This window comes from Nannospalax galili, unplaced genomic scaffold, assembly GCF_000622305.1.
Source record: "Nannospalax galili isolate Female #2095 unplaced genomic scaffold, S.galili_v1.0 scaffold1028, whole genome shotgun sequence".
In the NCBI taxonomy this organism is placed as follows: Eukaryota; Metazoa; Chordata; class Mammalia; order Rodentia; family Spalacidae; genus Nannospalax; species Nannospalax galili.
The window spans coordinates 817846-881003 of NW_008357999.1; the positions used below are offsets into that span (position 1 = coordinate 817846).

Consider the following 63158-nt stretch of genomic DNA (forward strand, 5'->3'; position numbering starts at 1 on the left):
TCTTACCTGTGGAGCCCTATCTCCAGCCCCCACACACAAGTTTTGCTGACAGATATAAGTGATAAAGGGAAAGAGATGTAGACCTAGATGATGCAGACACTGTACCCTCCTGATTATTCAAAAAAAGGGAGGAAGGGCCATGCATTCAGGGCATAAAGACTGTTGTTCTTCTCAGCCTCAATTGGCGTACCTGCCATTCTAGGCTGACTCCTGATTTTTCCAAGATCATAAAATAAACTGCTTCTCTTTTGCAGCTCTAATTCTCCAGTGCTCTTATTATGAAGTGAGGATCACTGCTTCTCACTAAAGCTTGCTGGATGGAGGAAGATAGGCAGACACACAAGCCCCTATGTTGTTGTTGGTCTGAGAGATGGGTAGATCTGAATGACTTTCTCCTGGGGTCTGGGACCCTTACAAATCTATACTAACTGATGATGATGTTCAACCAGAAATGAGCTCTAGAATAGACAGATTTCCCTGGTTCCTGGACAATGATAATGATGCTGAAGACACAGAAAAGGAGAATTCCATAAACATCACAGATCTAACTACTATGGTGTCTTAGTGAGTTTCTTGTCCCTGTGATAGAATACCCCAACAAAAAACTCGAGGGAGGAAGGGTTTATTTTGGTTCAAAGTTCCAGAGGGCTCTGTCCAGCATGGCTAGGAAGGCACAGAAGCAGGCAGGAGCAGGAAGCTGGCTGGTCACACCACACTGCCTCGCATCGGAACTCAGGAAGCAGGAAGTGAACAGAAAGTGGGGTCTGGCTATAAAACCTTAAGGCCCTCCCTCAGTGACCTACTTCCTTCAGCAAAGCTCCACCTCCTAAAGGTTCCTCAAGCTTCCAAACAGCACCACCAGCTGGGGATTTCAAGTATTGAAATGTGTTCCTGTAGGGGCCATTCACACTCAAACCATAACATATGGGTTCAATGTCCTCCAGTGTCAAGTGTGTGAAACTTGGTCCTCAACACAGCATACCTGGGAAGGTGACTGTGTCCTGAAGACTTTGCCTTCATGAATGGATTACTCCATTAGTGGACTAATGCATTATCACTGGAGTGGCTTTGTTAGAAATCAAGCTCTCTCTGGCATGCTTGTTCTGACTCCACATGTGCTGCCCTCCACCATGCCACAACACAGCAGGAAGACCTTCCCCAGAGGCTGGCACCATGCTCATGAACTTCCCAGCCTCCAGAGCCATGAGCCAAATGAACCTTTCTGTACTGTATCAACTACCCAGTCTGCGGTGTTCAGTGACAGCAACAGCAAACAGACCGAGATACTAACTTTCCTATAGAGAGAGATCTAGGGCTCCTTCCAGGCTCACAGGAATGTACTGAGAACTCTGTTCCCAGGAGACCCCGTCTTCTCTGGGATACACTGGGAATGAGACACACAATTCCTGCGTTTAGTAGCCTGCAAAATACGTGTTCATGTCCGAATCCCCAGAATATGTAAATATTATCTTTTATGCCAAAAGATATAATTAAATAAGTTAAGGCTCATTTGTGTGTGTGTGTCCATGTGTACGTGTGGGTATGCATGTGTGTGAGCACATGAGCACACATGCATGTACATGCATATGGAGGTCAGAGGATAACTTTAGGTCTTCTTCCTCAGGTATCTTCTACCTTTTGTTTGAGTCTCTCAGTTGCCTGGAAGTTCACCAGGCAGTCTAGGCTAGCAGATTGACCAATGAGCTCTCAGGGATCTGTCTCTGCTCCCCTCTCTCCATTGCCGAGATTAAAAGTGCACGCCACTGTGCCAAGCTTTTTACATGGGCTTGGGGATCAAACTCAGGTCCTCACTATGACAAGGCAAGTGCTTTACCAGTGATGGAGCACTCTCTCCACCTCCTGAGGCTCATCTTCAGACGTTATCCTGGGTTGTCCGAGTGGAGCCTAAATGTAATCACCTATATTCTAATAAGACACAGAGGAAGTTTGAGGACAGACACATAGGGGACAATCGCACAAAGACCAGGGAAAGGCCAAATTAAGGAGATTGGAGCCATGTGGCTAAGGGACACTGACAAAGCCAGACACTGAAAGAGGCAAGTGTCTCCCTCAACTCAGACAGTCGCCCTCCTGGCTCCTTCAGTTTAGACTTGTGGCCTCTAGAGTGCAAGAGAACAAAATCCTGTCGTTTTAGGCCATCTAGTATGTAGCCTTTGTGACACTGGCCGTAGGAAATTAACACGGGCGTTTGTGACCAAGCAGAGGAGAGGAATTACACGTTCTTTTGTGCACAGGAGTGACAGTGGCTATGAAGGAGCAGGGTGTGTTGATACCTCAGGACTTCTGGGGATGTGGTGGTGGGGTTTCTAGGAAGAGCCAGAGGCTGAAAGCCTCAGCACCTGGGTTCAGATGTCATTTCACCACTCAGTGTTGAAGGCCGTTAGTCAGCTGTTGATGACTGGGCTGCAGTATCTCCTGTAAGGAGTGAGGCTGACTGTCTCCTGGGTTGTATGAGGACCTGGAAAGCAAGTGGAAGCATGCCTGCCCATGGCAAGGGATGCTACTGTTTCCTGGTCACTATTTGGTACTTAGCTGAGACCTGGAGGATGGCCAAGAGGAACTTTCTAGATAAGTCAGGGGAGTCTAAGAAGTGTGGAACATGGAGAGGAAAGAAATTGAGGCTTAGGGCTTTGACATGTTAGTGTGTGTGTGTGTGTGTGTGTGTGTGTGTGTGTGTGTGTGTGCATAAGACATGTGTATATGTATGTGTATGCTCTTGTAGGTGTACAGAAGTATGTGTATGTTAGGCTAGAGAACAACTTTGGCCACATTCTTCAGGCACCCTCCACTTTGGATTTTTTTTTTTAAATTTAAGATTTACTTATTTTTAATTGAATGTATGTGTGTCTCTCTGTCTGTGTCTGTGTACCTGTGTGCCTGTGTGTTGGTCTGTATGTGAGCGCAGGTGCCCTCAGAGGCCAGAGGTGCCAGATACTCAGTCACAGGTGGTTATGAGTCACTTGACATCGGTGCTGGGAATCAAACTTGAGTCTTCTGCAAGAGCAGAAGTGTTCTTAACCACTGAGTCCTCTCTCCAGCCCCCTTAACATTTTTTATTGCATTTTATGTTTTTATTTTTGTGTGGAGGTCAGAGGACAGCTTGAGGGAGTTGGGTCTCTCTCGGCACCATGTTGGTCTCTTGGGTCACACTCAGACTGTCAGACTTGGTGGCAGGTGCTGAGCCCTCATGCAAGCCCACACCTTGTTTATTTTAGAGAAGGTCTCTCCCTGGCCTGGGACCTGCCAGTATAGGCTGTCTGGTCAGTGCACGCTAGGGATCTGCTTGTCTCTGCCTCCCCAGCTCTGGGATTACAAGTACATACCACCACACCTGGCTTTTTTTATGTGGGTTCTGGGGATGAAAGTCAAGTTCTTGTGCTTGTACTTTACTGACTGAGCCAACTCCCCAGTCCAAGGCCCAAGGCTTTGTTGTAACTCATATCTGTCTCTGTATATGTTCAGGGCCTGGATGTATAATAGTGTAAACATTGTAGAAAGAGAAGATTAAGTCAAAATAAATGAGAACACTGTAACTATCTAAGTTCTCTGAAGACTTGTCAACACAGATGTTGAATGAGTCAATAAGATAAAGAATGAGTCAGCCAAGGAGTCTCACTCTCTAATTATTAGGGTCATCGCCAAGACTTATTTTAAAATTATTTGTATGTGTCTATGTGTATGCATATGCATGTGAGTGCAGGTACCCTCAGAGATCAGAGCTGTGAAATCCATGGGAACTGCAGTTATAAGTGGTTGTGAGTTGCCGAACCTGGGTGCTGGGTTTTGAACTTGGGTCCTCTACTGCAAGGAGCACCTGCTCTGTGTGTAGAGGACCTGGAACCAGGTCTGCATGGGGATTTCTGCATGATATTCACAAGCATGCTGTGTTTGTTTCAGGTGCAATCTTCTGAGCGGGGCTAGACCGTGCCATTATTTCTATTTTACAGTTAAAGAAACAGATCGGAGATATACTGTATATGGAGCTGCATCCGGGTCTTTGCAATGCCAGCAATGGGAGGCTGAGGACAGGAGAAGACAAAGGGGATGTAGGCAGGCAGCCAAGAAACCCTTGGTTTCCCCAGACCACCCCTGATGTGGCTGTGTGCTCAGTTGCCTGAGGGCATTCTGTAAACACCATCACTTTTAGAAGTTGGTCTGCTCAGAGCTCTGTAAATGAAGAATACACTCAGGCCTGAAAACCTTTCTCCTACAGCCACAGATCCAAATGACAATGTTTATAACATACTTTGTAGACTAATGCCACCCATCGCTGATGCCTGTGACACAGGGCCTCACCAGGAGGAGACGCTTGGTATCCTTTGAGCACTCTTGAGTAGATTTGGGGTTTTATTTCTGAGTGTGTTGAACACGGAAGTTTTCTCATGGTTAGTCACCATGGCGGGTAGAGGAGTCGTAGGTCTTCCCCTACACTCCATTCCCCACTGCACGGTCAGCTGTCCCTATTGTTCTAGGCTGTATGTCTTTCACCGTGGATTCCTCTGACGTGAATGACAAGTTGGAATGACAGTCTAGTGAGATCTGGTAACATCTGTCTGTCACAAAAGGAAGCTTGATGTCTGCCAGCCCATTGTTTGGAAGCTTCAAGGTCAGAGGTGAAGAGGTCAGAGTTGCTTTCTAGCTGGGATGGGCTAGACAGGGAGTGGGGAGTTTCCCTGGAGGTGGGTTACTCACAGGGTGCGTTCACTTTCCAGGGCAGTTGTGACAGGCAGATGGCTACCAATTGATTGGGTGGGTGGAAACAACATCTACAGTCAAGTGTGGGCAGGCCATCGCCTCTGAAGGCTCTAGGGGAGTGCTCCAGTCCCCTCCAGCTCCCTGTGGCTCCAAGAGACACTTAGTATCACTTTCCCTTTTCTCCTTTAGGTCTCGCCTCTTCCAGTAAGAATGCTTGCTTGTTTTTGGATTTAGAATCCAACACTAATGCCAGATGAGCTCATCTTGAGATTCTTTTTTTATTAAAAAATTTTTAATGTGTATGAGTGTTTTGCTTGCATGTATGTAAGTGCACCTGTGACATGCAAAACCCGCAAAGGCCAGAAGAGGGTGTTAGATCCCCTGGAATTGGAGTCATGGTCATTTGTTAGCTGACATGTGGATGCTGGGAATTGAACCCAGGTCCTCTGGAAAAGCAGCCAGTGCTCTTAACCAGTAGCCATCTCTCCAACCCTCATCTTAAGGGGTGTGTGTGTGTGTGTGTGTGTGTGTGTGTGTGTGTGTAGGCCAGAGCCTGACAAGGCCTCAGTGGTGGTTTGAATGACAATGTCCCCTATATGCTCCAAGTATTTGAACACTTGGTCCCAGTTGGTGGTGCTGTTTATGGAGGTTTAGGAGGTGAGGCCTTGCTGGAGGAAATGCTAATACTGGAGGAAGGCTTTGAAAATTCATATCTTCATCTGTCCTGTTTCCAGCCTCTCTCTCTCTCTCTCTCTCTCTCTCTCTCTCTCTCTCTCTCTTTCTCTCTCTCAAGTGATTGAAGATATGAGCACCTAGCTTTATGCCCTGGCTGCATCCTGCCACGCCTCCCTGCCATGATGGATTTATCCCTCAGGAACCATAAGCTAAATAATCTCTTTCTTCTGTAAGCTGCCTTAGTCATGGTGTTTTATCACAACAATACAAAAGTAACTGATAAACATGATAAAAGTAACTAAATAAACTTATTTTTCTTAGAAATACTTCTTATTAATTCTCTGAGAATGTCATACAATGTATTTTGATCATTTTCACCCCTTAGTCCTCCCTTAACTCCTCCCAGTTGTTAGCACTGTAGATTGCAATGACTAGTGTGGTAGGATATGCCCATGGGTGCTGTAGTGGCACAAATGTTACAGGGGTAACCAACCTTGTTCTGATTGGAGCTAAGATTTGCTGTACAAGAGGAAACACATTCCTTGCAAATCTGGCCAAGACCCCACAGTTGGGGAGCTCATAGGTCCCAGAAGTGGAACTTCTCCTATTATTTTGCTAAATGGACATAGTAGCAAATTGCCCTCTACCTTATTGTTTTTAATTAATTTATTTATTTTTATTTTATGTGTATGAGTGCTTTGCCTGCATGTATATAAGTGTACATGTGTTCTGCAAAGCCCACAGAGACCAGAAGGTGTCAGATCCCCTGGAACTAAAGTTACAGAGGGTTGTTAGCTGTCATGTAGGTGCTGGGAATTGAGCCTGGGTTCTCTGGAAGAAGAACAAGTGTTCTTAACTTCTGAGCCATCTCTCCAACACCTTATTTTTTGAGACAAGGTCTCTTACTGAGCTTGGAGTTGACCGATTTAGCTAGGTTGGCTTGCCTACCCAGCAACACTCCAGGAATATACTCCCATCTCTGTCTCCCCAGTGCTGGGGTTACAGATGGGTACTGTTTTACTCAGCTTTTTTAAAAAAGTATTTTATTTATTATTTTTATTTTATGTGTACGAGTGTATTGCCTGCGTGTATGTGAGTGCACCCGTGTCATGCAATGCTGCCGAGGTCAGAAGAGGGCTTTGGAGTCCCCTGGAACTGGAGTTAAGGATGGTTTGTAGCCACCGTGTGGGTGCTGGGAATCGAACCCGGGTCCTCTGCAAGAGCAGTCAGTGCTCTTAACCACTGAGCTATCTCTCCACACCTTACTCAGCTTTTTAAAAGAACATGTGGGTGCTGGGGATAGAACTCACGTCCTCATGCTTGCTCAGCAGGCCCTTTAAATGACTGAGCCATTTCCTTACCCCTTTTTGAGATTCTTCTTTTTTTTTTTTTTTTTTTTTTTAAATCTGCCTGCCTCTGCCTCCCCAGTGCTGGAATTAAAGGTGTATGCCACCATACACAGCTCTTTTGAGATTCTGAAGTACATCTGCCAAGATTATTTTCAAATGAGATCACCCTTGGGACCAGAGATAGGGACCTGGACACAGCTTTGGGGAACCTCCATTCACTTTTCTCTGGGGGGAGTCACCTCAAGTTGCCCTCAAAGTAAATGCTGATGCAGTGGTCTATGGAGAATCCTAGTCAGTATCGAGTGAATTTCTTACTTCTTATTTTAAAGAGGTGAAATGTTGAGAGTCGTTTTGTCTGTCTGGCATTTCCCTTTCATGTTGGAGAAGGTACCCATTGTGAAAGCTTTCCATCTTTAACATCACCCTTCATTCAACTTTTTGTACTCTGGATTCTCTAGGGAGCCAAATGTACATCTGAAATACTTTTTCCTCCACACATTAAAACAATTTCAGCTGAGTGTTGTGGATTACGCTTGTAATCCCAGCTCTCAGGAGACTGAGGTGGGAGGATCTCAAGTTCAAAACCAGCCTGGGTTACATACTGAGACCCTGTCTCAAACAAACAAACAAACAAAAAACAGCTTTAGCATGGGGAGATGGCTCAGCAGGGAAGAATGCTTGCTGAGCAAGCACAAGAGCCCAACTTCGATCCCCAGCATCCATACAAAAAGTCAGGTGTGCCCACATGCCTGCCTGTAGCCCCAGTGCTGTGTGGGCAGGGGAGACCGGAGAATTGCTGGGGTTTGCTGGCCATCAGCCTAGCTCCAGATTCAGTGAAAGACCTTGTTTGAAGTGGTGCACAATAGAACGGTTAAAATACTTGACATCCTCCTCTGGCCTCTGCACATCATATGAGTGTACACACCCAGTAGTACCCACTATCACAACACATACGTGCCCAAACACCACATACACACACATACATACATGCACACAACCCTCCCCGCTCAAACAAAACAAAACAAAAAACCTCTCTTACTTTTAAGATAAATTATCTTGTAGTTTCTTTTTCTTTTTTACACTTTTTATTTCTGGGGGGCACATGCAGGTGAAGGTCAGAGGACAGCTTTTCGGGGTTGGTTCTCTCCTTTTACTATGTGTGAGTCCTGGGGATCAGACTCAAGTCATCAGGCTTGGCAGCAAGTGCCTTTGCCCGTCTATCTGTCTTGCCAGCCCTGTCTTAACTTTCAAAGCAAATGCAGATCTTCAGTATCACTAAGATGTATTTTTATTAAATACCAACTCCAAATATATCCTTATGGAATGTAGATGAGACATTAATGCCAGTTTGAAAAGAAATAAGTATGTTTTATTCAAATGTTTTCATGTAGAAACAAAGTCATGCGAGTAGTCATCTGGAGGGAAATAGATGAAGGGGGACAAAGGATCATCGTAAAATTATTGGCTGCTGAAATCTGATGATTTCAGACCTTCTTTCTAAGCACAAACTTGCAAGAAAGAAGCTGAGTAATTCCTAGTCAGGTCTGGGTATTTCAGTATAAAAGAAAAAGGAGGCAGGGCTGGAGAGATGCGCAGTGGTTAAGAGTGCTTGCTGCTCTTGACCCAGGTTTGGTTCCCAGCACCCACACTGGGCAGCGCCCAGCTGACTGTAACTCCAGTTCCATGCGATCTGATGCCTTCCTCTAGCCTCTGCAGGTACATACACACATATATACATAATTAAAAATAAAATAAAAAAAACCCTCATTTTCATTTTTCCTGGGTGACTAACTCCTCTCTAGAAAAATGAAACATCCTTCACTCTGACCCCATGTTTCATGACGCTGTTTAGATTCAAAAGTTTAGAAACATCCTAAATACTCATGGATAGGTAAAACTATGAATAATGGGGGGTTAGTCACGACCTAGTCCTCTGTACCAGCAGCTGGGCTGCATCAGCATTCTGTGCATCAGTAGGGATGAAGTCCACAGACAGAACAAGGTGGAGAGAGGAGGTGTGGAGAAAGATTCCAAGCATAGCAAAGTTGAAAACAAGGAAAAGAAGCGTCTTGGGAGCGAAACTCTGGGCCAGGAACATACTAGGGAGGTGTTCTCCCACAGTACTATCCCCCAGCCTCAGCCACACCTTGACTGTGGATAAATGCATGTAAAATATGAAGAAATGTGCCTGCTTCAAGGTAACATGCATTCTATTTAGGACGATGGTCCCTCTAGGAAGGAAGAAGGGAAGTACAGCTGTTGCGTTCCCAACGCAAGGAACTGTATTCTAGCTTTTATGTCTGAAAGAAAATTACACGGAAAACGTTACAATTTGCTGTGAGATGGACGTTAGGAACAATGGCCTCACGATTACTCTTATTTTCTATATGTTTTAAGTATTTCCTAACCTCCCAAAGCTCCCCATTTTTCCATTGGCTGAAGAATTTATGCACGACTGTTGAGCTAATGGGGAGAGCATTGATTTTAAAGATGACACGTGGAGCTGGGGATATGGCTCAGTTGGTAGAGTGCTTGTCTAGAGGTCCTGACTTTATCCCCAGCACTACACAAATCAAGCATGGTAGGGCACACCTGTAACACCAGCACTCAGGGGGTAGGGGTAAGAGGATCAGAAGTTCTAGGTCATCCTTAGCTACATATCGAGTTTGATATCAGCCTGAGACCTTTTCGTAAAAAGTAAATAAATAGGGACTGGAGAGAGAGTGCAGCAGTTAAGAACAGTGACGGTTCTTGCAGAAGACCCAGGCTCAAATCCCAGCACCCACACGGCAGCTAACAGCTGTCCGTAACTCCGGTTCCAGGAGATCCGACAGTCTCTTCTGTCCTCCCCGGGCATTGCATAACACGGGTGCACTTACCTACATGCAAGCAATACACGCATACACATCGAATAAAAATAATAAAGAAAATAAATATAACACACACACTAAATCAGACTGAACCAGACACTGAGTCAAGACATCTAGATGTACTCTGAATATTCCATAATGCTGTGGTTTATTCTTTTATTTTATGTGTATGAGTGTTTGCCTGTGTGTACGTAAGCGCACCACTTGAGTGCAAAGCCTGCAGAGTCCGTAAGAAGGCATCAGATCCCCTGGAACTGGGGTTATGAATGGTTGTTAGCCACCATGTGGGTGCTGGGACCCAAACCCAGGTCCTCTGCAACTCTTGCACCTGTGCTCTTAACCACTGAGTCATATTTCTAGCCCTGGATAATATAGTTTTAGGCAACTGTTTGAACCTCAGTTTCTTCTTCTGTAAATGGGGATAATTTCTGCCCTGGTTACTTCACAGGGAAGCTTTGAGAGTAAATAAGGCCCTCGTAAGTGGAAAATGGCTATTGTTATAGTTGTTAACAGCTGGGCAGTTTCTGTGGCTGCAGACAGGCACCAGACAGCCATCACTAACTTCTAAGCTGATACCAGCTGTGATGTAGGTATTGTTTTCCACATTTTTTTCAGGTGCCCTTCCTTCCGCAACCACTCCCTGCTGGCAGGAGATGGGTAAATGACTTGAGGGATGGATACACATCCTGGTGGACAGTGACCCATGGCCTGACCCAGGAAGCTCTGACCAACAGAGGCCGTGGTAAATAGCCAGGTGGACCCAATTTCCCTGAACACCGTCGATCATAGAACTACAGAGCGAGTCAGCGGGGGGACAGCAGAATCTGAAGCAGAGAGAACACACAGTGAGGGCATTGAGGTAGGGAAGGAGTCCCTCCACCCTGCTTGTTAGTGGATGGTATAAATAAACAGCAGCCCGGAACAGAGAACGGTTACTGACAGCAGAGGATAGATTCATTGGTCGATAGCAATTAGGGTCCTAAAGGGATGAAAAGTGAGGAGCTGCAGGGCCCTAATGTTGGAGATCCACAATCCCTGGGGTTCTATCTATTAAGGTCCTAGTAGAAAGTACATGGCACCTTCAAAACAGTGGTGGGAAGAGCTGGGCATGAGGGTGCATGACTGTAATCTCAGCACTTGGGAGGTGGAGGCAAGAGGGTCAGGCGTCCCAGACCAAGTCAACTATGTGGCAAATTCTAGAACAGCCTGGACTCCATGAAACCTTGTCTTAAATAAACAAACAATGGAACGAATGAGTTGGAAAGGGGACTAGTTACCATGGGCCACACAGGGTTAAGGAAACTAACAAGAGATTTGTGTTGGTAACTTGTGGGAAACCCTTGGCATTCACAGTCCTCAAAAAGCAAGGGGGGGGGGTGCTACCAGAAGGTGTGGGCCCCTCAGGGTAGGAATGAGCCATCCAACAGGAGCTAGAACTTTAGGTAGAGAAACAGCCACAGGTGCATGAAGCCTTGCAGGAAAGGAACTGGGGGGAGGGTACATACCCCAGCCTTTCCTCCCTGTTGTCCTGGGATCACCTCTCAAAGTCTACCATTGGCTGGGCCCAACCAGAATCTAGAAAGCAAGGGGGTTTTGCTGATTTGATCCATTCAGGTCAGCAGTCAGGTGAAGAAGCGCAGAGAACAGACTCAGAGGAACAAATAACAATTGCTCAGGACAGCGCTGTAGCATCCAGACAATCTGGGATCTAGCTCTTTCTAGAAATTTCTCAGGAGCTCCCCTAGGGCTCATGGTTTACATCACACTGGCACCTCTGAGTACATAAGGATACTTCCTTCTTGTTTCCATGCCTTCCACTGAAGAGTCCAACAGGGCTGGAGAGATGGCTCAGTGGTTAAGAGTGCTTGCTGCTCTTGCAGAGGACCTGAGTTTGACCTGAGTTTGGTTACCAACACCCACATCAGAAGGCTTATCACCACCTGTCAGTCCAGCTTGAGGGGACCGGCACCTCTGAGTACATAAGGATACTTCCTTCTTGTTCCCATGCCTTCCACTGAAAAGAGTCCAACAGGGCTGGAGAGATGGCTCAGTGGTTAAGAGTGCTTGCTGCTCTTGCAGAGGACCTGAGTTTGACCTGAGTTTGGTTACCAACACCCACATCAGAAGGCTTATCAGCACCTGTCAGTCCAGCTTGAGGGGACTCTATTACCCTCTTTTGGCTTCCACAGGCACCTGCACTCACATGTGACCATGCTTGTGCGTGCACACACACACACACACACACACACACACACACACACACACAAATAAATCTTTAAGAGTTGAAGGGCACAAAAAGATCAGTTTCCCCCAGACTGGAGGTAGGAGAACCTGGAATAGAAGCTGTATCTAGATTTAGAACCACATCCCTTTCACCCCAACTCACTGGATGGACACGTGATACAAATTTCAAGACCGTATAGAAGCCCTTGACCCTCAAGTTATTTTACAGGAAACCATTGGAACATTTGGGAATGTGATGGTGGCACATCTATAGAGATATTTGAGGAAGATGCCACGGGTAGAAAGCAGCTTAGACTGGAAGAGGGACATGGATATTTAATTCTGCAGTAACGGTGAGTTTCTACTTGAAGCTACGACCAGGCAGAGGGACAACACACCTGTGAAAGGTCAGAGAATTGCCCACTAGCTAAGTGGAGGTGGAGGCAGGTAGGTCAGAAGTTCAAAGCCACACTCTGCTACATAGAAAGTGCTAGAACAGCCTGAACCACATGAAATCTTCCCTTAAACAAATAAGCAAAAGGGTTGGAGGAAAGAACTAGCTACCATGGGCAACACAGGGTACCTAAGGGGATGAGGATATAGCAGGGAACCAAACAGACACCTGCTCGCTTGGAGAGTGTCCCACATGAGACTGTGAGAGTAGAGACTAGAGCCAGGTGGAAAGTGAACCTTGGGTTTCCTGGTGATGCAACTAGCAGAGAGCCAGGAAGGGCCGCTGATGCAGGGTCTCACCACAAAGCCCAGGCAGGCCTTGAACTCATGCTCCTCCTGCCTCAGCTTTCTGAGTGCTGGGATTACAGGTGTGTGTCAACAGGCATTAGCATAGTGCTGACTGTGAGCTTCAGCACTGACTGCCTCCCAGATGTCCTGGATAGAAGAGTGGACAGTTGTTTTCTTAGACTCCCCACACCCGAGGCAGCCCATCCCTTCCTAGTTCTCTCCCCGGAGTGATGTATGGCAGGAAAAAAAATGTATGCTAGCTGAATGGGAGGGCCCACTCCCTTCTGGATGTGACTAGTGGGTGTGGCTAGTTTTCTGCCAGACAAAGGAGGCTTTCTACACAGTGCCTTATGAAGGAACCCCAAAAGCTACATGACCCACCCAAGGGGTTACTTCTGTAAAAAGCAATGCATAGACCAGAATCGGTCTTTTCTAGGGAACCAGGAGCCCAGAATTCCTGATGTCTGGTAAATTCAACAGTCCTAGTGGAATCAAAACCAAGGATAGGTTGAGCACCTCCAGAACCAAATTCTGAAATCTGAAATGCTCCAACCTGCAAAAGTGTTTTGAGAGCCAACCAATGCTCAGATTGGGATTTTAGAGCATTGTAGATTTCTGAGTTTTGGATTAGGGATGTTGATTAGGGATCAACTGGGAAACCTGATGCACATATTCCAAGTTCTGAAATCTGGAGCCAGACATGGTGGCACGTGGCTGTAGTCTCAGAACTAGGCTGGGGATACAGAAGTAGGATGACTGGGAGTTCAAGGGCAGCCTGGCAAGACTTGTTTCAAAACAGCCTCCTCCACGTTTGGATAAGGCATGTCCAATCTGCATTTCTTTTGCTGAGTTGAAAAATAGCTAAAATAAGCCAGGCATGGTGACGCACACCTGTAGTCCCAGCACTTGGGAGGCAGAGGCAGGCGGATCTCTGTGAGTTCAAGGCCAGCCTGGTCTACAAAATGAGTTCCAGGACAGCTGGGGCTACAGGGAGACCCTGCTTCAAAAAGTCAAAAAAGGAAAAAACAAGTAATATTATTGTGTATGTGTGTGAGCACATACATACCATAGCATGCATGTGGAGGTCAGAGAACAACTTTCAGTTTGTTCTCTCCTTCCCCCATGGGTTCCAGGCATCAAACACAGGACCTTAGGACTGTGTGGCAGGCAAGCGCTTTTACCCACTGAGCCATCTGCTGGTGCCAATCTTCACCTATTTTGAAGGAGGGGCGATGCTAGCACCCAAGCTTTCCAAGTGAGTACAGGCTTGAAACAGTCACAGAGCATGACAGAATCCCCATGGAGTGTGGGGTGGGGAGAGCCAGGTCACAGACAATGAGGGAATGGTCGCCAACCAGGGCAGTTTCAGCAGGGTCAGAATGAACAGGAAGTGGTTTCTGGAGTGAGATGCTGAAGCCCCTCCCAGAGTCATTACCTCCTGTTCTTGGGCAGCCAAGCTCTGGACCCAAAGTCAAGTTCCTAGGGAGGTCTTTAGTGTCAGGGTAAGATGACACTGCTCTCTCATATGGTTTCTCCCCACAGTGCAGAGAAATACGGGGTCAGGCAAGACCTTGATAAACCTTGAGACCAGAGAGCAGGAGAAGCCCCATGATGCCCTTTGCTTTCCAGCCTACTTCGCTCTTGACCTTGACCCCTCTTCTTTAGCAGAGACCTTGGTGAAAGGTGTGTGCATTTGTCTCCCATGGATGAACCTCCCATCACCACTGATACCCTACTAGCCATTAAGTCAACAGGCAGATGCGCATATAGATTTTAACCTTATCAGAAACGTGCTTAATAGAGAACTCAACAAAGACGTCCAGTCAAAGATGGGACTCATGCTTGTTCACTGTCATCTGCTTTATTTGAAAATTTGTCTACACTGCATTGAGCAACAATAACACAGGTGACTGAGACACCCTGTCCCCACAGACACCGAGTCCAGTATAGGACTTTGGTTGGGCTGGCATTTTTCACAGTGAGTGTGGCAGGGTGGAGGAAGGAGAAGAAAAGACAGAAAGAAGGGCGTTATTCCTAGCTCCTGTTTGGAATCTCAAAGATGAAGCTGAAGGTTATTCAAACTCACATGACTCCTCTAATATGCTCCCTTTAACCAGCTGATGTTCACGTATTGGAGCCTGCTGGTCCAGCTGGGTTGGGATATCACATGGATACACTAGTTTGCTTTTTTCCCATTTTATGATCTAGGACCAGGTTAGACGATACCAGGATTGCACCACCACCATGCACAAAAGAGCATCCGGCCAGTGTTCAAAATGGTGTAAGCAACTGGTCAAAGTGCAGAGAGTAAGTGTTCAGCCAAAAACGGGATAGCTCCATCACACCCCCTCCTCAAGGTTTAGGAGCCATTGCAGAAGAGGAGACAGAAAGACTGTACGAGCCAGAGCTGCAGACCATGGTGGACTGGAGCAAAATGGTGTCTTCTGGACATGATAGGACCACAGTAGTCATTAACAGCTGAGGTTGCCTGCACAAGACCAAGCTAGTCAACATCCCAGTGTGTGTGTGTGTGTGTGTGTGTGTGTGTGTGTGTGTGTTCATAAGTCTCTACCCCTAACTGAAGAGCCATGAGAGTTGATAGTTTCTGGGAGAGGGAGAGTCAGTTTTCTGTAAGAGTGTGGCTTCTGGTAGGTTGACCATGCTCCAGTGGATGGCCCCATACCCAAGAGTATTTGGGCAGCCAAACTGTAGGTGATATGTTATTAAAAAAAAAAAAGAAATAGGGCTGGAGAGTCGTTCATAAGTCTCTACCCCTAACTGAAGAGCCATGAGAGTTGATAGTTTCTGGGAGAGGGAGAGTCAGTTTTCTGTAAGAGTGTGGCTTCTGGTAGGTTGACCATGCTCCAGTGGATGGCCCCATACCCAAGAGTATTTGGGCAGCCAAACTGTAGGTGATATGTTATTAAAAAAAAAAAAGAAATAGGGCTGGAGAGATGGCTCAGCGGGTAGGAACACTGGTTGTTCTTGCAGAAGACCTGGGTTCAATTCCCAGCAGCTCCCTCGCAGCTAACAACTATCTGTAACTCCAGTTCCAGGGGATTTGACACCCTCTTCTGACCTCCATGGGCACTTCATGACACGGGTGCACTTACATACATACTGGCAATACACTCAGACACATAAATAAATAAAATATGAAAAAGAAAAAGAGAGGACATGAAGTGGGAGGGGTAGGGATATGGGGGTGGATCTGGAGAGAGTTAAAGGGAGGGGCTGAGGTGAATATGGTCAAAATACATTGCATGAAAATCTCAAAGATTTAAAAACAACCACCTGTGTGTAGGAAAAGAACTCAGTGTCCACAAAAAGAGAAGCCCAGAACTGGACCGCACATGGCAGGATGTGCCTATGGACACCATTATTTTGATCATTTCAATACAACCCCTGGAAAGATGTATGTTGTGAAGACCGGAAAATCTTTTATTTTAAAATCAGATCTTTACATCACAATGCTTAAAAACAACTAGGATTATACAAGATGACTGTTGCTCTTGCTGTCTCTCCTCTAGAGGTGGGAAGCAGATGTTAGAAATGGTTGGCCTTATTTACCGTGCCAGAGCACAGGCAGGAGTCCGTTTGAGGACCAAGCTCGGTTCTTGGCTCTACAGAAGTTGAACCTCTACTATCCTGTGGCATCCAGCAACATCTGGGAGGAGATCTCCACAGTCTAGAACAAAGCAGCTGATCTGAAGGTTTGTATCCTAGGAAGGTGAGGAGGTGACTGTTGAACTCAGGGTCCCCATCACCTAAGAGAACTAGTGGAGGGGGCAGGTGGAAACAAGCTTTCCAGTCATGATGCTATCACTGGCTCAGAAGTGGCTACGTGACCTTGTAGGAAGCAAAGCACCTTCCCCGAAGTGTAGAAGTGCAGACTTCCTATTTATGATCTGCAATGGATGACTTTGAAATAGTTTAATCAGACTCCCTAAAAGGAGCTGTAGATTAGATGTTATCTAATCTACGTTTAAATTTTCAACTTGATGATTCGCACACATCTAAAAACAGACAAAACTAGACTGGAATGCGTACATTGCAACAGAACAGCAATTGCAAAACGCCCACGCCATTCACTGATGTAACACTGGATCCAAGACCTCCATGGATATAATAAATATTTCCAGATTTCCTTTGCATCTTAATAATCACAAGGAATGGCTGGGATGAAGCTGTGATTACAGTCACTAACCCCGACTGGTGATAGTCTTGGCTACTAGTCTGTTTATATAATTTTGTTTCATTTTCTATGCACGTCTTTAAAACCATCTATTATAAAATTTATATTAATTTTTTCCAAAGGCAAATTCTTAGAGGAGCCAAGTCTTGTCACATGTCTTTCCTTTAGTAGTTCTGGCAAGTGGAGAGGTCACCATGGCTTCGAATGGGCTGGGCAAGCACCCCATGGGTCATCTTCTCCCGCAAGCAGAGGATAGGGGATGGGGGAAATCAGGGACTCTCTTCTTTTTTTCAGATATGTTGGGAGAATGGCCTGATCCTTGAAGCTCTTTAGGGCCTGTGAAAATACAGAGAATTATTACTTCTTTTACTGGCATTGTGACTCGCACCTCCACCCCCATGAGTCATGTTTGATTGTCCCTTCCTCTGTTTTGGAACCCTGTGTCCTTCTCTTCCAGTCATTCCCCTCCACACCTAATCCTCACACAGCCAGGTCAGGATCCCAGGCATTTCCAAATGGGATGCATTTATTTATGGTTGAATGTCAATCCACCTCCCAGTTGTGGGTCACCCATCCTTTCTCCTCCCCATCCGTGACCCGTCATATTTCTCTCCAAAAGAACTAAGAAAGGGTTTTCTTCTAGTCCTGAATGTAAATATTCTGGATTCTAAAGGTTTAATCAAGAGGAAGACTGCCTCCCCCTTATAGTCAATGCTAGGAGCATACAGTGACTTGATCTGTGTGGTGGCAGGGTGCTCAGGGCAAGTGTGGAGCAGGGCATAAATGCAAAAGACGCCTCCCCCCGGTGCAACACCTCACCAGAACTGGGGCTTGGCTCCCTGACAGGTGCTTTTTCAGAACTCACCTGTCTCTGATGGCTGGAGGGCACAAAGAGATTAGGATCAAGTTAAAACTTGGTTTGAGTTTTCTTTCAAGTTTAGTTAGTTAAAAAGTTAAGACAAGAGATCAAATCTGCTCAGATCTCAAAGGAAGTCAATCTTGTGCTCAATCTGTTTTAGAAACTTATTAAACCAAAGCCGACATCAGTTCTGAGGAAACTCAGATGCAGTATTTGTGGAGGTAGTGGGCTTTTGAACATGACCCTATGTGAAGGTTTCTGACTTCAAAGTTTGGAGCTATGGGCAGGATTGCCTTGGTTCACATATCACACAGGGGTAAGGAGTTACTTACGAGAACCTTCCTGAGATTTTCCGCATAATCACAATGATGATGCCTCCAATAAAGCCGATGGCTAACAAGACCCCAACTATGATTCCAACCAGGGTCACAACTGCCAAGCCACCTGAATGCCAAGGGAGAAAGAACATGAGTCCCAGAGAAGAAACGCACCTGCAAACAACAGCACTGCCCCTCTCCTTTCCTTCTTGGTGCCAGAGATCAAACTTGGCCTTGAGCACGCAGGGCTAAGCTACAGACCCATCTCTGCTGTAATCCCATCTTATTAATGAAAAGATTTCTGAGTCTCTGTATCTATCATGCACAATACACCGCGTTCACTGTTGATGAATAGTGTTTCAATGATAAAAGTCTTAAAGAAACTCAGAATAGAAGAAATATATTTCAACATAATAAAGGCTACATATGCAAACCTATAGCCAATATTATATTAAAGGGAACTCAAAGGATTTCCACTAAAATGAATAGATAAGGGTGCCAACTTAATAGAGTGTAGTAATCATAAACTGTAACGTGATGCCATCCTCTGTAAGTGTCATAGTGAATAGATTACTCATTTATGCTGTGGTGTGTGTGTGTGTGTGTGTGTGTGTGTGTATGTGTATGTGCATAGGTGTATGTAGTGCTGGGATCACACATTAGGAAAGTGCTTTACCACTGAGCTATACCTCCAGCTCCACTTCTTTTCAAATAAAGGGAATTCCTCTTTTCTGCCCAATAATTAGAACAAAGGAAGCTGGACCTGTGATCCCAGCTACTTGGGAAACTGAGGCAGGAGAATCTCAAGTTTAAGGTTTGCCTGGGAACAGAGTTGCCAGCCTTAGCAAAACTTAGCAAGACTCTATCTCAAAAGAAAAAGTTAAAAAGAGGGCTGGGGATGTTTCTCAGTGGTGGAGCGCTTGATTAGCATGCACCAAGCCCTGGGTTCAATTCCCAGTGCTTCACAAAGCAAGGAAGGAAGGAAGGGGGGGGGGAAGGGAAGGGGGAGGGGAGGAAGTAAGGAAGGAAGGAATTAAGGAAGGAAGAAGGAAGGAAGGAAGGGAGAGAGGGAGAGAGGGAGGGAGGGAGGGAGGGAGGGAGGGAGGGGTGTACAGTCTGTTTTTGGAAGGCATCCTATTCTGTTCTTGTTGAAGATGATCCAAGAAAGACTAGAATTCTTCTTAAAGATTAGGTTCAAAGAAACGTTTCAACTCCCATAGGAGGACCCACATCTCACCTTTCTTACCTGTCGTTTGTGTTTCTTCAAGTGTGTTGTCTGAAAAGAGAAACATGTAATGATATAGAATATTAGGATTTAATAAGTATTATTTAACAGTTGGTAGATGAATTTACCTTAGGTGGAATGTAACAAATCATATGCAAAGGCAGTAATTTCCTAAACAGACTAGGTGGAGGGTTTTTAAGCAAGCTCTGACAGCACGCTGTCTCTGTAACTATCATCATCAAATTTTCGAGTGCTTCCTCCCACCTGTGTTCACTGTACTTTTGCAAACATGACTTTTTTTTTCCCCCCTCACCCAATTTAAAAGCAGGGTCAGGCTGGAAAGATGTCTCAGGGGTTAAGAGCATTGACTGCTCTTGCAGAGAACCTGGGTTCAATTCCCAGCACCCACATGGTGCTAACAACTGTCCATAACTCCAGTTCCAGGGGATCCGATGCCCTCTTCTGACCTCTGAGGGCACTGTACGACACAAGTGCACGAACCTCCATGCAAGCAATACACTCATACACATAAAATAATAAAATAAAATAAAATAAAATAAAATAAAATAAAGCAGAGTTGTGAAATAAATGAAACTTTCAAGCATGATGTTAGCAAAAGAATCCAGGTTCAACTGCTTTATCCAGGGTCAAGATCCTGAAACACTCACGGAATGCAATGAGGGCCTCTAAGCATTTTCAGAGGAATGCTCTGATTTGGGAAGAGGTGACCAGGGCTGCTAGTCAGCTTATGTTGTCTGTTCCTCATTCCATTGGTGGCCAGATCTACTCATACAACAGCAGTCTGCCCTGCTAGGTTGAATGAGAATTCAATCCTTGTGACTTTTGCCTGTTTCTTTAGGATTTCTGCCTGCAGATCAATCTCACTCAACTAAATTGTACATATTCTCTACTGTGTGTTTCTTGTAGATAGTTTCACATGATTCCTATTTTAGAACAAAGGTGTTTTGTTTAGTGTTTCTCATTAACCTCTTTATACAGAGTCTTTAATTCTGTGGCCTTAAGGGTGGCTCTTTGCCTAGGTTGTAGAAATCAAGATGCCCGCAGTCCAGTGAGAAATTGGAGAGAATGGAATATCAGACCTTTCTCTAGAATCTCAGCTCACAGTTTTCAAAATGCCATAGAGACCCAACAGCTTTCACCAAAGGCCAAACTAGCTGTGACAGGAAGGTATGCATTTTTTTGGCTTCCAACTATACTTCCTGGGTTATAATGCCCTTGCCCCCAAAATCCATAGAAACTAGAATTCCTCTTCCCCAAAGCAGGTCACTGAAGCTCTAACCTTGGGCTAAGGATATACTGCAATGGCAGAATGCTAACTTAGAATCCCAATATGCCAAGTGCATCCCAGGTTTGATCCCCAGAGCCACACACAGAAGGAAAAAAGTTCTAAGAAACTGTTAAGGTTTGAATGTGAATCATCCCCCAATAGGTGCATCCATTTGAACACTTGGTCCCCAGTTAGTGTCACAGTTTGAGAAGGTTGCAAAGCCTTCGGGAGGTAGTACCTTGCTGGAGGAAGTATGTCCTTACAGGTGGGCCTTGAGTTTCTATAGCTTAGCCTCCCTCGTGTTTACTCTGTCTGCTACCTGCCAATGCAATGTGACCTGCAGCCTCCCGTTCTTGCCTCCATGCATTACCTGCCATGATGGATTGTATCCCCTTGAACTGTGAGCCAGAATAAATCTCTTCTCCCTTAAATTGCTTCTTGTCAGGTATTTGTCATAGCAACAAAAAAAGTAATAATATGAACACTAATCTGCTCCCATATTTTTCTATCTTCGAGGTGGTCATAAAGAAAATCTCTCTCACTTATTTTTGCTCCATAGTAGACCATTAGACCCCCATCATTCCAGAGGGATCCTGCCTCATACCCTGGAGCCCTGGAGGAAGGAACATTGCAAAGTAGGGTCAAGAAGACTCAAAATAGATAGGCCTATGGGGTCCCTATCCAATCTGTTAGCATAGACCAGAATAGACAGGCCTAAGGGGTCCCTACCCAGTCTGTTAGCATAGACCAGACAGACTCCTTGTTCAATCCCTTTCAGTTACTCATGCCTTAATCACAGCTATGCAATGAAATCACCACAAAAACCCCCAAAAGGAGAGGGTTTGGGGGGCTTCTGGATAGTTGAACACATGGAGGTTCCTGGAGCTGGTGCACCCAAAAGAGGGCGTTGAAGTTATACACTTCTTTCTATAGCCCAAGCTAGCTTTGAAATCACTGTGCAGCTGAGGCTGACCTTTAAAGGATCCCCCTGCCTTCTCTTCCAAATGCTGGGATTACACGTGTGCAGTACCATGTCCAGTTGTTTTTGTTAAAGATTTATTTATTTATAATGTATGTATGTGTGTGCCAGCATGATGTAAGTGTACCAAATGTATGCAGGGGCCCACAGAGGCTAGAAGAAGGCATAGGATTTCCTGGGATTGCAGTTACAGGCCCTTGTGAGTTGCCACGTGGGTGGTATGAATTGAACCCAGGTCCTCGAGCACTCTTAACCACTGAGCCACCCTCTAGGCTCACCAGCTGTTTTTTAAAACATAGAAAAGAGGTTTCCTGGAATGATAGAAAGAATGCCTCATGAACGTAGAAGGCCGTATTTTGGGCTGCTAATTAGCTACCAAATCATGTTAAAAGTAATTCTCTATAATTTTGAAATGCATTCTAATACTCATTATTCCTTCCTATACTAGGAATGATATAGGTGGTATTTAAATGTTAATGTTTTCTTAACAACTTGCAGCAAGCTGTAAGTTTATTTCAAAATACTTTAAGGGATATAGGTCAGTGGTGGAGCATTTTCTTACATGAGGAAGGGGCTGTGTTGGATTAGAGCACCCAAAATACCCACCACCCAATGAAATAAACAAAATCCCTGACCCCTACTTCATAAAGTTTTACAATAGTTGCTGCAAAAATATATTTGGTATGAAATTTATGACAATTTTAAAAATTATTTTTGATTTTTATATGTATGAGTGTATTGCCTGCATGTATGTAAGTGCACCTGTGTCATACAATGCCCATGGAGGTCAGAAGAAGGCATCAAATTTCCCCAGAACTGGAATTACGGATGATTGTTAGCTGCCATGTGCATACTGGGAATTGAACTTGGTCCCCTGTGCTGGATAGCTTTAGTGTCAACTTGACACACCTGGGTTGAGGGAGCCTCAACTGGGAAATTGCCTCTATTGGACTGTCCTGTGGTCATGTCTGAAGGGCATCTTCTTGATGGTTGAGCGATATGGGAGGGCCCAGCCCACTGTGAGTGGCGCCACCCCTGGGCAGGTGGGCCTGTGTTGCAAAAGAAAGCAGGCTGAGCAGGGGCCAGGGGAGCAAGCCAGTAAGCAGCATTCCTCCATGGCCTGTGCTCCAGCTCCTGCTTCCAGGTTCCTGCCCTGAGTTCCTACCTTGGGCTAGCTGATGAACTGCGACCTGGGAGATGTAAGCTGAATAAACCCTTTCCTCCCCAAGTTGGTATTGGTCAGAGTATTTTGTCATAGCAATGAAGAACAAACTAGGACAGCCCCTGAAAGAGCAGCCAGTGCTCTTAACTGCTGAACCATCTCTCCAGCCCCCTAACTAAATCTCTCAAGAAATCTCTAGAACTAGGAATGATATCTTTCCACTGGGAAGCTAAGGACAACCTTTTCTCCTCCCCCTCCCCCTCCTCCATCCACCTCTAAATTTCACGATAATGACCAAGACCCCAGGGCTTCAAGGTCTCTCTACCATATACTACTGTAGGAGCCCACTCAGATGATGACCACAATCCAAAGTCCTGGCAAATATGGCCTATAATAGATTCTTGACCCATGTACATAGTCATAAATGTAAGATGGGAAATTTTACTGTAGAATGGATGTGTTTTGTGCTGAGAATGGATGTTAGAGAATAACTGTAGGAAGTTAGTTCTCTCCTTCCAGGATGTGGGTTCTGGACATTGAACTCAGGTTGTCAGAATTGGCAGCAAGCACCTTTACCCTCTGTCATTTGACTGGTCCAACACAAAGTTTGTTTATCTATCTATCTATCTATCTATCTATCTATCTATCTATCTATCTCTATCTATCTATCTATCTATCTATCTATCTATCATCTACCTATCTCCTATCTATCTATCTATCTATCTATCTATCTATCTATCTATCTATCATCTATCTATCTATCTATCTATCTATCTATCTATCTATCTACCTACCTACCTATCATCTATTGAGACAGGGTCTTACTATATTAGCACTGGCTGACCTGGAACTTGCCATGTAGGTAAGGTTGGCCTCAGATTCACAGAGATCCACCTTACTCTACTGAGTGCTGGGTTCAAAGGTGTGTGCCACCACTCCCACCTCCACACCCACCTCAATACAAGGTTCTTAGCACAAGGTCATCAAAATAACAGCAGGAGTCAGTGACTTGCCTTTGTAGGAGGCTATCACTGGTATTAGTCAAGGTTGCTGGCCAGCTAGTCTAGCCTACTGAGAAGCCCCAGGCCAGTGAGAGACCCTTTCTCATAACACAAGAGCAAAAGAAAGAGGTATCTCCAGCAGGCCAATACATTCTAAATTTAAGTTAGGAACTGATATGTTGAATTCTGTGCCCACCACACAAAGCCTGGTTCAGAACTGACTCACATTCCAGCATGTTCCTGATTATTCCAGCTGCTCAGGGACATGCAGGTATGCGGACTGTATGAAAATAGACCCACCTCTATTGGGGTGACTGGTCTTCTTGTCCACAGAGTGGCTAGTTACAACTTTGACAGTGGTCGTACTCTTATTTTCTTCATGACCTTGGATGGAGCCTCCTGGAGTTGGCAGCTCCTCAATGGGAGACTTTGTTCTGCTCTCTGTGCTTGTCAGGGCCTGTGAGGGACGTGAGGAAGAGAAGAAAAAACCAAAGGGTAACAGGCACAGGCTGACCTACCACAGGAAACACTGTAAAGGGGCATAAATATAGAAAACATATACTGGCACAAATTCCAAGTTGTAAACAAGGGAACAAGCAAGAAGGATGGGATAAGAATAAAACCAGGTCTAGTCAAGGAAATTAAACAACTGGCAAGCAGACTTCCTGCCTCTTAATTCTTCCCCAAACCCTGAATCACTAGAGCTTAATTCTTTCTCTCCCTTGAACTTGACTAGCACTTTTCTCTTGAAATGTTTACTTGGCAAATACATGCAGAGTGGTAGTTCACCTTCACTGGGAGCTTGCTTTGTACCAGGCCCTTTAAATGCATGCTCACGTACTCCATATACAATTTCATAAAGTAGATCCTATGGGTAGTTGTAGCAGATGAACAAAGCTTAGAGAGACTTCACAGAATGCCCAAACTCAAGTCATTCGTTGACACAGCAGGACTTGGAAATGGCTCTAGTTCTGTATGTGTGTGTGTGTGTGTGTGTGTGTGTGTGTGTGTGTGTGTGTGTTTGGTGTGTATGTAGACCAGAGGCTGATCTTTGGTGCCGTTCCTCAAGTGCCATCCACCTTATTTCTTCTTTTTATTCTTTTGTTGTTTTGATTATTGTTTCATAAGACAGGGTCTGGCACCGGCCTGGGGCTTGCCAAGTAGGCTAGGTTAGCTGGCCAGCAAGTCCCAGGGATCTACCTGTCTCTGACTCTCTAGAGCTAGGGTTATAAGTGGGTACCAGCATGTCCAACTTTTATGTGGATTCTGGGGATCAGTCTCAGACTCTCAAGCACATTCCTAACTGGGCCAGCTCCTCAGTCCAGTTCTGTTTTTTTTTTTTGAATGTTTACTGGTTCATCATCAATGACGACAGAGCAAACAATATGGATGAAGGGATGCACAGAGTGAGGTTATGTAGAAGTGATGCGGAGCTTTCAAGACCTCTCTGGGCACCGCCCCCTACAGGGAACTACCCTGAAGCTCTCTGAGCCCTGTCCTTAGTTTTTAAGGAGTCCTTATTACCTATGTGTGACTGATTAATCACTGGCCAGTGGTGATCAATTCAAACTGAACCTCGAGCCCCTCTCTCCTCCATGACTGTTAAGGGCTGGGACTAAGACTTTGACTGAATTTCCAATCCCACTTTGGTCTTGGTGACTTTTATAAAGTCTGTCCATTCGTACCTACGGGTGACTTTTATAGTCTATCCATTCATGGAACCTTCTCCAAAATGGACCATATACTGGGGCACAAAACTAACCTCAGCAAAATTCACATCAACAAAGCCTGTGAGAAATCAGCTAGTGAGTGCACACCAGCCAAACCAAACAAATGGACCAGTCAGACAGCAAAGCCAGCAGTATCAAAGGACACAACCAATAGAGTAGAAACGCATCTTACAGGAGGGGAGGATTAACGAAAAATCATGAATGTGATAAGGATATAAAGAGGCCCAAGGCAGGGGCTGGAGAGATGGCTCAGCGGTTAAGAGCTCAACTGCTCTTGCAGAGGACCCAGGTTCAGTTCCCAGCACCCATGGTGAGCAGCTCTCAGCAACCTGCAGCTGAAGTTCTAGGAGATCAGATACAGACATACGAGAGAGAGAGAGAGAGAGAGAGAGAGAGAGAGAGAGAGAGAGAAACACCCTAAGACACATGGGCTAGACCTGGTGGCACAGGCCTGTGGATTACAGCTACTTGGGAGGCTGAGGCAGGAGGATTCCAAGTTCAAGGCCAGCTAAGGCAACCGAATGAGTTTAAGGCCAGTATAGGCCACTTAATGATCTCTCATCTCAAAACAGAAACATGAAAACACGGAGGAGATGTAGCTCAGTGGTGGAGTGACCATGAAGCATGTGAGAGGGCCTGGGATCCAACTTTAGAACTGAAAGAAAAAAAATAAACTTCCTAGAACTGGGACTCAGCATGGTGATGAATGCCTATCATCTCAGCATTCAAGAGGTTTATCATGAATTAGAGACCAGCCTGGGCTACACAGTACCAAGTTGAACAGAGCTTTAGAACAAGACCCTGTCTCAAAAAACCCAACACAACCCAACTCAACACAAACCAAAACAAAAGGCAACAAGAATTCCTACAGCTAAACAAAAATAACAAAAACCTGAAATAGCTCAATTAAACACCAAGCGAAGGATTTGAATAGATATTTCTTTAAAGGTGATGCAGTAATAGCCAAGAAGCATGTGAGAAGTTCACAATATCACTGATCAGATAAACTCAATTCAAAAATACAAGATATTGATTCACGTTATGTTACTATGGTGGTAACTATGGAAACAAAACAAAACAAGCCGGGTGTGATGGTGCACACTTGAGAGCCCAGCACTCGGGAGGCAGAGGCAGGCGGATCTCTGTGAGTTCCAGGCCAGCCTGGTCTACATAGTGAGTTCCAGGACAGCTGGGGCTACGGGGAGACCCTGTCTCAAAAAGGAAAAAAAAAAAAAAATTCTAAAAAGAAAAAGCTGAGTGTGGTGGCACAATGCTTACAATTTTAACTCTGAAGAGGTGAAGGCAGGCGGATTGCTGGGGTGCTGGGGTTCCCTGCCCAGCCAGTTTAGTCGAATTGGTGAGCTCCAGGTCCCAAAGACCTTGTCTCAAAAAACAGGGTGGGGGTTGGAGAGATGGCTCAGCGGTTAAGAACACTGGTTGTTCTTGCAGAAGACCCAGGTTCGAATCCCAGCACCCACACGGCAGCTAACAACTGTCCATAACTCCAGTCCCAGGGGATCCAACAGCCTCTTCTGACCTCCATGGGCATTGCAAGATATGGATGCACTTACCTACGTGCAGGCAATACACGCATACACATAAAATAATAAATAAAATTAAAAAAAAAAACAGGGTGGATGGCTGTGGAAGAACGACACAAGGTTCACCTGTAGTCTCCACATGCAGGCATCTCATGTGCACATACACCCATCCACACACCCCTCCACATGTGAACACAGCCACATCCATTCACCCTCTCCCACAAAACAACAACAAAACAGGACAAATCAAATACCGATGAGGGTGTGGAGAAACCGGATTGCTTGTGCAATAAAGTATAAAGTGATGCAGCTGGTGTGGGAAGCGGCGCGGCAGTTCCTCAGAATAGAAGACAGAACTGCTTTTTGATCCAGCAGTCCCACTTCTGGATGTGTACGCAAAAGAATTCAGAAAGTTGGGGACGTGGCTCAGTGGGTAAAGGCGCTTGCTGCCAAGCCTGACACCCTGACTTCGACCTCTGGAGAGAACCGACTCAGCAGGGTATCCAAGAGATGTTTGCACACCCACAGGGTAGTGTTTTATAACAGCAATAGTTTTTTTTTTTTGGTCTTTTTAGACAGGATCTCCCTGTAGCCCCAGCTGGCCTGGAACTCGTTATGTAGACCAGGCTGGCCTTGAACTTACAAAGATCTGCCTGCTTCTCAAGTGCTGGGACTAAAGGCGTGCACCACCACGAAAAGCATTGGTCTTAATTACCAAGAGAGGCACCCAAACGTCCAGTGATGGGAGTATGGATAAACACAACACGATCTACAGTGCAATGTTACTCAGCCTTAACAAGGCAAGGCATTCTGGCACAGAACAACACAAATAGCCCCTGACATCATCATATTAAGTGAAGACAAATGTTGTGTGACTCTATTGAGGCACCTAGGGTTAGTCAGATACAGATACGCAGTGGTGGTTAAGGGGACAATGAGGAGGTATTTATGGGAACAGAGTTTCGAGTCACAAGACAAAGACAGTTTGAGATCTGTAGAACAGCTGAATGTTCTTAACACTTCTGAACTGCGCACTTCAAAAGGCTAAGAGGGTAAGTACTTTTGTGTTTTTAATTTTTTTTCTTATTTTTAAAAATTTTATTTATTACTTTTATTTTATGTGGAGTGCATTGCCAGCATGAATGTAAGTGCACCCTGTCATGCAGTGCCCTCAGAGGTCAGAAGAGGTCGTTGGATCCCCTGGAACTGGATTTATGAACAGGAACAGTTGTTAGCACCTTATGGATGCTGGGAATCAAACCCAGGTCCTCTGGAAGAACAGCAAGTGTTCTTAACTGCTGAGCCATCTCTCCAGCACCTTCCCCCCTTTTTAACCACAATAAAAGAACAACATGCTAATGTACTATGGGCCTTCTGTGGTTCCGAGCCCATCGGGGATCTAGTTTGAGTGATGGTCATTGCCTGCACCTCCTTAAGCTCACATTCTGAAAGCCAGGGGATGAAAAACATTCAATACGTAAACAAATAGAAAAGGTAATTCTAATTTTATTTTTAACTAAAACAATTTTTTTAATGTGTGTGAGTGTATTGCCTGAATGTATGTAAGTGCACCTGTGTCATATGACTTTGGAGGTCAGAGGAGGGCATTGGAGCCCCTGAAACTGGAGTTAAAGATGGTTGTTAGCCACCAAGTGGGTGCTGGGGTAATCAAACCTGGTTCCTCTGTAAGAGCAGCCAGTGCTCTTAACTGCTGAGCAACCTCTCCAGCCCCTGTAATTTTATTTTTTAAATTTTTATTTTTGTGTGTGTGCACGTGTATGTGAAAGCATACACATGTGGGTGTGAAGGCAGAGGTGCCTGATGGGCAACTTCCTCATAGATTCTTCATCTTATTCTTTAAGACAAGGTCTCTTACTGGAGCTCAACAATGGGCTAGACTAGCTGAGCAGCAAGTTCCAGGGCTCCGCTCGCCTCTGTCCACCCCCAGCGCTAAGGTTACAGGCGCATGCCAGCATACCCAGCTTTTTATGAGGGTGCTGGGGGTCTGAACTCAGGTCCTCATTCTGGTGGAGCATGCACTTTACCAACTGAGCCATCTCCAACCCCCAAAAGGTGATTTTAAATGACTTCACTGTCTTTGAACAAAATATGAACTAGACTGAACTAGAGTAGTAGTTGGCAAACTTTGTCTCTAAAAGCCAAATGATGTCTTTTCAGCTCTGTACGTCTCTCGAACCTGCCCTGACCACATCAGTGTTGCCAGGCAGCTCCAATCAAATGGCCACTGCTTTGTTACAATATAATTTTATTTATAAAACCCCTGATGGGGGTTGGAGACATGGCCCAGTCGTTAAGAGCATTGGCTGCTCTTGCAGGCGACCTGGGTGTGGTTTCCAGCACCTACATGGCTGCTAACAACCATCTGTAACCCGAGTTCCAGGGGATCTGATGCCCTCTTTGGCCTCTGTGGTTATTGGACAACATGGGTGCACTTACATACATCCAGGCATAACACTCATACTCATGAAAAATAAAATAAAAATAAAGATTTGACGGCTGGAGTGATGGCTCAGTAGTTAAAAGCACTAGCTGTTCCTGCAGAAGACCCAGGTTCAAATCCCAGCACCCACATGGCAGCTAACAATCTTGCATAACTCCAGTTCCGGGGGATCTGATGTCCTCTTCTGTTCTCTATGAGTATTGCACAACATGGGTGCACTTACATGCAGGCACAACATTCATACACATAGAAATAATAAATAAAAATTTAAAACAGCCAGGCGTGGTGGCCCACGCCTTTAATCCCAGCACTCGGGAGTCAGAGGCAGGTGGATCTCTGTGAATTCAAGGCCAGCCTGGTCTACATAGTGAATTCCAGGACAGCTGGGGCTACAGGGAGACCCTGTCTCAAAAAAAATATTAAAACAAAGATTTGGAAAAAAATTTTATTTGGCTGGCCTGGATTCACTATGGAGACTAGACTGACCTCAAACTCACAGAGATCCACCTGCCTCTGCCTTCTGAGTGCTGGGATTAAAGGCATGTATTGCCACATCTGGCAAAAAAAATTTTTTTTTTTATTGAGGTAGGTTCTCATAGCTCAAGCTGGCCTCAATTTCACTATGTACCCAGGGATGGATGACCTTGAGCTCCTGGCCCCTCTGCCTCTACCTTTTAAGTGCTGGGATTTCAAGCATGCATCACCAGACTTGATCATAGGTTTGCAAGCATCAAAAGCTTTGAGAAAGCATGGGCTAGTGCTCTCAAATCATTTGTGATCACCACACCAGCTCCCTCGTCATTGGATGAAACTGTGAAACACCTTCTGTTGGGAGACACACAACTACTCCTTTTTGGTGGCTCCCATTGATTTTATGCACAAATATAATATATATTATTTCCTGGCATGTGACTGCATGATTTTGGAGCCAGCTTCTTGAAGCCTAAGACACTCACCTGAGCTGCCTTGTGGGTAGACACAGAAGACTCTTCAGTAGCAGCCGTGGTTGCTAGTTTGTCTTCTAGACCTGGGGTCACCATGCCATTGTCTGTGCCTGGGGTGACAATCTCATCTTCTAGCCCACCTATAGCCGCTGAAAAAGAAAGACCCGTCAGGGCTGCATTACGGAAATGCCGTATGTGGAGCTAACTGGCCACCCACGGTTGTGATTCTCCTTGCCGTTTTTTGGGGGGCTTCTATTTAGTGTGGTCCCCTTCTGGCTTATCACAGTGCCAGGCCCCGTCCTTCTGGTATCTCTGAGGCATACCATGTCCTGGTTGTCCCCACTGAGAAGCAAAGGAAAACCTACAGTGTAAAATGCTTAGACGAGTGGTAGATGGACAGTGTGGTGTTATGGCTAACAACCACCTGGGCTGTGGGGCTGAGGAGGTGCTTGATGGATAAAGCACCTACAGTGCGTGAGGACCTGAATCCAGATCCCCAGCACTCATGAAAAAACCCACGTATGATGGTACGTACCTGCAGTCCCAGAACCAGGAAGCAGAGACAGGAGACTCCTGGGGGTTTACTGGTAAGGCATTCTCCCCAATCAGTGGGCTCCAGGTTCAGTGAGAGAGCCTATCCCAAAAGAATAAATGGAGAGTGACAAAGGAAGATGCTTGATCCCCCTTTTGGCTTCCACAGGCACACACACACACACACACACACACACACACACAGATATAACCCCGCCACATACATACACAGAAATAAATCTTAAAAACAAAACAAAGAAACAAACAAAAGTCTGTGGGTCAATAAGACAGCTCAGAGGGTAAAGGCACCTATTGCTAAGCCTGAATCCACATGGTAGGAGACAACCACAGATTGTCCTCTGACTTCCACAGGTGTGTCATGGCACCAGCGTGTGTGTGTGGGGCACACACACACACACACATACACAGAGTAAATGAAATGTAATGACATTTAAAACCAAACCAAACCAAAGCTCCCCCTCCATTGAAATGAGATTGCCTCTTACGTGGATCATTAAGACCACTGGCTGTGATCACCAATGTCATAGATTTAGTCCAATCAGCACGTGGCAGTCAGCAATACCCTTGAAGGTACCGAGGAACCTTAGAACTAGAAGGCTTAGTACCCATAGCTAAATTTACTCAACCTCATTAGCCCCTTTCCCTGTGTGTGTGTGTGTGTGTGTGTGTGTGTGTGTGTGCGTGTGTGCATATTATGGCATGTGTGTGTGGAAGTCAGGTGTTGGCTCCCAACTTTCATCTTGCTTGAGACGAGGTCTCTTGTTTGCCACTGCATAAGCCAAGCTACCTGGCCTGTGAGCTTCTGTGGACTGTCCTGTCTCTGTCTCCCCTATTTCCACAGGAGTACTAGAATTACAGGTGTGCACTACTACACCTGGCTTTATGCGGGTTCTGGGGATTCAAACTCGTGCCCTCAGGCTTGCATGGCAAGCACTTTGAGCTAGCCCGGAGCCCTGACCCTGACTTTTCAGCACCAACCTGGATGAATGACTGAGGATTGGTGGAGTGGGACGGCTGGTTGAATTCCACAATTGGGGGAGTGCCACAGCTTTGCATTTTCCCCCCAGATCTCATGTGTTGCAAACCTAACCCCCACATTACAAGCCAATGGTATTTAAGTGTAGGGCCTTTGGGAGGTAATGAGGACTGGATGAGGTCATCAGGATGGGGCATCCATGAGTGGTGACTTAGTAAGAGGAGGAAGATCTGCAGCAACACACAGTATGACATCAAGGTGCTACCATATAGGGGCGCCATGCTCTCAAACCATGAGCCAAATAAATGTCTATAAACTATGTGGTCTTGGGTATTCTGTTACAGGAAAGGTTAAATGGATGGACCAAGACATGGGGGAAGGAGATGACAGTGTCCTCTTCCACGGTTGTTAGGATGGCTGCTGGGACAAATACTCTTAGCGCACAAATAATCCTTTTCACGAGTTATGAATCTGACTCACTGGCCACGGGCTTCCTCCCCAGGCCGGAGCAGCTCTGGAAATTCCATGGCTAAATACAGTTGTGAAATGAGCAAACGTAGGCAACCAAGGAGCAGGCGGGAGGGGCGCTTGGAGACGGGTTTGTGTAATTAAAGAGCAGATGTTCATCCACGTCTCCGCGCTGCTCCAATGAGCAATCCTTCCTGCGAAGCCTTATTTCCCCTCTGCTGAGGCAGCCCAGCCAGAAGCACGGCTAATAAATATCTGATCGTAACTCCACTGCTGATGGCTCAGGGAAGAGGCGCCCGGAGGAAAGCGGCTCTTCGCAGCTGGTCCTATTCCAGTTGCTGATCAGCGTCTTCAAATGAGCTGCCTAAGGTTGTGCAACTTTTCCTTTAATCTTGGGAGTGAAGAGAAGCCTTAAAACTCAGCTTACACGTGATTGACCTCCCCCCAGGGTCCCTTGTTATGGTGGGTTGAGGGCAGTGATGGGTTCCCACAGGATTTATGACTATGGAACAGGCAAATGAAATGTTTAATGTATTTACTGAACTTAGGGGGAAATATCTTTTTTCAGACAAGTAATCCTTATTTAAAAAACAACAAAAAAACCCCACTAAGTATCCCAAGGGAGAGACATTTTCTTCAGTACTATAACAACTGGTAAGGTATAGCTAATGATCATTGGGTCACACATGATACACAGAGACACATACACATAGGGAGAAGTCACGAAAAGAGGTGTGCCTAGTTGGGAAGAGGAAGGGGATCAGTGGGAGGGGATAGGGTAAATGGGATGAAGATGATCAAAATACATTGTATACATGTATGAAAATTTCATAGTGAAATCATTACTATGCATAATTAATACATGCTAATAAAAAATGCTTAAAAATAACCTAAGCATGCCATTGGATTTTTTTTTCCTCCCTTGGATTGAATTCAATTTAAAAATCATTAATTTTAAAAAATGCTTTCTGGAATTGTTTGGCCAAGCCATTTTCTGTGTTATGTCTCTAACTTAAAACAAGCCTTACTTTTTTTTTTTTCAACAAAAATGTACCAAAAGAAGTTGGCTTGAATCCTTTCATAGAAAGCTCAGTTCATTGAAAGAGTAACTTGATAAAAACTCCTCCTTCTTTCCTAGCCTTGGCCCACAAAGCCAAGCACTAAGATCTTTCTGAATAGACAAAGGGTGTTTTATGAATGACCATCAAGATTAAGATTCAAGCCTTTTGTCTCCCGGCCCAGCATTCTTTTTGGCCCCATGGGAAAGCTGATCTTTACAAGAGATCCTCAAGTATTTTGGCGAGGCCAGCTGCTGAGTTCCCAGCCAGCATCTGACATCCTTTTTCTCTTTTCTTGTGACATGCTGGTCATGTACTGATGTCTTCATACACACACACACACACATACATGCATTCGGGGCTGCACATGTGTGCTCACACACAGATGATTATGTAGGTGAAAGGTGAAGCATCTACACAATCCTTGCTCACAGCCTGGCTTGCAAGGCGAGTTCTGGAACCTTCTCTATCTCCTCCTGGTCACCTGGTTACCTTTTCCAGTCATGCCCAGCTGCAGCCAGCATGCAAGGGGACAGGGCGGAAAATCAAAAGAAACTTTCCTAGTGTGAGAAAAAAAAATCATCCCTTTCCTGTTTCTGTTGCTGTTCATTAAAGCTCTAGGCCAAAACTTGAACTCCTGAGGAGATAATTGAACAAATCGTTTTTACATTTGGGTTAAGTTTAAAAGTCAAGAACTTAAGTGATGTTTATTTGCATGAAAATACTAATTATGAATAATTTTATCTTTGCATGAACGTCTAATATCTCTAAAGCAATGGTTCCAGTTTATAGGCTGACTAAATGTCTTAAAAGATTAAAGCATTTATTCGCTGCCAGGTTTGACCACTGAGCTTGATCCCTGGAGTGAAGGAGTGAACTGATTCTTGTAAGTTATCCTCTAACCTCCACATGTATGCCATCATACACACACACACACACACATACACACACACACACAAAAAAATAATAATAATAATAATAATAAATATTAAAAAATTTAAAGAGCTGGGCATGGTGGCACTTGTCTTTAATCCCAGATCTCAGGAGGCAGAGGCAGGCAGATCTCTATGAGTTAGAGGCCAGCCTTGTCTTCCTAGAGTTCCAGGGTTACATAATTAAACCCTGTCTCAAAAAAAAAAAAAAAAAAAAAACCCTAAAAAAGCAAAAACAAAACAAAACCAAACCCACAAAATTTTAAAGAAATTGTTCAAGTATAACATTTATATAGTATTTCATTTTCCTTAATATTTATTTTTATTTTAAATTAGGTGTATGTGGTAGGGGATGCAGGTAACCCCAGAGGCCAGAGGTGTCAGATCCCCTGGAGCTAGAGTTACAAGGCAGTTTGCCTGAGGAGGTTCTAGGAACTGAACTTGGGTTCTGTGCTGGATGCCTTTAGTATCAACTTGACACACCTGGGTTGAGGGACCCTCAATTGGGGAATTGTCTCTATTGGACTGGCCTGTGGCCATGTCTGAAGGGCATCTTCTTGATGAGTGATGTGGGAGGGCCCAGCCCACTGTGAGTGGTGCCACCCTTGGGCAGGTGGGCCTGTGTTGCATAAGAAAGCAGGCTGAACAGGGACCAGGGGAGCAAGCCAGTAAGCAGCATTCCTCCATGGCCTGTGCTCCAGCTCCTGCCTCCAGGTTCCTGCCCTGAGTTCCTACCTTGGGCTCCCTGATGGACTGCGACCTGGGAGATGTAAGCTGAATAAACCCTTTCCTCCCCAAGTTGGTATTGGTCAAAGTATTTTGTCACAGCAATGAAGAACAGACTAAGACAGGTCCCATATATATATATGTGTGAGCAGTGCACGCTCTTAACCACTGAGGCACCTCTCCAGCTCCTCTTTCCTCTCTTTTCTATAACATTTGTTTTATTTTGTGTATATGTGTGTGCATGCACTTGTGTCTTGAGATTAGAGGACAACTTTTCAGTCTGCTCCCTCCTTCCACTATGTGGGTTCTGGAGACTGAACTCTGGTCGGCTTGATGGCAAGAGCTTTTACCTGCGGAGCCACCTTACAAGCCCCAGATAGCATTTCCTTCATCTTTGTTTGTTTGGAGACAAGAATCTCACTATGCAGCCCAGACTTCGGCTTTGAACTGTGGCACTCCTCCAGCTTCAGCTTGCCGAGTGCTGGAAATCAGGTGTGTGCTCAGCCGTGATGATTTTCTTTAAAAATATTTTAGAACCAGGGGCTGGAGAGATGACTCAGCGGTTAAGAGCGCTGACTGCTCTTGCGGAGGACCTGGGTTCAGTTCCCAGCACCCACACGGCAGCTAACAACCATCTGTAACTCCAGTTCCAGGGGACTGGACGCCGTCTTCTGTCCTCTGAGGATACTGCATGACACGGGCGCACTTCCATACATGCAGACAATACACTCACACACATAAAAATAAATAAATAAAATTAAATTTAAAATATAAAAATATTTTAGAACTTAATACAATGGTAAGTCAGGATATTGCTGCAGTTATCATGTCCTGGTCCCAAATCCTCATTAAAAATCTCTTTGACATGTGTTCAGTCTTTTGGTTTCATTTTATCTCTTTGACTTGTGGCGGTGAGGGGCTTGTCTGCTGCTGGCCGTTAGGTACGAACTTCGTACCGTCTCCCTCTTGTGGGTCTCCATCTTCTTTACGGCTTTCTAAATATTTACTTAAAATATATTCTTGGGGCTGGAGAGATGACTCAGTGGTTAAGAGCACTGGCCGGGCTGCTCTTGCAGAGGACCCAGGTTCAATTTCTAGCACCCACATGGTGGCTAGCAACCATCTGTAACCCCAGTTCTAGGGGAATACGAAGTCCTCTTCTGACCTTTGTGGGCATTGAATGACATGGGTGCATTTACATACATGCAGTCAGTACACTCATTCATACACATAAAATAAAAATAATAAAATATCAAAAAATATTCTTTAGGAGGCTTAGGAGATGCTCAGTGGGTAAAATGCCTACTGGGCTAGCTTGAGGACCTGAATTTGGATCCCTGACACCCACATAAAAGCCGGATGTGGTACACTCATCAGTAACGTCAGCGCTGGTGGAGGCAGAGCCAGGTGGATCCTTGGAGCTCACTGGCCAGTCAGTCTAGCAGAACTGAAGATCCAGGCTCAGTAAGAGACCCTGTCTCAGAAAATAAGATGGAAATACACTGAGGAAGATACCTGATATCAGCCTTTTACATGCACGAGCACGTGTACACATGCAAACGTGTGCACGCACACATAGAGCACATACTCTTTATATTGGATAACCCATTTCCCACTAGTCAGCAATCGCCTCTCTTCTGCAGGAAGCCCTGTCAGTAATCAAACTTCACTTATTTTCCCCCTGACACCACATTCACAAACCCTTCCACGGGCTACAAAAAGATCCACTTCTGTTTTCCTATGGCTTCATTTGTATGCTCAACAGAAGTCTATAGAACAGGAAAATACAGTCACACCCTACATGACAATGTGGTCCACAACAATCATGATACCGTAAGGCTGGTGTGCACACACTTACTCTACAGCCAGCCGCATCACAGGGTGGCACATCAGTGACAGGAGGTCCGTATTACTTGACCATGATAAATGCTGTTGGTACTGGCTTATGTGATTATTGCACTGGACTTTTTTGGCATTTTTTTTGTTGAATTTTTGCAATTTTCATACAATATAGTTTGATGGCATTTATATCTGCTTTCTTCTCTGCACCTCCCTCCACTACCCGCCATCCAATTCAATGAACTCTCTTACATATATAACATGGCCTATTGAGTATGATCCGTGTCCCCCAGTGTCCTTCAGAGTAAATCCATCCACTGGGCCCACCAAGACTCCCAATCCTGCAAGACACCGTCTTTTACCCTCTCAGCAGCCATCAATTGCCAAAAGTTCCCTAAGTTGGGGTATGATTTCTTATCCACTTTCCCATGTCTATGATGGGACTTTATCTGGTTTGAGCTTGCACAGGACTTGTACATGCTGTCACCATTCCTGTGAGTTCATAGGAGTAAATGATCAGCTGTCTAGGAAATTCTGTTTCCCTGTGATCATCCTCTCCCTCTGGCTCTTACAATCTGCCTCCTCTACTGCAACGATCCCTGAGCCTTTGGAGGCAGAGGTTTGAAATAGCTGTCCTATTTAATGACAAGCACACTTTGGTCTCTTGTTCTCTGTACATTGGCTAATTGTGGGTCCCTGTGTTAATCACCATCTGCTACATAAAGAAACTTCTCTGGTGAGAGTTAAGAGATGCAGTCAGACTTTTTATAGTTATTTCAGTGTCTTCATCTTACTGAGTGAAAGTGTACTGTTAGGTTACACCAGCAGCTGCATGCATCAGTGTTTTCCATGTCTTTTGATTGTATTAAGAAGCCTGTCAAACATAGCCTAGTGTCACGTGTCTGTAATCCTAGCCCTCAGATGGGAGCCGGAAGATTGTGAGTTTGAGGCCAGCCTATACTACCTAGTGAGACCCTGTCTTAAAAAAAACAAAAACAACAACAACAACAACAACAAAAAACCAAAGTAACAGAGCTAGAGAGGTGGCTAAGCAGTTAAGAGCAGTTGCTGCTCTTGCATTGGACCTGGGCTTGGTTCCTAGGACTCACATGGCAGTTTACAACCATCTGTAAACTCTAGTTCCAGGGCATCCAATGCCCTCTTCTGGCCTGTGTGGGCATTGCACGCATGAGATGCACATACATACACTCAGGCACACACCCACACACATAAATAAGCAGATCTCTAAGGAGTCATCTTAGTGAAAGCCCCCACCCATGGTTCTGGGAAAACAATGGTGTCTGAGCCCTTGGCCTGCCTTGGAGAGAGCTCCACAGGCCCGTTAGCAGCAAGCCTCACTCTCGAGGTCTCCATTTAGTCACTTTCCATCCACAAATTCCTTTATTAGTGTCATGTACTTCATATTCTGAGGTTAACTCAGTACCTCTCCCCCACTGCAGTGCTCCTTACCACCTCAGTGTCCAGTAATGTTTCCTTTAGTATTATAACAAGCGTCAGAATAGTGTCAGGATCTTCCTTTCCTCCTTCCTCTCTCCCCCTCCCACATCCTCCTCCTTGCAGTACTATGGATGGATCCTAGGGTCTTACACACGCTAGGCAACGTCCTATAGTACTATGGATGGATCCTAGGATCTTACACATGCTAGGCAACATCCTACCATTGAGCTACATACCCAGCCCTCATTTTTCTTTTTTTTTTGAGGCATCTCACTAAGTCATCCAGGATGGCTTTGAACTCATTCTGTAGCCCAAACTAGCCTTGAACTTTCAATCATCCTATTTCAGCCTCCCAGGTAGGTGGCATAGTAGGCTTTCACCACCAGGTCCAACTAAAATAATGGTTTCTTTAACAAGGTTGTAAATTAAGTGACTTGTGCAGTTTGCCTGGTTTGTACATGGACACAAAGCCAAGTACTATGTATCATGAGCTCACCAACTCAGGATCAAGAGGCAGCTCTGTACCTCCGAGATGCACTCTTTTGGCAGCTTTGGGATAAAAAGCTCACCATTGCTTCCCAGAGCTCTGACATCCTTCCTCTAGTACCACCATCCTCATCCTCGCCCTCCAGTAAGTTGTATTCCTACTAGTCAGAGGTAAGTGTTCCTCCAGCATGTCACCTATCTCGTGAAACGCCATCTTCTTAGGACCCTCAGCTTTTTGATTAAGTGACCGCAGTCTCAACATCCTCAAGCATGTCCCCTTTGAGGAAAAATCTAAAGTTTCAGAAGTTCTGGATTAGAGGGAGGGTGTGATGTGCTTCTTAGAAGGGCAGTCCTTTGCTTGCCTGGACAAGTGAAGCCAGCAGCTACAGTCCAGACTTGGAGCCCGTGGGTGAGAGGCATAGCTCAGTGATACTGCACTTGCCCAGCATGTGCCTAGGTTCACTCCCCAGTATCACACAAAATAAACACACATTCACACACATGCACACACGTGCATACACACACACACAAAAGAATGGTATGCTGCTGGTGGGGGTAGTTGGTGGTTGCTGCTTGAAATCACAGCACTCTGAAGACTGAGGAGGCTGGAGAGTTCAAGACCAGCCTGAGCCACAATTTGAGATTCTGTCTCAGTACACAGACACAGACACAGACACAGGCACACGCACACACACACACACACACACACACACACACACACACCCCACCCCTACCCCCACCAAAAAGAACTGTGTAAGGAAGGGGTTTATTTTCTTTTTTTGATTTATTTTTATTTGACATGTATGAGTGTATTGCCTGCATATCTGTATGTCCACCTGTGTCATGCAATGCCCACAGAAGTAAGAAAAGGATGTCAGATCCCCTGGAACTGGAGTTATGGGTGGTTGTTAGCCACCATGTGGGTGCTGGGAACCAAACCCCTCTCCTCTGCAAGAGCAGCCAGTGCTCTTAATTGCTGAGCTGTCTCTCCAGTCCAAGGAAGGGGATTCAATTTCACTTGAACTAGAAAGAAAACCAGGAGATTCCGGTAGAGGAGTGGCCTCAAAGGAGCCCCAGAATGTAAGGCCACTCTGGGGTCACATGAGTGGTATGTCCAGGAAGGTACCAGGAGCAGAGTGAAGCACGGAGACTGTGTACCGTAATACTGTAAACAGTTCCCACTGCCCAGGTGGGGGTGGGTGGTGCCTACACAGATTAGTGGCAGTACAACAGGAAAAAACTGGGCAGGAGTGGCCAGGAGCTGTGGTTGTCATTGCTCACTGACACCCAGGAACAAATGCCCTGGCCAGGTGCTGGAGCTGAAAATTCACTCACTACAACTCCACTACAAATAGCTCAGAAAGGAATGGCTCTTCCACACAAAGCAGGCTGCCAAGGCAGACTGGGGTATTCATGAGAGATTCTTCTAGTCTGTAGAAAGCCCTATAGAGAAATGGCTCAGCAGCTAAGGGCACTGGCTGCTCTTGCAGAAGACCCAGATTCAAATCCCAGCACCCACATGGCAGCTAACAACTGTCTTTAACTCCAGTTGCAGGGGATCTGACAGCCTCTTCTGTCCTCCATGGGTACTGCATGACATGGATGCACTTCCATACATACAGGCATAACACTCAAACACATATGATAAAAATAAACTGAAAAGAAAAAGAACATTCATAAAATAAAAATAAAAAAGCCCTCCAATTTTTTAAAATCTATTTTTATTACATTTTATTTCTTTGTGTGTATGTGGTGGAAAGCATGTGTGACCATGTGCATGTGGAGGTTACAGGGCAACTTGTGGCAGTCGGTTCTCACCTTCCTCCATGTGGGTCTCGGAGACTGAACTCAGGTCCTCAGGCTTGGTGGCAATCCCCTTCCTGGACCATCTCGCCAACCCACCTACTCCTATTTCTGCTGACTGGCTTGCAAATTTAGAATCTCACTGCTGGTCTCCACAGCATTTTATCTTGAAATAGTAAAGCTGATTTTAAAAAATAAAGAAGTCACTAGCTAGGTCACTCCTGGGGTCTTGAAAGGAAACCTGTGGTGTTCATCAACAGAACTGGGATGTCTTTCACATTGCCTGGTATTTTCAGGCATTCTGGGCTGTGCCTGTATCTCAGTGCACAAACATGCTTTTGAAGATTGGTGACTAAATGGCTCTGGAATGATTTTTGTGGTCATTGAGAAGAGCAGAATGCTTGAAAAAAATTATCCTAGGGAAGTCTGGTTTTGCTCTTTTGGAGAAATTGTAGGACAGCTAACAAAACAATTCTAGCACTGCACCCTCAACCCCCTGCAAGAGAGAGGAAGGCCTCTGAAAAGACACAGGATGTGTATTTGGAGCCAGGCTCAGGGCACACCTGCAAGCCCAGCATTCCAGAGCTGAGGTATGAGGATAAGGAGTTCAAGGCCAGCCTGGGCTGCACAGGAAACACTGTCTCAAAAAGAAACAGTTAAAATAATAGTCTATCAAAAACAAGCTTATTAAAATAATCCTTATTCAAACAACTCAAAATTCTGTTCATTAGAAATAACTTGAGTCTCAAACAAGTGCTTTTGAAAGGCTTTTATAGCTGGGCAGGTGCCTGCCATCCCTGTATCCGGAAGCTGAAACAGGAAGATCATGAAGTTGAGCTTAGCCTGGGCTACACTGGAAGACTGTCTTCAAACAAACAAGCCAGGTGTGGTGGTGCACACCTTTAATTTCAGCACTCAGGAAGTGGAGGCAGGTGGACCTCTGTGAGAGTGAGGTCAGTCTGGTCTACATAGTGAGTTCAGGACAGCTGGGGCTATAGGGAAACCCTGTCATGAAAACCCAAAACCCACACCAACCCAAAAATAGACACACACACACACACACACACACACACACACCTGTACTAAAGAATAAAAGTCCATTTTGAACTAGAAATGGTTAAATAGAAATAAGCCTAACTCAGAAATACACAACATTTCTTTTACCTGTAGAACCTGTGTGTGTGTGTGTGTGTGTGTGTGTGTATAGGACACAAAACTAGAATGGGAATCCTAAGAGGGAGGATGAGATCTTAAGGAAGATACAGTAACAGAATACAGGCAATAGGAAATGGGCTCTGGGGGAAGAAAGGGAACCAGCTGGAGGGGGATGAGAAAGGGGGGGCAGTGGAGAGGGAAAGGATGACGACAAAGTATAATGGCACATATGCTTGAAGATTGGTCACGGTGAAGTTCATTGCTTTGTGTGCTAACCTGAAAAGTTAATTAAGAAAAAAGAAGCCTTCTGGGCCAGCGAGATGGCTCAGTGGGGTAGAGGCGCTTATGGCCAAGCCTGATGACTTGACTTTAACCCCTGGAACCCACACAGTGGAAGGAGAGAACTGAGTCCTGCAGGTTGTCCTCTTGACCTCCATATGCACACCACGGCATCCATACATATACACATACACACACATTATTAAATAAATGTAAAATAAAATTGTAAAGTCCAGGGCTGCGAGAGCTCAGTCAGTAAAGTGAAGACACGAGTTCAGATCCCCAAGACCCAAGTAAAAAGCCAGTGTGGCTGCATACCTTTAATCCCAGCACTGGGAGGACAGAGGCAGAGGTGCTCCAGAGCCTGCAGATTAGCCAGTGTAGTCAATCAGTGAGCTCCAGGCTGAACGAGAGGCCCCAGCTCAAAAACTAAGGCTGGAGAGTTGGCTCAGTGGTTAAGAGCACTTATTGACCTTTCAGAGAACCATAGTTGGGTCCCCAGCACCCATGTTGGGCAGTTCAGAGCTGCCTATGACTCCAGCTCCAAGCAGATCTGACTCCGGTATCCACAGACACCTGCATTCAGGTGCACATTCTCTCTCTCTCTCTCTCTCTCTCTCTCTCTCTCTCTCAATATTTTTAAAAGGTGAGAAATGATCCAGTTTTGTTTTGAAAAACAAAAACAAAACCCAAAACTCCCCTCCTCCTCCTTCACCTCCACACAGGCTTTTGTCTTATCTTCCCATCATGCCTCAAAACTGTACCCACAACCCTGAAAATACACCTCACACTGTAGACAGTGCCAACCAACATTTCCTAACCCTGTGCTGACCACCCACATTGGTCTACCAGAGCACCTGCATCTCATTTCAGACAGGCTTAGCTGCTTCCTGCCTCCTCCCTCAGCTACCTGGAGGTGAGTTTTTGCAGTCAGGAGGGTCTTAGATCTAACTCTCCTCTGTTCACCACATCTTACATGCTCTTCCTGGTGCCTCCTGAGCAGGCGCAGCTCCTGGCCTTGGGTTAAAACCTTTCTTTGAACCACTGATATAATAGCAGATTTTTAAGTCCTAGAGCTCCTTTGACAAGGGAAGCCATTCCCCAACCAAGATCTGTGTCCCTCACCACCTGGCAGTCACTGGGTGTAGCCAGAATCAGTGATGTGGCCAATGTTTTTTTTTTCCTTTTACGCTTTCCATGCATCCTGGTAAACTGGGTCAAAAGCTCAAAAGCTTGGTCATGGAAAATGTGAGCCCCTCAACCTGCTTTGAGTGTGAGTGTGTGTGTGTACTTGTGTACATGTTTGTGTGTGTGCAGGAATATGCATGGAGGCTGGGCAGGTGGTACAAGTCTTTGATCTCACCACTTGGGAGGCAAAGGCAAGGGGATCTCTGTGAGATCGAGGCCAACATGGTCTACACACAGTTCCTGGCCAGTTGGGGCTACAGGGAAACCTGTCTCAAAAAACAAAACAAAAAACCCTCAAAAAAAAAAACCACAAAACTCCCCCCCCCAAACAAATAAAAATGAATATGCGTGCATGTTGTCTCTCTGTCTCTCTGTCTCTGTCTCTCTCTGTAGGCCACAGATCAACCTCAGTGCCATTCTTCAGGGTGCCCTGTATCTTATGTTTTGGAGACAGGGTCTCTGACTGGACTGAACCTCGCCAATTCTGTTAGGCTGGTGGCCAGTGGGCCCTAGGAACTGGCCTGCCTGGGCTTCTCCAGCTTTGGGATTAGTGGCACGTGTCACCATGCCTGGCTTTTTTCCCACATGGGTTCTGGGACCCCAACTCCAGTCCTCTGCTTGCACTACAAGCACTTTACCAACAGTTATCTCTCCAGTCCTCTGTGCTTTTGAGACAAGGTCTCACTGTATAGCGCAGGACAGCCTTAAACTCAGGATCCTCCTGCCACAGCCTTCTGAGTGCTGGGATTACAGCATGTGTACCAGCACACCTGGCCCTAAACAATTCTTCATGACTCTAGACAATTCCTGGAAGGCTTGGTCCTGCCATCCTGTTCACTCACCCACAGAAACAGACTTATTTTCTTGTGGAAGTGCACAGTGTCACCTAAAACTCACATTGCATCACATGGCACCTGGCACCATGGGAGGCGTTTGGCAGGTTTTTGCTGGGTGACTGATGATGGGTAAGGTCATTTATAGTCACAGGGCTAATTTCTTTCAAATCCTTCCTGGACTGTGCTATTCCCACCACTGTGCACTGGCCTTCACTGCAGAGATGATGAACACCTTTCCCTACAGAAGGGGCTAAGACGGAATAATTGACCTATGAGGGTGAGCTCTATTGCGTGCTTATCACTCATTATGAAAGGTCCCATCAGCTCTGCAGACTAACCCCAGTTGATGACATGGGACGTGAGCGTACACTGTTGGCATCTAGGAGTCCATCATATTTAAAAGATGTGTGTTGGAGCTGGGCAATGGGAAAAGGGTCACTAGCTCCTCTCAAGAAATCTTAACCTTAATGTTAGGAGCCCTGTTGTCTTGATCCCAGAGTGCGTGAATCAAGCCTGAAAGATTCTTTGGGCTTTGGGTGAGCTGTCTCCTAAAGTTAGAGGCAGCTATTAAAAGTTTCTCCAGCTGAACAAGGCCAATAAGGAAAGAAAGAATGGGGCTGTGACTAGAGTGCATGCTCAGCGTGCAGAGGCCCTGGGTTTAACCCCCAGAATCAAAGGAAGGAAAGAAAAGGAGTGGGGGAGAGGGGGATTTTTTTTTTTTTAAAAAAAAAAAAGAAGCTAGCTGGGGATGTAAAAATCAAGACTGCAGGGCTGAGAAGACAGCTCAGTGGGTAAGAACGTGCTGAGCAAGCATGAGGACCTGAGTGGTTTTGCATCCCCAGCACCCGTATAAATGAGCTAGCTGAGGGTGGTGTGGTAATGGTGCACCCCTATGATCCCCAGCACTTGGGAGGCTGAGGCAGGAAGGTCATGAGTGTGAGGTCAGCCATTATGCCTGGCTTTTCACATGCGTTGTGGGGACTGAACTCCAGTCTTGAAGCTTGTAAGGCAAGTGCTTTACTAACGGAGCCATCGCCCCAGCCCTGAGTCTCTACTCTTCAAGGAAAGGGTTGAGGCATCCAGGTGGCTTTGGCTTTGGCAGGAGCTCAAGGCTGGGTTGCTGAGGCCCATCTTCCAACACCATGGATACCCATGTAACCCCTCCCTACCCCCACTGGCTCTCTCAGAGCCAGAAGGAAGCATCTCCCTGAACTAGGCTAGGACTTGGCCATGCTGAGTCACTCACTACTTTTTCCCTACCAGGTTCTAGAACCTTAGGGGGACCTGCCAGTCTGCTGAGTTTGCTACCCAGTCACTTCTACAACCAGAAGGCACAGAACAACCGAGCGAGTGACTGTTACATTTTTGGGGGCTCCAGAAAGTGAACCAATGTATTTGCTCACCCCCCAAACCCTTCAGGACTGAGACAAGGCTGCTGAGTCCAGCCTCCACCAAGATTACTCAATTTGGGGAGACCGTTTCTGTTCTTGACCAAGAGCAGACTGTTTTCCGGTAAAAGAGGAAATGAGTTCTCAGTTTTGTGGGCAGGAATCAAATCACACCTCTTAGTAATACTTTTGGAAGGCAGCAGGAGCTGGAGACACACATGAAAGGCCACCGTCCAGAGCAGGGTGCTTAGCAACATCATCAGATATTTTAGGGGTGCTGCACAGAGTTGAGCGTCATGGTGGAGTGGCGGGGCAGCGGGGAATCACTGTCTGATCAGAAACAGCATGAGTCTGAGCTCTGATTCATGCAGGGCCATCTGCTGCATAGCTGGGATGTCAGCTGAGTGGAAGGGATTTCGCAAGAGTGGAAGTGGCGCCCCTTCAGACCCAACCTGCAGCACAAACCGCCCAGCTGTGAGCGCAGGAGGCCTTCGGGAATACGTAGCATGTAGCTGTGGCCTTGATCCTAAGCCTGGTTTCAGAACTGTGTGCCTTGGTGGATTTTTATTTTCTTTGGGGTTATCTTGTTTTTGTTTTCACAGAGCTGGGGTATCAAACCCAGGGCCGTATGTGTGCTAGGCAAATAATCCACCACTGAGCTTCATTCAGTCTTTTTTATTATTATTATTCTATGTGTATGAGTGTATTGCCTGCATGTATGCCAGGGCACCCATGTCGTGCAATACCCACAGAGGTCAAAAAAAGGTGTCAGATTCCCTCTGAGCTGAAGTTATAGATGCTTGTTAGCTGCCACGTGGGTGTTGGAAATAGAACCCGAGTCCTCCGCAAGAACAGCCAGTGCTCTTAACTGCTAAGCCAACTCTCCAGTCCCTCATCCTAGCCTTTGGTAGACTAAAACTGAGAATTTCAAAAGCTGCTACTAGTTAGTAAGATCTCATCTTTTTCCGCTCTGTCCTGACACATAGGAAATGCAGACATCCAGCCCTCATCTCCAGGTTCACTTTCCAGCACCCTCAGCACACTGGCCCCCACACGCTCATGAAGTGTGTCATGATGGACGTCTTCTGTCACCTCACACTCATACCACATCTGATGCAGAGGCACCAGCTCCTGCCCATCAAGTCCTTTCCTCCAGTTCACCTGATTTTCATCAGTATTTTTAATCACCCATTGTGATGGTCCATCTTCACTGTCAACTTGACTGGATTTGGAATCACCTAGGAGACACACCTCTGGGCGTGTCTGTGAGGACATTGAGAGAGAGGCAAAACTGAGGAAGGAAGAGCCATTCTCCCTATGGGTGGCACCATCCCATGGGCTGGGGTCTGGACTGAATGGAAAGGAAGAAGGGAGAAAGTTCGTGTCTCCCCGCTTCCTGACTGCCAGTGTGGCTAGCTGCCTCACACTGTCCTGCTTGTGTTGGACTGTATCTCCTCAAACCGTAGCCAAAACCAACCTTTTCTCCTTTAAGTAGCTTTTTATCAGGTATCTGGGCATAGTGATGATGAAAGTAACACACCTGCCATCTCACTTTCCTTCCTAAAGACCTGGGTAACACCACTTTCTTGATCTTCAACCTGCCAGATGGTGACCATGGTCAGCCAGATGCTTTTACCCAGGGCCTTCCATGCCAAGCAGGTGGTCTACCACTGAGCCATATACCCCAGCCCCAGTGTTTTTGTAAAGACCCTCTTCTCTAGGAGGCAAGAGATGTACACAAATAGTAATTAAAATATGGTGGTGATGAAGAACCGTGTAAAGTCTCATGCTTTCTGACTTCCAAACTTGCTACAAAGCTACAGTAACCAAGGCTGTGTGTATCTTGACATAGTGATAGGCCCCTGTAGATCTAGCTACTCAGGAGGCTGAGGCAGGAGCATCACATGAGACCAGGAATTCAAGGCAGCCTATGTAGCATGGAAAGTACTCATGAAAAATAAAATAATAATAGAAATAGGCTGGGAGTATAGTTCAGTTGCAGAAATTGCCTAGCAGAGGCCCTGTGTCTGATGTCCAGTCATTAGAAAAATGTCTTAAAATGAGTATGTAGATTTTGCATAAGGATAGACATATAGATCAGTGGAACACAATGGGGCACCCAGAAATAAACCTTTACATTCATGGGCAACCAAGTTCTGGCAAACTACCAGGATAGTTGAGTGAGGAGGAGTTATCTTTTCATCCCAGAAAGTGCTGGGATGATTGGAGAGCCACTTGGTAAGGAATGCAGCTGGGTCTTATATCATAGTTCATATTAAAGTTAATTCCAAAGGCACCAAAACCTGACAGAATTAAACCATACTGGTTAAGAGTAAACTTTTGCAACCTTTGGTTAGGTGGTGACTTCCAACTCTGGGACCAACAGTACAAGCAGAAAAAGAAGATAGGAAGTTGAACTTCAAATGTTTAAAGAGTTGTGTCTTAATGGACCCTATCAAACAATTAATAAGATAACCCAATCCATACAATGGGAGAAATATCTTCAGCTACCAGTTAACAGTCTGGTGTCTAAAATGTTAAAGCATGCTTTTGATCACTAATAAATTTGATCAGTAAAGACCTCCCAATTTTTTTAATGGATGCACACACTTCTTTCCTTGGGGTAAAATTTACAGGAACACTGAGAGTTTTTCTTTTTTCTTAGTGTTCACAATATTTAACATATGTCTATGGTACACATGTATGATGTATATGTGCCCATGTGCACATGTGCAAAGGCCAGAGGAGGACATAAATGTCCTGTTCCACCACCCGTCACCTTATTCTCTTGAGCTAGGCTGGCAGCCAGAGGTCCTCCATCCCCACCACACACAGCACTGGGTTACAGCTGTACACATGCAACCACACTCAGCTTTTTATGTGGGTTCTGGGGATTTGAACTCAGGCTCTTATGAATTCACAGCAAGTGTTCTTCCCCATCAAGTCATTTCCCCAGCCCAAAATGTAACATTTTAGCAGTACAAATGAGGCCTCAATAAATTTGAAATAACATCAGGGAATCTGTTTTCTGGTTTCAGTGCAATCAGTTTAGAAGTCAGTAGCAAAAACAAACCAACCAACTTCCAAAAGCACTTAAAATTTTTTCCCCTTTTCAAAATGTATATTTTTAATTAAATTTTTGTGCCTTGAAGTTTTCATGCCTCACAACTAAAGAAATCCATACAACCCTTAGTTTCAAGACAAATCATAGGATGTGTTGTATAAAATTTGGTACTTAGTAATAATAAAAGTATTATAGGTCAAAATGTAGAGTAAGCAGTTAATCCTCAGGGGCGAAAGTACAGAGTTTAATGGATCTTCCAAAAAAAAAAAAAAATTCTTGCTTTCTTCACTTTTTAAAAATATTCAGTATTTTTGGGGCTGGAGAGTTGGCTCAGCAGTTAAGAACACTGGTCGCTCTTGCAGAAGACTCGGGTTCGAATCCCAGCACCCACATGGCAGCTAACAACTATCTGTAACGCCAGTCCCAGGAGATCTGACAGCCTCTTCTGTCCTCCGCGGGCATTGCATGACATGGGTGCACTTACCTACATGCAGGTAATACATGCATACACATAAAATAAAAAATAACAAATAAAATATGAAAAAAAATTTTTGAGTCTTAAAAAAATGCACCATTTTTATTTTCAGTTTTCTTTTGGTCAGAGGATGCAGCTCACTGGGCATGTGCAGCCAAAATTGTCTATTTTATAATCACTCGACATAATTATTTTACTAATATGATTCCAGCTGCCAAGAGTACCAAACAAGGTTGCTGTCTCTGTCTCCTTATGTTTCCAGGGCACATGCTATTAGGAATTTTAGAATTAGAGGGAAGCAGGCAGAGACAGGATGGTTAGTGGGTACAGGGGTATAGTTCATTGGATGTCTTCTAGTATCCCGTATCTCAGTGGAATAACTGTGATTGACAACAGCACACTCTGTATTGGCAGAGAGGATGTTAAGGGTCCCCAACTCAAATGATATCTGTTTCAGGTGATGGTCAGGCCAGTGATCCTGCTGTGATCATTAAAAAACCTTGAGAAAAGTATTGAAATATCATACTGTAGCCCATAAGTGTGTATAACTATGTATGTGTATAATTGCGAATCAATTAAGGTTTTTAGTTCTCAATCTTTTATTTATTCTGAGACAGAGTCTCATGAAGACCAGGCAGACCTCAGACTTACTATGTAGCCAACAATGACCTTGGACTTCTGATCCTCCTGCCTTTACCTCCTGAGTGCTAGAATTGCGGGTGTATGCCACTTTGAGTTTATGAAATACTTGAGATCAAAATCAGGGTTTTGTGCATGCTAGACAAGCACTCCACCAAGTGAGATAATCCCCACTGAGCTGTGGGATACTAGAAGATATCCAATGACCTACATCCCTGTCTGTGCCCACTAACAATCCTTTCTCCACCCCCTTCCCTCTGATTCTAAAATTCCTAATGACATGTGCCCTGGAAACATAGACAGGGACAGCATCCTTGTTCGGTGCTCTTGGCAGCAGATCCATAATTAGAATCGAAGGAGAATAGGACATAGTTTCTGAATTAGGTGGCTAGTCAGGGGAGGAGGTGCCAGTCAGGGCGGGAGGCCTCAAACTAGCTTTAGCTCTGGTCCAGTCGCTTTCACTTGTATCCAAGATGGCCTGCTTCTGGGTTCTTGGTCAAAGCTGACCCCTATGGCAGGCTCCCACTGGAGGGAATGCAAATTTCCTGCCCTTCATCTACAGAATCAGGTTCCTGCTTTCCTATGAGTGAACCAGCCAACAACATGCACCCTTCCCTGTCCAATCCGAAGGCGGAAAGGGGAGCCCAGTCCTGATCTACCTCCTACCCTATAGAATTTAAAAGCCCAAACTCTCCAGGAGGGTAGATGGCGCTTCAGCTCTGCTGCCCACCACCAACCTGGTGAAGAATGTCTCTTTGCTGTGTGGAGTGTTGCTTATGCTTTCAACAAACCTTGGCTGTGTGCTGTGACTGCAAACTTCTCATCTTGTAATTCTGTACCCGGCGAAGAAAAGAACAGAGCCTAGGCGGCATCAGAATCACATGTGTTACAAAATGAATACAAGTTTGAGTGTAACGATAACAAGTGGTGTTGCTGCTATGTAAGTTCCTTAAAGGAATCACCCGGCTGACTTTCCTGGGGGTCTTCAGTGACACCAACTTCAAGCACTGGTAGATGTTTAGCTACGTGACTAGGGATGCATATTCTTGGTTTCAGGTATTTGAGTTCAAGATCATTGTTGCCATTTTCTGGTTCTGTGCCTGTATGTCAATCACTGGGCCTTGCTGAGCCTCTTTAACTCCATCCATAAGGTATAAATAGCTCCTACCTCGTGGGTGTGCTGTGAGGACTGAATGAAACGCTGCTTGTCTGAGTGGTTGGCCCGCTCTAGCTCTAAGCACTCAGCAGATAGTAAATGTTGTAATGCAGTCATTGCTATTGTCACCTCCCATTAGGAATCTAGTCCCCATGACGTTACACATTCACATGTAATATTATGGGGTGGTTCGGATGAAGCTGATTCACTTTAGCTGATCTCACAAGCTGCCAGGGACCCAAGTATGTTATTAAGAACGAGACATGGGGTCTGGGGAGATGGCTCAGTCAGTAGTAAAGTGCTTGCCTTGCAAGCAGGAGGACCTGAGTGTGAGCCCCAGAACCTTGTAAAAAAGCTGGATTGGTAGTGTATGTTTGTAATCCTAGTGCTAGGGAGCCAGAGACGGGTGGATCCCTGGAGCTTGTTGACCAGCCAGTCTGCGACATTCGGTGAGGTTCAGGCCAGTGAAAGACCCTGTCTCCAAAAAATAAGGTAGGCAGCACCTGAGAAATGACAGCTAAGTCTGTCCTCTGGCCTCCACATGCACACAGACCTATGCACACACAGATGTACATACAAACACACACACACACACACACATACACACACACACACACGCAGAGGAATGGGACACAGTTTTCCAGCATTTCATTTACTTAATTGCTATCTGCAGCATGCCATTCTAAGGTGCAAAAAAAATTCCAGAGATACGGTTTGGCCTTTCGTACAACAAGGCAAAGGATGGAATGTGTTTCCACACCAGTGGAATAAAGATTCCTGATTCTCAGGGATCCACCCTGATGGAGGTCAGAGGCTGCCAGACAGGACATCTCAGTGGGACCCCAAAGCAGAATACCTCCTTGCTCTAATGCCTGACCACACACAGCAACTACTCGATAAGTATTTGTCAAATAAGTGAATTCCTTGAGCAGGCAGCTTCTGAGTCAACAAATGCCGCCTTTTTCCTCCCTTTCTAGGGATTCCAGGCAAATAAACTCCCTTCTCTTTTGGGTGGGGCACTCTCCACGGTCTCACAGCTTTTCTTGTGTTTCATGTTTTATTCTCTCTGGTGGAGACACACTGATGAACTGTGGGAAATACCCTGCTCTCATCAGTACTGTTTACAGATCTAGCCCCCCCTTCCCTGGCCCCGTTCACACTCCATGCCATCAGCATTCCCCTGCATGCCACCGACATGAAAAGGGGTTGTCAAGACCCTGGTGTGGCGCAGGGTAGGTCTCCTCTACTACCCAAGGCTTCTCTGCAGTTCTGCCCTACTGGACAGAGGTTGCAAGCTCATCTTCCTCTGGAAAGGCAACTGTGCTTTTCATAGGTGGTTTTGTTTTTAAAAACTGCATTCCTTTTTGTCTTGCCCGAGCAATGTTGGTTTTCTGCTTCTCTAAAAACTAAGTGATCAAGGGCTGGAGAGATGGCTCAGCGGTTAAAAGCACTATCTGCTCTTGCAGAGGACCTGGGTTGGATTCCCAGCACCCACATGGCAGCTACGAACCGTCCTTAACTTCAGTTCCAGGGGAATCCGAAGCCCTCTTCTGACCTCCGCAGCATTGCACGACACTGGTGTACTTGTATACATGCAGGCAATACACTCATACATATAAAAATAAAATAATAAATAAAGTATTTAAAAAAAAAAAACTTAGGTGATCAGGGCACCAAGGTTTCAAGCCCCCTCCCCTACCCCTGGACTTAGCCTGACTCACCTCCAGGGGAAAACTCTTCTCTCAAGGCAAAGACACTGGATCAGACACAAAGGAGGGCAAGCCCCATCTACGTGTGTATGTGTGTGTGTGTGTGTGTGTGTGTGTGTGTGTGTAGAGTACAGACAACAAACTAGGGTGTTATTCCTCAGGCACCTTATTTTTGTTGTTGTTCTTAAGTCTTTCTGAGACAGGGTCTCCCTGTAGCCCCAGCTGGCCTGGAACTCACTACGTAGACCAGCCTGGCTTTGAACTCACAGAGATCCGCCTGCCTCTGCCTCCTAGTGCTGGGATCAAAGGTATGCGCCACCACGTCCGGCTAGGCACCTTATTATTTGAGCCAGTGTCTCTCAATGCCTGGAGCTTGCCCATTAGGCTAGGCCAGCTGCCTAGCGAGCCCCAGGAATATGCCTCTGTTTTCCCACAAATGCATGCCACCATGCCTTGCTTTTTTTTTTTTACACAGGTTCTGGGAGTCAATCAGGTCCTCATGTTTGCACAGCAAGTATTTTACTGACTGGAGCCATCTCTCCAGTCACAGTTTATCTCTTTCTTTTGGTGCTCAGAGAGTTTCCTACCACCTGGCTGGCTGTGAATGGGCTGGGGTGATGGGCAGTGAGGTGTTGGGGTTAGATACATGGGAGGAAACAGAGACCTCCATTTCCTGCCCTGGATGAACTTGGCAGAAATTCAGTTGTTCCCTAACCTGGCTTTATGCTGTAGTATGATCCTGTATAAAATGCTTAATTACTTTCCTTTTCCAGAAAGTTTCAAGAGGGGCGGCGGAGATGGTTTTCAGTAAAATGCTTTCCCTACAAACATGAGGACCTGAGTTTGGATTTCCAGACCCACATAAAAAGCCGGCCATGGTGGTGTGCATCTGTTTTCATATCTCTAGCCTACACATACACACACACACACTTAAGAAAGCAGTAGAGAAAGGATTAAAAATTGCACTCAAGGGAGCCTTTATCTCTCGTGTATCCCCTGAGAATTCTGAGAAATCTCATTGGCTTACAGAGAGTCTCAGCTTCCCGGCAATCACTGGATTCTCTTCTGATAGCAGGGCTTCCTTGGGAGATCCTTGTAAGATGGGGATCCACTACAGGCTTACCATGTGAGTTCTGGAAGCAGGGTGGTACTGGTATTTGAGTTTTCTCCCCTTAGCCCTCCCCCGAAATACTTCCACAAATTGTAACCTGGAATGCCTCCTCTCAGAAGCCAGAATTATGACAAGTATTCAGATAAGCCAAAGGAAAGTGGGGCATAGGTTGGTTCTTTGTTGGTAAGGGTGGCAGAGCACATTTTCTCCAAGGTGTGTCTCTTTCCAAAATGCATGTGGTTCAAATCCTGCACCCAGAAACCTCCAATACCCTTGGGAGATGTTTAGCACCTGTGTGCCAGGTGAATGCTGTCCCAATGGACCAAGACAAATTCATTCCAGTGTGGGGAGTGTTTAATGTAAAAGATTTTATGTCTTTAGATACATGTTGTATTCATATTGAAGGGGCTGAAAGTGAAGCTAACATTTAGTTTCAAGTTCAACCCTCTTTTTTTTTTTAAAGGCTCAGTAGTATAATAAAAAGAGCTTGAAGTTTGCAACTAAACTTTGTTTTTGGATCCCAGTTCTGGTATATTGTGAGAAAATAGTGTATAATTTACAGGTTTTGTGAAGATTAAATGAGGTAGGCTAGTGGCACTCCTAGCATGTGGTGGGGGATGGGGATGCAGGGAGGTGGTGTCAGGCCCACTGGGCAGGGCGGCCATCCTCTGTCATGCCAAGATTTGGGGGTCTTTACAATTCCCAGCATACAGTCACTGGTGGACTGCTCATTTCAGAAAACAAGGGGGGATTCTGAGTCCTGTTAGCCATGGCTACACTCAGCCTTCTGCCTGACTGACGCTTTTCTTCAAACTTGTTTTTCTATTCTGAACTCAGTTTGGGATGGTAAGCCTAAGCTTTCCTCAGGGAGAGAGCTCTAACAGACCCAGCTTTATTCAAGGCCTTCTGTGCAACAGAAACTTTCATCAACTCATGAGGATTCTACAGCCTCTGAAACTGGCAGGAGCTTCAGGGAAATCACAGGGCGATTTCTTTGCAGCATGATTAATCCTGGGTGGACTGGTCCCGGAAGCACACATACAGTTCGCAGCAAGCACCAGCTTGCAGAATCTCACAAAATCAACCATAATGGACAGGCCCCCAGGGTACATGCTTTGGAGGAAAGTCCGGAATGAGGGTGGGGTCTGACGATGGAAGAAGATGCCAGATGTGTGAACAACAGCCCTCTTTAGAATCCACTAACATCCAAAGAGATGACACTGGGGATTGAGTTATAAAACTGAACCCCATGGCATCAGATGAAGGGAACCCAATAGGGTTCCCTAAAAGAAGAATTTGCAGATCACCACAATCGCCCCCAGCCTGGCTCCCCAGCAACAGTTCAGCTCAATGGAGTTACTCAATCATATTCATTATTCTGAGACAAACCCCCTAGGGCCTGTCTTCTACAGCAGGGCAGACCTGCACATGAAGGGCCACACAGCCACCTTTTCTTTGGGGCATCTTTCTTTAAGCAGTTCCAGTTTGAACAGAGCACTGGCTGGTTTTCTAGACAAGACTGAAAATCAGCTACATTTCTGGAGTTAGCTGCAGCCCACCCTTTTTCTGGGAGGGAGCAAAGGAGGCTACCCAGCAGCTGACTTTCCTAAGATGTGGCTCAGGTTGGCTCACCTTGCCCGGAGGAGCGCAAAATCATGTCATATGTGCGTTGTCTCATCAAAACGGAAATGGAACTGAAATACAGAACTATATACATTCCAGTGGAAAGAGAAGTTCCAAAGATAGGACTGCCACAAATAATCCAGGCCTCAAGAAGAACAGGTCTGTCTCTTTGAAACAGACAGTCCTGCCCGTGCACACTATGTAATTTCCCTAAGGCTAGGTGTTGTCAGTAGAGGATTACAGAAATCTAGGCTAGGTCCATCCATTTCACTCAGACCTCTTCCTTTCCAGGAAGGATGCCCAGGGCCTAGCTCCATCAGAATCAAGTAAGGAAATGTGAGATCTCCGTCTCTGAGGATCCCCCAGCTTGCTTACGGTCCCTTCAACTGACATTTAGTGAGCAGTGAGTACTGCCAGATGATGTCGTGGCCCTGAGGATCTAGGCAAAAAAGAAAGAATTACAATAAAATCATGGCGAATGCTCACAGAGGCCATCCACAGGGTACACTGGGCAGACGATGAGACCAGGGAAGATGAGGATGAAGGTCCCATCAGTCCTTTTTTTGATTTTGCTACAAGGTCTCATGAAGCCCAGGCTGGCTTTGAAGTGGGTAATTATAGCCCAGGATGACCTTGAATCTCTCCCTTCCTTCCTTCCTTCCTTCCTTCCTCCCTCCCTCCCTCCCTCCCTTCTTTCCTTCCTTTTAATTTTTAAAATTATGCTGAGTGTGGTGGCACACACCTTTATTCCCAGCACAAGGGATGCCGAGGCAGGCAGATCTTTGTGAGATGGACGTCAGCCTGGGATGTGCTACTAGGAAGTTCTAGACCAGTTGGGGCTACAGGGAGACCCTGTCTCAAAACAACAACAACAACAACAATTATGTATATATGTATATGGGGGTGTGTGTGTGCACATGTGAGTGCAGGTGCCCTCAGAGATTAGAGAGGATGGATCCCCTGGAGCTGGCAGTTGTGAGGCACCCACCCATGGGTGCTAGGAATCAAGCTCAGGTCCTCTAGAAGAGCAGTAACTTCTCCTAACTGTTGAGCCCTCTCTCCAGCTTTATCCTCCCCACCTCCACTTCCAGGGATTACAGGTGTGCAACCATGCCCAGTTTTAAACTGTGCTGGGGGTGGAACCCAGAGCTTCATGAACACAAGACAAGCACTGTCCTGAATGAACTCCATTCTCAGGCCCCATTAATCTTTTAATGACATAACTAAACCTTTGAGTCCTTGATTAAGTTAAACACATGGCCTCAAACCCACTTAAACTTCAGTTTATTGCCCGCAACCCTCCAAGCTGAGGGTGCAGCTCAGTGGCTGAGGTCCCTGGGTTTCATCCCTAGTGCTGGATAAAGAAAAAAGGGGGAGAGAGAGGATAGAAAGCCACCACCTTCTATTGGCACGCTCATCCTATTCCAGGTCAATCCACTCACACATCACCTTCCCGAGCTCCAGGCTGTCCCCATCCTGAGCTCCAAGCTGGCACAACAAGGAAGACCAAGGGCCTGGGCAACTTGGGAACCCTCTCCCACCCCAGCCCTCAGGCCAGTGGCTTCTTAACACTACCCATTCCTCTGACTGCCCCGTGGGCCAGTCCAGTCGCCTCTTTCATCCTCCTCCAACCCCATTTCTACGGAGCAGACCCAGAGAGAGACCCCCTGGGTCAGCACTTGGGGAGACCAAGGGCCTGGGCAACTGGGGAACCCTCTCCCACCCCAGCCCTCAGGCCAGTGGCTTCTTAACACTGCCCATTCCTCTGACACGCTGCCCCGTGGGCCAGTCCAGTCGCCCCTTTGCATCCTCCTCTAACCCCATTTCTACGGAGCAGACCCAGAGAGAGACCCCCTGGGTCAGCACTTTGCCGCCTGTGGGTCCCGGGCTCAGCGCACCACACCCACTAGGCTGTTTCTAGGGGGACTCAGGGGCCAGCTAAACCGCTACTGTTCCAATCACGGGCCCTTCTGCCGGGTGCTGAGTGCACACACACCCCTGCAGCTCCCCCGGCTTTCTCCCCAACACCCTCAGATCCCAAGCCCAGGCATCCCACCCCTCCCCACACATGCCCACCGGCCAAGTGCAGACAGTCACCCGGCGGGGCGCTTACCTCCCTGTACCGAGCCCCAGAGCCACACGCTTCCCAAAATCCAGAGCAGCACCGGCGCGGTCCACATCTTTCCAGTCGGCTGGTTCTCTTTAGGGCCTCAGAAGCTGGTGGTTTTTGTGGGTTGGGAGATGAAAAAAAGTTCGGTAGTCACAGGCCCAGCCTGGAAGAGCACGGGACGAGGATGGAATGCGGCGCGCAAAAGTCCTCCCAACAGCCAGAGCCCGGCTTCCCTGGCCCGCGGTGCTGGCAGGGCAAACTTGGCGGCTGGCAACTTCGCGGCACGGTCAGCATTTATGTCTCCAGACCCGGGCGGGGAGCGGGTGGGCGTCAGGTGGTCCCTGCCCCTGAGATCTAGCACCGCCTCCGGGCTGTGTTTGGCCAGAGCTGCGAGATGACCTCAGGCCAGGTTTAAAGTTACAGGGCTGCAGCTGCGGGGGCTCAGCTCAAGCCAAAACAAAAAAAAAGAAAAAGCTTTTGGTTCTGTCCAAACACAGGGGGAAGAGGGGCCGCATGCAATAAACAATTCTGCCTTGTAAATATTTTTTTTCTACTATATGCATTATTCTGTTTTGAAGAGGAAAGCACAAACCCACGTTTCTCTTGCCACAGGGCCGAAGTGAGAATTACATGGTGGGTTTTGTGGTTTGGTTTTAGAACCAAGCATCAGATTGTTTCTTTGTAAATACTGAATTCGATGGCTTAAAAATTAGGCCATCATGTGGGTGAGCCATAGGTGGTTCAGGCTAATCAATTGAGCCCTTGTTTAGGGGTCCAGGGTGGACGGCTGGTGATGGGGACTGGGGGGATGCTTCTGGAACTGGCCAGTGGTGGAGTACCGGTGGTCCTGGTACTTGGCCTGGAGGGGTACTTGGCCTGGAGGGGTGCTTGGCCTGGAGAGAACTTAAGCAGTTTGACAGGCTGAGCATCAATTTCCTGGGACATTGTGGCTCCACCTGGAGGCAGGGCAGCTGGTCATCTGACCAGTGGTCATGCCCCTGGAACAGTTCCAGTTTATCCAGGGTTTGGCTGGTAATCCCCATTTCACTGATTTCCCTGGTCTTAGAGAGTGGCTATCTGCAAGATAATTTTTCTATTTCTTTCCTAGCTTATTTCCTTCTGACCTGTTGGAATGTTAAGAGCAGGGTTTGAGGAGGTGGTCTGAGCTCCACTCCCAGATGCCATGAATTCCATTCAACAAAGAACCTAGAGATGGCTCTGCCACCCAGGCTAGACATGAGTTCTAGCCCCAGAACCCTCATGGTGGAAGGAGAGAACTGACACTCACCAGTTGTCCTTTCCCCTCCACACACATAAGCACACACACCATACACAAATAAAACAAAATGAAAAAAAAATAAATAAATAAAGTGCCAGATGAAATGGGGTGGGGCATACCTTCAATCTCCATGCTTGTGAAGCAGAAGCAGGCGGATCTCTGTGAGTTCAAGGCCAGCTGGGCTACAGAAAGACTCTGTCTCAAAAAACAAGTAATAATAATAATAATAATAGTAATAAAGAACCTGAAGGTCCCCAAAGCACCCCACTAGGGTGAAAATGTCCTGTCTTCAGTCCTTTATTTTTGACTTTGGTTCCAAACTGACTTTATAGTAAGGATCACAGGAGGAGATTATGTTTTTTAAAAGTTTTATTCATTTATTATTATTGTGTGTACACACCAGCTACAGCCCATTTGTAGAGGTCAGAGGCAGCTTTGTGGAGTTAGTTCTTTCTGTCCACTTTTACATGGGTTCCAGGGATCAAACTAACATCGCCAGGCTTGGGAAGAAAATGCTTTTACCTCCTGGGAAATCTCACCAGCAGAGATTGTTTTGCAAGCACAGATTCCCAGCTTCTACCCCAAACTCATTAATAAGACCTTTTAGGGAATTTCTAGTCTAGTGTCTGTCCATGAGAGCTTGCTGATCACCCGGGGCTGGGAGTCCAAGCAGGTGGGAGGTTTGTTTTGTTTGGTTTTGTTTGGTTGTCAGATCATCTTATTGAAATTATTTCTCTTGCTTAAGTAGCTAGGCGTTTCACTGAACCATTGCCGATGTCATCTATGATGTCATCTATGATGTCATGAGGGTGACAGTCATCCACATTGCAGCCCACAGACTGTGCAGTGCCCAGGATCTCTTTAATAGTTCCAGAAATTTCTCTGGCTAGAGATTGGTGCCGCATCTGTCAGTCTGTGTTGACAAATCTCATGAAAAGTATATTTCCACTGTGCTTAATGTTTTCCTGTCTCTTGGTGGCTACTTGAGGCTTTGATGACCAGGGCACAGGCAGAAGTTACCACCTCAATCAGGGCCTGTCTGTTCTGAACAGTCAGTTTCATTTAATCTTCAGAATCTTCCAATTGCAGGTTGAGGCTAAGATGCATCTTTCTTCAGTTGTTCTGAATCTAGATTTATCTGGCACCAGCCACCTCCATCATGCCACCCGACGAGATCAAAAGTCATCTACCTGAGGTGTACCGTCCGCTTTGGCTCCCAAGATCAGCCCCCAGGCTCTGTTTCCAAAAAAGTTGGTGGTGGCAGGTGAGTGTTTTACATAAATAGGGATTGCTCAAGAGAAGGTGGCTTGTCCTGGGGCTACAAGACAGGAATGGAGTGGAGTTGAGGAAGTAAGACGACTGCTGAGTTGATTTTGCCTGATCATTTCTTCAGTGGAAGTAATATTGACTGATAGACCTCGTGACACATGAATTGTCTGTGTAGCCTCTGATGCAGAATGGATGAAAATGGGTTCCAACGTGGCAACTGAAACTTTAACATACATCTGCCACAGACCAGTGTTTAGGATAGATTCCATTTCCCAGGAAACAGGCCGTCTACCCCTCTCCCTACCTCTCAGGGATGAGTCTAGGTTCTAGAAGGTTGGTTCCTACCTTCTTGTAGAGGACGGTGGAGGGGGACATAAGAGGGAGCGGGTGGCCTGGAGATAAGGAGATGGATGGGGAGAGGGGCCAGGGGCTGGAGGAACCTGGCTCTGCTTGTTGTCTGTCTGAATAACCAAGTAAGTGGCCAAGGAGGGGGGTCGGTCACTGAAGGATCCGCAGGAGGACTGTGACATTCAACAAATGCAAATGGTAAGTTGAGGGTGGAAGTTCTGGCTTTGGTCAGAGAGATACCTAGGAGTGAGTCAGGGCCAGGCTCAGGCCTCAACAGTGACAGCATTCCCCCTTTCCTGCAGGGGGGAAATCTAAGAAAGGAATGTGGAAGGAATGTGCAGAGGGGCCCTCCCCACTTGTGAGACTCCTCCTGGGGAGGCTGTGGGAGATGGAATGACATGTCATCTTGAGCCAACAATGATGATGGTACTCAGAGATAACAGTCACAGCCCTGCTGTTTACTGATCTTACCTTGCAATCTCATTTGATCCCCCAAGGACCTTTGGTCTAGGATCATGATTCTCAAGGAAAATGACTTAGTGCTGATTCACCTGCAGGGCTCACCTAGAGGGCTGACTAAGACACAAGTCACTGGGGCCCACTTCCAAAGTTCTTATTCATTAGCGGGGAAGGGAGCTGAGAATCTACATTTCTAACAAGTTCCCGGATGAAGTTGCTGATGGTGGTTCAGGACCCTACACCGAGAACCTGTTGTTTAGAACACACCAGAAGACACATCCGGAGTCCTGCCCCAAAGGAATGATGGAGACATATGTCTCTCTGTTCAGATCAGGCCTGGAGTCTATTGCTAAAGCTGTATGTTGTATAAGTATCTATCTAGTGGAGGGGCTAAGGTGAAACCTGCGGAATGAGACTCCCCTGGGGGATGCTGGAGGTTGGCTTAGATTCTCTGAGGTTGTCTGTATTCTTTGAGGCCTCTTGCCTAGTCTAGAGAGCAGTCAGCTCCTTCAAAGGAATTTCCAAGGGCATAAGCATCTCTGTGACTCCTGGCTAGGCCATTTCTTAGAGCACTGGTTGGGGCAGAAATGAGATGAGGCTGTGTAGGTGGTGAGCGGTGCTAGGTTTAGATAGAACTCATAACACCTTAGTTTGCTGGTAAAAGCCTTGGGCCACATGAGCCCCAGAGTTTTCGTCTTTAAAGCGGGGGTGGGGGGGTGGGGGGGATTCCTACGATAGAGAACTGTGCACAGTTAGGAATATTGCTATTGTGGTCGTGGTGATGGCTGTTTCTGCTGGACTCCTCTGGGGTCTCAGCCTCTTTCACCCTCTGGTACTACTTGTGTCTGCCTGAACACTCAGTCATCCCTAGTAGTATCTGGGGCAGAAGTTCTTAAGATGGCTCCAATGGAGTGAGTTTCTTTGAACTGGGGCATGCCTGCTGGACCAGTATATAGGAACTAAGCATCAGGTTGTCCCTCTCTCCTCAGCCAACCTTCACTTGGGCTTTATTTTGAGGGTCCCCTCAATCCTGACAAAGCCTTGGGAAACTGGATTATTCCCCAAGTTCCACTTAGGAACTCGTCATCAGCACCTGGAAGCTGGCTCCTGTCATTCCATGAATGGGAACTGGCTTGGATTCTGACACACTGGCTTCCTCTAAGTGCTAGAGCACCGCACTGTGAGTTCTCCCTGACGTCAGCTGCCGCGCCTGCTGTCAGAACCACCTCACGCCTGATTCCAGTGGGCCGTACAGAAATTTCACTATCAAACCCCCAAAAGAATTTTTGAAAGACTGGTTACCAATCTTTCATCACAGAGTTGAGTAAGTACAGCCATCCTTTGTATCTATGGAGGTGGGCTCCAGGGCACCCAGGGATGTTATGATCCACAGACACTCTAGTTCCTTATAGATGATGGTTTAGTAACTGCATATAATTTTAGCACATCTTCTCATGTTAGTTTTTTTATTTTATTATTTTTATTTTATGTGTATGAGTGTATTGCCTGCATATATGTAAGTGCACCCATGTGATGCAATGCCCTCAGAGGTCAGAAGAGGGCATCGGATCCCCTGGAACTGGAGTTAGGATGGTTGTTAGCCACCTGTGGGTTCCGGGACTCGAATCAAGTCCTCTGCAAGAGCAGTCAGTGCTCTTAACCACTGAGCCAACTTTCCAGCCCCTACTTCCCATGTACCTAAATCATCACTAGGTCACTCATAATACATAATGTGATACTATCTATTAATAAATAGTGGCTGTGCTGTATTATTTAGGGGAAAGTATGAGAGAAAAAAGCCTGTGCATGTTTAGCACAGATTCAATATTTTTTCACAAATATTTTAAATTTGTGATTAGTTGAACCCAAATTAGGGGGTAGAGGAGACTGAATATACCAACAGAACGCTGACCGTGTTAGACAGCTCACAAAAGAAAGGTGAAAACGGGCTGTAATTGGAAAATAGGTTTCATAAAGTGATTCGACAAAAGTAACCATTGAATGGGAGGGGGCGGGGTAGAGAGATGGCTCAGCGGTGAAGAGCAGCGGCTTCTCTTGTAGAGGACCTGGATTCAGTTTCCTCATGGTGGCTAACAACTGTCATAATTCCAGTTCAAGTGGAGCTGATGCTTTTTTTTCTGGCTTCCGTGGGCATTGCACAACATAGGTGTAATGATATACATGCAGACAAAACACTAATACATATAAAATAAATAAATAAAATTTTAAATTATATAGGGGGATGGACTGGAGAGATGACTCAGGTTAAGAGCACTTGCTGCTCATATAGGGGACCTGGATTCAGTTCCCAGGACCTGGTGGCTGCAGAACTGTTCATATGCATATAATAAAGGCAAATACGCATACACATAAAATAAAAATAAGCCTTTAAAATTATATAGAGTGAATTTTATCTGTGAGTTTTAATCCATATTATTCATGGTTTTGACATAAAACTTTCTAGGTTTCTTTGTCTGCTTTTTTCTCTCCCTTCCC

At 45.9% G+C, this 63158-nt stretch overlaps 1 protein-coding gene across 3 annotated transcripts; it reads right to left on the reverse strand.

The window, feature by feature from the left end:
* Positions 1 to 17059: 17059 nt before the first annotated feature.
* Pdpn (podoplanin) lies at positions 17060 to 57661 on the reverse strand. Of its 3 annotated transcripts, none has more exons than XM_008856054.3 (6): positions 57311 to 57657; positions 30289 to 30425; positions 23901 to 24057; positions 19183 to 19221; positions 17961 to 18072; positions 17060 to 17105 (listed from the first exon to the last, which is right to left on the reverse strand). In XM_008856054.3, exons 1-6 carry the CDS (start codon positions 57375 to 57377, stop codon positions 17099 to 17101), a joined length of 519 nt encoding a protein of 172 aa, XP_008854276.1. In that variant the 5' UTR covers positions 57378 to 57657; the 3' UTR covers positions 17060 to 17098. The 3 variants fall into 3 exon arrangements, with proteins under 3 accessions (XP_008854276.1, XP_008854278.1, XP_008854277.1); XM_008856056.3 differs by having other exon boundaries at positions 19192 to 19221; positions 57311 to 57654; XM_008856055.2 differs by lacking the exon at positions 17060 to 17105 and having other exon boundaries at positions 17957 to 18072; positions 57311 to 57661.
* Positions 57662 to 63158: the final 5497 nt, after the last annotated feature.

Excerpts from the sequence above, each read along its gene's own strand:
- Pdpn (XM_008856054.3), bottom strand. The coding sequence starts at position 57,377 with ATGTGGACCGCGCCGGTGCTGCTCTGGATTTTGGGAAGCGTGTGGCTC. Across the intron at positions 30,426-57,310 it reads CTGGGGCTCGGTACAGGGAG|CGGCTATAGGTGGGCTAGAA; the intron begins GTAAGCGCCCCG and ends TTTCTTTTTCAG. Across the intron at positions 24,058-30,288 it reads CTACCCACAAGGCAGCTCAG|GCCCTGACAAGCACAGAGAG; the intron begins GTGAGTGTCTTA and ends CGTCCCTCACAG.